At 37.8% G+C, this 71,909-nt stretch overlaps 4 protein-coding genes and 1 pseudogene across 5 annotated transcripts; 3 read left to right on the forward strand and 2 right to left on the reverse strand.

Annotated features, from left to right (window-relative positions):
- The first annotated feature begins 9,408 nt into the window (after window positions 1–9,408).
- On the forward strand, window positions 9,409–10,264 carry LOC114475995 (plasminogen activator inhibitor 1 RNA-binding protein pseudogene; annotated as a pseudogene).
- A 10,036-nt stretch (window positions 10,265–20,300) lies between these two features.
- On the forward strand, window positions 20,301–31,743 carry cdc23 (CDC23 (cell division cycle 23, yeast, homolog)). Its single transcript, XM_028467381.1, has 16 exons — window positions 20,301–20,438; window positions 20,689–20,761; window positions 21,965–22,102; window positions 22,195–22,237; window positions 23,295–23,400; window positions 23,493–23,625; window positions 25,107–25,284; window positions 25,373–25,470; window positions 26,337–26,418; window positions 27,170–27,323; window positions 27,991–28,110; window positions 28,760–28,835; window positions 28,910–28,971; window positions 30,172–30,250; window positions 31,124–31,243; window positions 31,327–31,743. The coding sequence occupies exons 1-16, from the start codon at window positions 20,332–20,334 to the stop codon at window positions 31,477–31,479; spliced, it is 1,722 nt and encodes a 573-aa protein (XP_028323182.1). The 5' UTR covers window positions 20,301–20,331; the 3' UTR covers window positions 31,480–31,743.
- Window positions 31,744–31,812: 69 nt separating this feature from the next.
- On the reverse strand, window positions 31,813–45,421 carry kif20a (kinesin family member 20A). 2 transcript variants are annotated; one of them, XM_028467380.1, is made up of 19 exons: window positions 45,264–45,421; window positions 43,578–43,745; window positions 43,369–43,479; window positions 42,351–42,470; window positions 40,858–40,996; window positions 40,572–40,747; window positions 40,387–40,486; window positions 39,114–39,326; window positions 38,032–38,143; window positions 37,870–37,944; window positions 37,646–37,789; window positions 36,658–36,826; window positions 36,409–36,570; window positions 35,325–35,464; window positions 35,139–35,241; window positions 34,656–34,854; window positions 34,479–34,570; window positions 34,261–34,398; window positions 31,813–32,416 (listed from the first exon to the last, which is right to left on the reverse strand). In XM_028467380.1, exons 2-19 carry the CDS (start codon window positions 43,737–43,739, stop codon window positions 32,048–32,050), a joined length of 2,724 nt encoding a protein of 907 aa, XP_028323181.1. In that variant the 5' UTR covers window positions 43,740–43,745; window positions 45,264–45,421; the 3' UTR covers window positions 31,813–32,047. The 2 variants fall into 2 exon arrangements, with proteins under 2 accessions (XP_028323181.1, XP_028323178.1); XM_028467377.1 differs by having other exon boundaries at window positions 31,814–32,416; window positions 43,578–43,748.
- A 1,700-nt stretch (window positions 45,422–47,121) lies between these two features.
- Window positions 47,122–56,315, reverse strand: LOC114475996 (cationic amino acid transporter 2). The gene is made up of 11 exons (XM_028467230.1): window positions 55,946–56,315; window positions 55,641–55,796; window positions 53,181–53,337; window positions 52,972–53,105; window positions 51,962–52,184; window positions 50,370–50,506; window positions 50,129–50,231; window positions 49,145–49,278; window positions 48,893–49,059; window positions 47,368–47,476; window positions 47,122–47,267 (listed from the first exon to the last, which is right to left on the reverse strand). The coding sequence occupies exons 1-11, from the start codon at window positions 56,313–56,315 to the stop codon at window positions 47,122–47,124; spliced, it is 1,836 nt and encodes a 611-aa protein (XP_028323031.1).
- Window positions 56,316–61,275: 4,960 nt separating this feature from the next.
- Window positions 61,276–69,513, forward strand: casr (calcium-sensing receptor). Its single transcript, XM_028466230.1, has 7 exons — window positions 61,276–61,364; window positions 65,717–66,042; window positions 66,134–66,440; window positions 66,819–67,658; window positions 67,743–67,973; window positions 68,170–68,293; window positions 68,378–69,513. The coding sequence occupies exons 2-7, from the start codon at window positions 65,858–65,860 to the stop codon at window positions 69,511–69,513; spliced, it is 2,823 nt and encodes a 940-aa protein (XP_028322031.1). The 5' UTR covers window positions 61,276–61,364; window positions 65,717–65,857.
- The last annotated feature ends 2,396 nt before the right edge of the window (window positions 69,514–71,909 follow it).

Raw genomic sequence — 71,909 nt, forward strand, 5'->3', positions numbered from 1 at the left:
AAATAAAATGCGAGCAAGGTTCAGGGAGAGGAATAGCATCACTTGCCCACATGAGATGTGACAATCTGTTGGGGGTTTTAAAGTTTTTGAGGTGTTAGTGTGTATTCTTTACAAGGTTATCCATTCATAGCAGTCATTACCTTAAACCCTGAGGTGGGAAGGAAAAAAACGGATTATCACCAACCACCAAATCACAGGAGTCTGTTTCCAGTTTCTGGGAAAAATTACTTTTAAACATCCCCAATTTGTAAATGATCCCAACTTCCAACTGAAACCGTTCCTCTGTGAGATTATTGCACACTGCACAGAGATGCCAAAGAGGGGGAGATAAACTCCAACCTGGGATGCAAAGTCATCAACTCTGTGCTACGTGTGTCTGACAGGAAGAAAGAATGAAACACCTTCTTCTGTAGAAGTGCTGTAGCAGAACCTGAAGGGCCTGTCAGTTCATTCTTGCTGTGCTTTAAACTCGGGGCTAATAGAGTATACGCCTCGAAATCTGTGCATGACAGCTAAGCAAAAAAGAGAGGCCGTGTTTAGCTACGGGGTCTGTGCGAAAGGAGGTGTTGCACATTGATTACTTCTAAACATGAAATGGAAAAGAATAAAGCCTGGAATGCTGCAGAGGGTCAAACGGTTTATGGAAGTATGAACACACACACACACACACACACACACACACACACACACACACACACACACACACACACACACACACACACACACACACACACACACACACACACACACACACACACACACACACACACACACACACACACACACACACACACACACACACACACACAGGCCTGGCTCACTTGTGAAGGTCAAAAGCTTGTTAAAAGCTAATAAACGTAAAGGATTCAGGTAAGAATGACTAATGCACATCAGCAGTGGTCATCTCCTGATGTGAGGCAGATGTGGTGACACTAAAGCCAATCAAAACATTCAAAAATTGATTACGAGCTAGCGATAAACCAGCAATTGGCATTGGACGAGCGCGTGCCGCGACCTATAAATTATTTCTGACAGTTGAAACGCTCTAACATGTAATCTCACAGGCAGTAATTACCAGGAATCCCATCACCGTGAGCGAGTCAATGCTTTCTGTGTATCTCACACTGAGAGAAACTCTCTGAGAAAAAATACACATTGTACTTTTGAGTGAGTCAACAATGCAAAAACCATTTGCAGCGATAACAGCAGTTAGGAAAATATGTTACTTTACTTACATTAACTTCTTCCCACAATCGATTTGAAGCAGATTGATACACAGCCAAAGGTCATTGTCTAAAAAATATGTTGGTTTGAGCTTTTTTGTTTTTTTTTCAAACATTCACATGTGGGATCATCCAATAATTATATACTAACAGCAATGCTCCAAGAACATTGATTTTAAACACTTGTAGCTCCTTAAACAACTCAGTAGATCACTGAAATGTATTAAATTGCCCTGCAGTGTGTTTTTACAAAACAAGGATGCAAACACAATTAAAATGTCTCACAAAGTTTGTGCCTACTGAAGGGTAAGCCTTTTCTTTTTTTTTGAAAATGACAACCAGCTGAACTCCTTCAGTGAGAGCGACCCCCCCCCCCCCCCCATCCACCCCCCCTACCCTCCAGGGGATCCTGCAGACTCCAGAGAACCTTCAGGATGGCCTTCGTCATGTCACACCCAAGGAGCTGGGAGCTTTGAGTTTTGGGTTTCATGTTTTCGTCGGACGATGTGTTGACACGGTTACCCCAGCTGGTTGAAATCTCATGTGTTTTATTTGACCTGCACATCTCAGTATTTGAACACAGTAAACTATTAGAAATCAGCCCCAACCTCTCTGTGCAGGGTTGCATGTTCTCCCTGAGTTTGTGTGTATTTACTCTTGAACTCACCAGTATGGTTTACTCTCATATGGAAAGCCATTTTACTCTAAATTTGATACCAGTGATATCAGCTACAACTGAGCTCTACTAGTACTCAATTCTGGTTTACTAGTGCGCGAGTAGACTTTACTAGTGAAGTAAAAAGTGTAACTAGTACTACAAGTAAGCATTGTATGCTAATAAGGGGGTGGGGAAGGGTAAATTATTGCAACCAATCATACAAAACGTTAACAAAATACACAAAACAGCAAGAACAACAAATGATAAAGAAAATACACAAAATGACTCCAAAACGCACAAAAAACACAGAATGTAAAAGAAAAATACAAAATGACAACAAAAAGGCACAGAAAAAAAACAAAAAAAAAAACAAGAAATGACAGAAAATAAAACACACGACAAAAGAAATACACAAAACAAGAAGAAGACATAAAATGACAAAAAAAAAAAAAAAGACGCTATGACAGAAAAACATACCGGACGACAACAGAAATACAGAAAACTGCAACACAAACACACAAAATGGTTTAAAAAAGGACACAAAAGGACTCCAAAACACAAAGAAAGACACAAAAACACAAAATGTAAAAGAAAAATTCAAAATGACAACATAAAGACACAATATGTCACATAAAAGACACAAAATGACTCCAAAAACACAGAAAAAAACGACCAAAATACAAGGCATGACAAAAAATAGAAAACATGACAAGAGAAATACAAAAAACAACAAGAAAAATGATAAGAAACATGCTATGACATACAGAACGAGAACAGCAATGCAAACATAAAATTGTTTTAAAAAGTGCATAAAAGGACTCCAAAACACACAGAAAGACACAACAAACACAAAATGTTAAATAAAAATACAATATGCCGACATAAAAACACAAAATAACAACAAAAAGACACAAAATGGTCAAGAATAGTATACAAAAGAACTCAAAAACACATAGAAAGACACAGTAAAAAGACAACAATGATGGAAAAACATACAGAACAACAATCCAACATAAAAACACGCAAAATGACAAGAAAAATACATAAAAGCACATTTAACACACAAAACAACAAAAATGTATGTTGATCATGTGACCCTCAGATCAGATACAATCACATGTTTGTTGCCCTGCTGTGATAAAAGTTGCCAATGCCTGCTCTGCAATCATTGTTGACTCGAAATTGGTCAAAGGTTTAAATCCTTATTTATGAACATTTACCGTAAATGTTCAACTTCAAACTGAGGACGATGTCATGCTTTCCAGAGTTTTTTTTTTTTATTCATGACATTCAGATGAAGGACCAGCTGTGTTAGAATTCTCCACCAAATACTTGATTTGGTTTTAATTAATGTTGATTGTTCAGTCACCAAAGGCATAATTTGATGAATGACTTTATTATGCGCTATCAACCATTTGCCCCGTTTCTTAAAGTCATTAACTTTCCAGGTCACGCTCGATTAGTTTCCCTTCTTTAATTTCTCATATATTCTTCAACTAAATATTACACCTATTTTATTCCAATGTTTTACATCAGATATCACAATTATGTTCATCATGGGTGAACAGAGATCCTTCTGGAGAGCTTCATGCTACTTGTTATCTGTCTAATGCATAATGAACCTGATGTTGTTTACTGCCTAATCCTAAATTGGCAACGGCTCATGTAGATGTGTGACAATTTACAAAAAGGTTTGTGAATGCAAATAAAGGGAAAAAAAATGTGACACATTTCAAAAGATACTGGGCACAAATATTGCTCATAAATATGGGGCGCCGATTGCAAAGTTGCACATGCTAAAAAAAACAGCAACTTTTCTTTCGTAAAAATATAATGTCAATGTTAAACTTTATTCTAAATGTTAAATGTAAATCTAAATGTAAATCTTATTTTAGTATTTCCAGTGAATTTGCATATTAGCTAATTATTGAGTTTCACGTTCACCCATGACATTTAGATTTAACATTTAGATTTGACACTTAGATTTAACATTTTGATTTCGATTTAATGTTTAACATTTAAATTTAACATTTAGATTTAACACCTATATTTAGATTTAACACTTATATTTAGATTTAACACTTATATTTAGATTTAACTTTAACATTTAGATTTAACACTTACATTTAGATTGAGATTTAACATTTAACATTTAGATTTAACATTGACATGACATTTCTACAAGAAAAAAAAAAAAAAAAAATCACAAATTGCAGTAAATCAGGTCAAAAGTTAAAAAAAATCACAGATTTTTTAAACGTGGTTTGTTGCTAAATGTTGCAAAAAGTTGCTATTTATTATAGCATTCACCACATTTTTTAATGTTACTTTTGATCCGATTTACAACAATCTTTGTGAAATTTGTGATATTTATTTTCTCGAAAAAATATAATGTCAATGTTAAATCTAAGTGTTAAATGTTACAGGTAATTGTTTCACAGGTGAAACTCCAATTTTTTATCTCATATGCAAATTCACCAAAATAAAAGCTCATTCTGGTGAAATTGCATAGTAGCCAAATATTTAGTTTCACCTGTAACATTTGGATTTAACATTTAAGATTTACACTTAATATTTAACATTCACATAGGTTTTTAAATGTGGTTTGTTGTTAAATGTTGTGCAACTTTACAACAGGCGCCCCATACACAAAGAGGCGACGCATATGTAGCTTCTTTCTATGACGTGTTTTTAGAAATCAGTTAATTATCAAAAATCACTCATATTTTATCTACCAAGATACTGTACATCCCGATGGCCTCTGCAAAAATCAGCTGAAAAATCTCAAAAAATGAGACAAAAATAAGTAAGAAAATTACAGAGAGGGGCTGCAATTCACTTCCATGAAATTGTTAAAAAATTAATTAATTAATTAAAAAAAAGAGAGAAGACATACAAATAATACAAGCGCAGCCAGGCCAGCTCCACCCGACTGATGGCAGCATCTCAAAAAGCAGAGGAAGAAATATGAGTGCAAGCAGACCAAAGAAAGATGATGCAATAAAGCCTTGACACTACAGAGAAAGATTGGAGCAGGAGAAGATGGATGCACGCTGGTGAAATAAACTGGAAATCAGCGGAAAAAATGCTGTTTTTCTTTTTGACAAAAAAGAAAATATCAGATTGCAGGCAGACTTTTTTTTTTATATTATTTATTTTTTAAAAATAGTGGGTTTACGAAGGATAGAGTCGTGGAAAAGGAGAGAGGCCATGAAGGAAGGATGGTGGGAGGGCGGGCGGGTGGCCGGCCATCAGTGCACAAGCCCGGAGCGATGAAACATTACGGCTGGATAATGAAGATGGTTCTGCTCGGTCACACTCCACATTAGCCCCAGCGCCGGAGCGACCCCAAAGTGTCAACAAGTTAATAGACTGGATATCAGTGGCTCTTTCCCACTGTTGAGCTCCACCACAAACACCACTTATTTACAGGAATGTTGTGGATAAATAAACATAGATACCTGCACATGAAAATTAATAACGTGGTCACTCTGAGGGTTTGAGTGTGTGTTTATAATGGTCACCACTGGGTTTTAATGCCATTAAAGCTTTTATATAGTTTTTCACCCAAATATCCAAAATTATATATTACAATAATATAACCTTGGGGTCAGGACCCCAATTGGGGTCGAGAGACACGGGGAACCCACTGAGCAAACAGGCGTTGAAACTGTGATGGCCCGACGGTGAGAAGACGACTTTTTTACAACGTCTGGATGTCCAAAAACGACGTGTTCTAGACGTCCCAAGAAGACGGCATAAGAAAGATGGTGAATGGACTTAAACAGCGCTTTATCCCTTCACTGAAGTAGTCCCAAATCGCTTTATGCTGCGTTCACACCAAATGCGTCTTCTGCGGTACCGGACTCGTCTGCCGCACGAAACGTACCGCAGGGTCCGCAGGGTCAAAAAACGTCCCCAGTGACAAATCCAACTCGGTGAGTTTCACTGCCTTTCAAAAACATAAACTAGGGCTGCTCAATTAATCGAAATTCGATTATGATTTCGATTACTACACCCAACAATTACAAAAATAATATAATCGAGAAAAAAAACGATTATTAAATATATATATATATATATATATATATATATATATATATATATATATATATATAATATATATATCCTTTTTTTATATATTTTTTTTTATTTCTGACATCTACAAATAATAAAGCTTGGCACACACAAGTTATTAATACTAACTTTGATGCAAGCTCCTCCCCTCCGCCCCGCCCCTCTCAAAGCTAAAGCTAGCCTGCAGGCCAACACAAGGCAAGTTGTTGCTTATGGTCTTGAAACATGGCAGGAGAAACGCAGCAAAAACACTTGGTAAACAAGTGACAAGTCAAATTCTCTTCTATGGGAACACTTTGGGTTTGATGATGAAGACCTCGAGCAAAGACACATCACGTGCAAGAAGTGTTTTGTTTTGTGCAAAAGTGAACACACTTGATTTTAGTGTTTGAATGATTTTATCTATGTTTAAAGAATATATTTAATTTTTTTTTTGTACAAAAAATTGGCAAATAATCGTTTGAATAATCGTGATTTCAATTATGACTAAAGTAATCGTGATTATTATTTTTTCTATAATCGAGCAACCCTAACATAAACCACCAGTGAAAAAAGCCGGTGTGATTAGCGGCTAATGCTATCCTAGCTCAGTGCTACAGAGAGAACTTTTACCTGCTACTACCACCCCTCACTGATTCTCCTCCACGCCTAATCCTTCCGAGTCCGGTCCCGGTTATAAAGGCCATGTCATATACAGTAGCTATAGGTGGTCACACACAGCTTCTACTCCATGGTTGAATGGATGAACAGACCGGTGTCCGTGTTGTCGGCCTGACGTCATCGTCAAACAAAGACTCTGATTGGCTTTCGTCATGCGAAACAGTCGCAGGAGTTCAATATTTTCAACTCTTGTGAATATGCGTAAAATCAGGAGCGCGCTCGCACGACCAATGCACTTGACGTGCGGATCGGACCACACCGCCGCACAGGAAAGATTTCGCATCTGGGACGCATTTATCCATTGACTTTGTATGTAATCTGGACATATGGACAATTTGTGACGCATCCGATGTGAACGCAGCAATAGGGTTCAGTGTTTGGCCCAAGGACACTTCAACACACAGACAGGTATAGACTGGGATCAGACCCCCCAACCTCTCGATCTCGTTCTTGTTAAGGAAAAGTGGATAGGAAAGGAGATAGGAGGGATCATTCAGACGCAGCCAAGTACTTTTGCCACCTCTGCATTTCAAAGGTAGATTTATCAGATTTATCTTCCTTTTGCTTGAACAACAGAGCTTAAAACTGCCACTTATTTTGAGTCTGCTGCAGAGAGGATTCAAAGGAGGCAGCTGTAAACAAACCAAGGCACCTTAAACTTTTTTTCTATTTGAAGTAAATCAAACAGTGAGGGAGCTCTTTAAGGCAATTTGCAGCCTTCTATCTGGAGCAATTAGGTGAAGGAGAGATTGACAGCAGCAGAGAGCGTAGACAGACACATGATAGACAGGCAGACGCTCTCTGGTGTAAAGCCAACACTCCTAAAGGTTTGGCTCCCAGATAACGCTACAGATCATCTCTGATTATGTCGCTTATTAATTCAATCTGTCAGCTCTGGCTGGCTGCTCTTTTATTAGTGCAGTCTTTTGCTAAATCACTGCACTACAGCACGTGGATGATGTAAGAAAAGGTAAAGAAAAGGATCAGGAGACAAAGAAAAAGAAGCTTAAAAAAACATTCATCCATTCGAGATCAGAGGTAAATAAAACATTTGTGTAATGCACAGAACATTTTAGGAGGAAAGTCTTGCAGATTTTTTTTTTTTTTACTTTGAAAGGGATTTGCAAACTGCAATCTGTTCTGCATAACTTGGTGATTAAGGACAGTCCTTTTCAGAATTTAATCAACTGATTGGTAAACTTGTAAACTTTTTGTTTGAATCCAATTCTTTCAAGTTATTCTTGTTTAATGGTTAAACTTCTTTTATTGTTGCCCTGTTGTAATGTGAGCTGTTTTGGTTTTTTGGGTTCAAATTAAACCATGTTTTTGGAAAAATACATGTTTTTCTCAACTCTAACTGATCAAATCAAGGGCCTTTCTTGTAGTTGTTTTCTCTGGTATCTGTACTTTACTTGATTTTTTTTTTTTACTTTTACTCCTTACTTTTTGAAACAAATATCTGTACTTTCAACTCCTTACATTTGAAAAATTAACTCGTTACTTTTAAGACCTTCGAAGATGTCAGCATGTAAAAAGACGTAACATTTTGGTAGTTTGAGCTTTTCTCTGTCAGGCAGGTCCCTTAGTTTTATGGTTAACATTTTCAAGTTTAAAAGAAATGTTAAACTCTGGGTTTAATTGAGCATTTGCACTATTTTTCTTAACATATTTAGTTTACAGTGCATGGCATCCTAACAGTGATGCATCTTTCAAGGCTTTAATCAGATTACGGCCGCCTGTTCCAGTATAAAAACCCGGAACAAGCGGCTGTAATGGGACTAGCATGGATTCTGCTGGGACACATCAAGTGTTTAAAATACACATGATATAAACCGACTTTGGCCCTTGTTTTGTATGTTACAGGTACAAGAACATAGACGATCAAAGCAAAGATAGTTTTGTGGCGTTGGTGGTGGTTTAGACTAAAGACAACTAACCGTGTCAAAGCAATATAAGCTTGTAGATACTGTGGAGTCAGGCTGTTCTAATCAGACTGGCAATCATGTATACTTTGCCAGACAAAAATTTCAGAGACCCTTCAATGTACTACCAATTCAACAAGACAGGATGTTGGTGCAGGGTACAATTATGTTGCTGAAAATCATCTCAAATTTCAAGAACTTAACGCCATGCCCCCTTATATGAATATACAGCACTTAATATAAGCTCAGGGCTGGAAGATACATTACATGAAAAAGGTGTATCCTAGCACAAGTCTTGTAGAAATAAAATGAGTAATGCCAAGCTTCTGAAAGCATGCAATAGAAAAAGTGAAGAGTTACAGGAGCCAAGTCCGGTGAAAACAAGTAAGAAGGTGTGCTACAGAACTTTGTGACACACAACTGCTGGCAAAGTTAGCTGATAGAAACATGGTGGCTATTGATGCCCAGTATCATGCCAAATGCTTAGCAACATGGTACAAAAAGGCGCAATTCTCAGGGAAGTGTGTTACATGGCATAGCTTTTGCTGAACTAGTCTCATGCAAGATGATCCCAAGCTTTGGAGAATATCCCTCCAACACAAGCAGCTCTCAAGCAGCATGTATTAAGGACAACATACCAAGGAGGGCATGTTTGGGGCAAGTACTGAAAAAAGAGCCAATGCTACCAAGTCCGACAGACTTGTGCAGCACAAATCCTTTGTTCCAGTCGGCTCCCTCATTGGCTTTGCGGATGTTGAACTCCACCTTTACTCAGCCCTTTCCCAGCCATCTTGTGGCTTCACCCAGCGAAGTGTTTGCTCCAAGCCTCATAGAATCGGAGAAAAAATCCTGCTGGAGGGGTGCCATCATGCCAGGACAAATGCAAGATGGTTTTGGCTGTGCCATAACCAATCAAATCGACCAGTTATTTGATGATGAGTCGGGTCCGTTTGAACTGTTGAAACAGGCTGAAGTGAAGAAGAAGGAGGCTCCTGTGCCTGATGCCACCAAGACTTCAGCCCAGGCTGCCAAGTAGCCTAAGAAAGAGTCTCAAAAGGAATGAAAGGTTCCTCTGGCTGACAACAAGGAGGAGATCCAAGCCCCTGTACCACTGAAGAAAGACGGTATGAGGAGAATGGGCCGGGCGCCAGAGAGTGACGGTCCCAGAACCCCAGGGTGGCCAGGGAGATGGATGACCCCTCACAGACAGACAACCTGCAGACAGGCGGCCACCTCATTGCTTCCAGAGACCTGCTGGTGAAAGAAACCAGAGGGCACAGAGTTCTCAGATGAGAAGCCAATTGGACACAGCATGGGTCACGGTGATGGCTTTGATTCCAGAGGAAAACGTGAATATGACAGACACAGCGGCAGCGACCGATCTCTGAAAGGTGAAGAGAAACGTAGAGGAAGTGGCTCTCATAACCATCAAGGATGAAGGGAATGAGCTTGACCAGTCGGCCAATACTGAAGAGACCCCAGAAGGAGAGGAGCATCCACCTGCTGATTCTGAAAACAAAAAAGAGAATGAGGCCGAGGAGGTTAAGGAAGAAGGCCCCAAAGAGATGACGCTGGACGAATGGAAGGTCATGCAGGGAAAGGAACGAGTAAAGGTGGAGTTCAACATCCACAAAGCCAAAGAGGGAGCCGACTGGAACAAAGGATTTGTGCTGCACAAGTCCAACACAGAGAGAAGAATGTCAATGTCAACTTTATTTATATAGCACATTTCAAAACAGCTACAACTGCCCAAAGTGCTGTACAGCAAACATGATAAAATACAATGTAAAAACAGTCACAAAACATAGAGCATAAAACAATAATAATAAAATACATGGGATCTGCTCAACTTGTGTTGAAAGCCAAAGCAAAAAGATGGGTTTTCGACAATGACTTAAAAACATGAACGGACTGGGCCATTTTGACATTCAGCAGAAGGCTGTTCCAGAGACTCGGAGCCACTACGGCAAAAGCCCGGTCTCCTCTGGTTTTGCGCTTAGCTATAGGCACCACCAGAGTCATTTGATTGGAGGATCTCAGTGTTCGACCTGGATCACGAAACAACAAAAGCTCCGAAAGGTAGGATGGAGCCAACCCATTCAGACATTTAAAAACCATCAACAGTATCTTGAACTGAATCCTAAAACTGACTGGAAGCCAGTGCAGAGAGGCCAACACAGGAGTTATGTGCTCACGTTCCCTCGTTCCCGTGAGCAAACGCTCCACTGCGTTTTGAACCAACTGCAGACGCCGGATGGAAGTTTGATCGAGCCCGCAGTACAGAGAGTTACAATAATCTAAGCGACACGTAATAAAAGCATGAATGACACGCTCCAGGTCGGCGTGAGGCAAATAGGATCTGATTTTGCTGAGCAAACGCAGCTGAAAAAAGCTATTTTTGACGACTGAACTTATTTGTCTGTCAAACTTAAATGAACTGTCCAAAACAACCCCAAGATTCCTAGCAGAGTCGTGGAAATAGATACTCAAAGGGCCCAGAGCAGTGACATCACGAGTTACCAAATACAACAATTTCAGTTTTAGAGTCATTAAGCTTTAGGCAATTTTGAGCCATCCAGTCCTTTACTTCCTGTAAACAATCAAACAAAACTTGAGCATTGTCTGTGCCTGGCTTCAAAGGCAGATAAATTTGCAGGTCGTCTGCAAAACAATGAAAGTCCATTAGAAGGCCATAACAAGACTATATATTATTTTAAATGGTGTATTTTAAAGCTTTGAGTGCAATATTTGTATTTAAATGTATTTATTTATAACCCTAATTTATGCAGGTATAGTTCTATTGAGACATCAAGGTCTCAATTTAAAGAGTTTAATGTTCTTGAACAATTTAAGAGTTACACACGGGCATGTGAAAAGACAAAATGTCATACAAATGCAAGTTCTTAGGAGAACAGGTTCAAATATGAAAAACAAGAACAGGTTGACAGTAAATTTTATATAACTGTAGTTACCAAATGTTTTCTGCAGTGCAAATGTTTGGTAAATTAGCAATCACAAATTATAGAACAGTAATAACGCTCTTTATCAATAAAGAGCAAAGGAAGAACAAACCTCTAGGAGGCCCGCCCCCCAGTTTGGGAACCACCAGAAAAAAATAAACATAATGAAATAAACACAATGAAACCCTTCTTTCAAACTGATTTTTTTTTTTGTTTTGTTTAATTTAATCAGACATTTTAGAGTGTACACCATTTATAATAATAATAAATGTCTCACATGTGCTAAATAATTAATGTTCACCTCGTTCTCTCTTCAAACAATGCAGTGAATCAATTTTATTGTCCAATAAATTAATGAAATTCAAAACAATAGCCCAACCATCTGGTTTGTGAACAATAGCCCATCCTACAGCCAACAGAGTTTGAAACATAATAAAAAGACATGGTGTCCAAACAATGGAGGAGATATTCCATTAATTTTAGCTTCGTCGCTAACGTAGCAACAATGTCAATCAAAATAATGATTGGAATTGTTAGTGCAAATCAAACGCTTTCTAATAATCTATAACGTGAAGTTGTGCGTCCTCTTTAAAACCAACGATCTATTCCTTTGTTCTCGTCCCTCTTGGTTTTTAATTATTCAGCTCAGACTTAATGAAGTTGTTTGAGGTTCACTGTGTGTGTCTGAGAACATGAATCGATGGGAGCGACGCACGCAGACGCTTTAAAATAAAAAGCTCAAAGTGTTTGACTGTAGTGTGCACTCACATCAGAAAGGCCAACGAGCACAGGAAAGAATAGACAGGAAAAAAAAAGTTTGTGTCGTCTTCAATCACCTTTTCGACATAAATATATAAACCTATTTCTTTTCTCTTCATCTTCCTCTTCTTGGCCTGAAGCTCAGCAAAGAGTTGAACGTGTTCTCTTTCTTTACTTTAAAAATGTATTTAAATATTTGTACCAGACACTGCTCCTCTTGTTCTGTATTTACCAGTAAATATGATTTATCGTCTATAAAACACAGCAGAGCAAATATTTCCCAAAAAGCTTCAGCGTTATTCCCAGTATCAACCATTTAATCCCATTTCTTTGAGATTAAAGCAGTTCATTTTAGCAGCTACGGTAAAGGTTTTGGGGTTTGTTTGTTTTTTTCATTTTTTGAGACTAATTTTGGCAAAAAATAAAATAAACTTTACATATATATTTTATGGCAGTGTTACACCTAAGTGGAGGGGGAGGGGAAAGGGAGCAGGGAGGAGAGACTCAAGGCAGGAAATAGAAAAGGTGGGGAAGAATAGACTGTTCTTCGTATACCAGCATATGTGGCAAAAAAAAAAAAAAAAAAAAAAAAAAACGCTACTGCAAGCCCAGGAACTGCCCTGGGCCCGCAGATGCAGCCAGGCAAGCAGAAAGAGCGGAAGCCAGGGAGCCCCAGGCAACCCCCCCAGATGCCCCCAAGATCCCAGGCCGAGAGGCAGCCACCGCCCCCCACACACACATTCGAGGAAGCCACAAGCAGCCGAGCACCCAGCGCATCCCCCCACCGACCCCAACCCCCAACCCCAAGGCCCCCCGCCAGCATCCACTTAGGTGTAACACTGCTCTCCCTTTTTATATCCTCCCTATAATAAAAGATTTCTTACCCTTCCTGAGGGAGGGCTGGTGATGGTCACAATTAAGCAATAAAATAAATCAATGTATTTTATTGCAATAACAAAATATGCATTGCTGTCTCATAATGATTGCACTTCCTGTGGTGTTGACCTTTGACAGCATGTGCAGACAAGAGAAGAAAAAAATAAAAAATAAATAAATATTTTATGGCAAGCCGTTTATGAAATTAAATATATATTTATTGTCTCTGGGAATGTATGGAATGAAAGAAAGTTTGAATATATATCATAAAAATCTGAATATATATATATATCTAATTTTGAATATACAGTAGATAATACAAGTCTGAATATATGGAAGTTTGAAAATATACTAAAAATCTGTAATATATATATATAATATATGAAAGTTTGAAAATATATAAGAAAAGTTTGTTTAATATATATCTGATAGTTTGAAATTATATATATTAGAAAAGTTTGAATATATAATAGAAAATGTGAATATGTATATATAAAAAAAGTTAGAATACACCTAATGAAAATCTGAATATACATTTGAAAGTTTGAATATACTGTATATAAGAAAAGTTTGAAAGTATATACAGTGTATATTAAATTTTGAATATATATTAAAGAAATCGGAATATATGAAAGTATAATAGTATAATATATGAAAGTTTGAATTAATAAGAAAAGTTTAAATATATACATGATAGACATCTTAATGTATATTTGAAAGTTGGAATATATGTATAAGAAAAGTTAGAATACATATATATATATATACTATATAAGATGCAATAGACAATAATTGGCTCACAATAGCGATGATTTGATTCGATTTTCAACTCATTAGAATATATAATGAAAAAATATTAATGACATCCTTCAAACAAACATTCCTATCAGTGCATGAACTTTGCATAACAAGTTTTAAAAACCAACTAGAACAGCTTAGATTTATGTCCTTTTTCAACAATAATAGCATGTCTTTATTTTCTGGCACCATTTCAGACCTTTGGACAGATGAGATGAGTTTCATCCTCAGACAGTTTATGGAAAAATCCTGTTTTCCTCTGACTCAACATGCAGCTGCATTTCCTCCTGGGGATCCTAATTCACTCTGTTTTCTTTTTGAGTGTTCTGTAGCAGAGCACATCATGGAAGAGAACACCAGCAACCCCTGACTGATAAAACATCTGCAGCCCAACGCACAGTGGATCAAACTAAATGAACTAAGAATGCATCGTGCTCACATTTCCGGATGTAAAAGTACATCGCTGACAGATCATTTCCATGTGAATAAGTCAGGTTTGCATGTTTCCAGTGTCCTTGAGGTTGTGGGGGCAGGGCTTAGGGTGTAACATTAGAGTTATTGTGCCTGTGGCCCCTCCCCTCAGCAGCACCTGTCCCAAAGGGCAAAGTATTCGTGTAACTAAAACTAATCCGTTTCCCTTTCTGTGCACGGACATGATGCATCTGTCCCAGCTTTATCCACCGTAGCTCCCTCCATTTAGACAAACACTGACATAGATGCTACATTGACTCTAACTTCTCAACCATAGTATATAATCATCTTAAAGATGTAAATCCTTGTTTTAATCACAATTTACACTGACCAAAAATGGTGGAAAAGGTGGTGAAATGGGTTTTTAAAAAACACAGAAATTGGTTTAAAGTTGCAAATTAGAGTGGCCAGAAACAGACAGAAAAAGTGTCATAATTGGCTTAAAAGTGAGAGAAAAAAGAAGGAACAATTAGTTTAAACTGGCAAATAATGGGAATGACAAATGATGAATGTGGTTAAAATGGCAAAAATAAGCATGAAATTGGTGAAAAGAGGTTAAACGTGACAATAATGAGTCAACATATGTGACTGTAGGTGGAAAAGTGGTGGAAAGGGTTCATAGGTGCTGAAAATGTCCTAAAAGTGGGAAAAAATGTGCAGAAAAGGCATTGAAATTGGTTGGAGAAGTAGCAGAAATGGGAGAAATGTAGCAAACATGCATTAAAAGGAGCAAAAATATTGCAAGAAAAAGAGATAAAAAGGTTAAAATAAGGCAAGTTTGGTGTAACTGCAGAAAAGGGGTAAAAAAAAAGGCAAAAATGGGCTCAAATTGTTCAAAAAATATATTCCTAGTTTCTCAAAGGCATCTGACGACCCCCTCCCAGTTGATCCCCTGAATTAGAAACCAAGGAAATGCCTCGACTTGTGCTATACTTTGGTTTCTTATTAATTGGTGAGACACTGGTTTGATTGCAGTGTCTCCAGTCCTCTCAGCAGGACATCCCCTGTCACACACGTCTGCCTTTTTTCTCCTTCCTCTCCTCAGAGCAAAAGCCATTTAAGGAGACTGACAAAGTAATCAAGCTGCTCTGAGTTTACAAGGCCAGGCACATGGCTCAGTGAGCACTTTGAAAAAGGTATTGAGACAGACCGTAGAGTCCATCTCACACACACACGCACACACACACAACTCTATCTCACTTTCCTCTATAATGCTTTTCAAACAGATTCCATGTAAAGAGCAGAGCTAGAGTGAAAAATGTCGACCTTTCTGTATATGATGAGATGGAAAATTCACAACATTTTTCTGCATCCTTACACATTCTCACTATATAAAGCTCTTAGAAATAGAGCTGCAACTAACGATTATTTGCATAATCGATTAATCTGATTTTTTTTTAAACAGTTTATCTATATAGCTTATTGAAACCCTGCTTAAGCTGATTAAACTGAAATAACAGTGTCTCACGCACAAACACTAGAACACACAATCACTCGTGCGCTCGCACACAAACAGTGCGCGCACACACAAACACTTGTGGCGCACACACACTCAAACCCCCGTGGTGCGTGCACACACACAGACACTGCGCGCCCACACAAACACTCGTGGTGCGCACCCACACGAACACAAACACTCATGTGCGCACACGCACAAACACCGCGCGCTCACACAAACACTGCGCGCACACAAAAACACTCGTGGTGCGCGCACACAAACACTCGTTGTGCCTGGACACAAACACAAAAACACTCGTGGTGCGCGCACACACAAACCCTCATGGTGCACGCAAACACAAACACTCACACTGCGCGCACACACACACAAACACTCGTTGTGCGCGCACACACAAACACTCGTTGTGCGCGCACACACAAACACTCGTGGTGCACGCACACACAAAGTTCTGTAAAAAAAACAAGTGGTATGTTTATCATACTGTCAAATAAAAATTTTCAAAAAAAGTTTACTTTTGGCTTCTACAACAGAAAAAAAAAAAAAGTAACCATACATCTATACAAGTATGGAAGCCCGTTTCTGCCAAAAAAAAAAAATATAATATACTGTATATATATCACTACAGTAAGCCAATACTTATTATAAATTAGAAAGTCATAATTATGAGATAAAAGTCATGTTTATGAGATAATTACAGGTTGTAAAGTAAAAAAATGATGCGATAAAAAGTCTTGATTATGACATAGAAAGTCATAATTATGAAAAAGAAAGTCATAATTACAAGTTAGTAAAGTCAAAATTAAGAGATAAAAAGTCATAATTATGAGATAGAACATAACAATTATGAGAAAGAAAGTCATTATTACAAGTTAGTAAAGTCATAATTATGAGATAAAAAGTCATCATTTGTAACTCTCATAACTATGACTTTTTTCCTCCTAATTCTGACTTTCTATCTCATAAATATGATTTTTGATCTCATAATTATGACTTGGCATAGTATTTTTCGTGGCTTCCATAATAAAAGTGCAGAGTATGTTTTATGAAAATAAAGTGCAATCAACTTCCAGGCAGTTTACGTGCTATGCATATGTTAGCACAATTAAATAGTTTTTTTTTGTTAATAAACAAGATTAAAAAAAAAAATTGATATAGAATTTTTTTTTGATTGATTCGATAATTGTGCAGTGAAATATCGTGATCTAATGCAGAATCTATTTTTTTCTTACACCCTTACTTATTACACTAAGGTACAAACTAGTTTGTCACTGCATTTTAGGCTGAATATTTGTCTCTCTCATTGCAGGTACAGTATGTATATCTGAAAGAACATTAGTAAAATAAAAAAGAAAGGCTGAAAACATACGTGAGAAACCCTTTCCTTAGCCTTTTCAGTGCATCTGTTACATTTGTGTATGCGACAGACAAGCTCGGTCCCCCTGGGCTTGATCTGAGCAGGACGTCGTGATTGGCTACAGATAATGTTTTTTAGTTTGGACTGAAAACAACCTTTAGCCATGTGTCATCAGGACAGCCACCACCTGAGCTCCAAGCACTGCACTGCATTAATGGCTTTACAGGGACACGCACACGTTTGCACAGAGATCTTTCACTACTGCACAGCATCTATGTGTTAGAGATTCAATATTCATCTCATTATTTAAGAATAATCACCAGTCTGAGCATTAATACAGTAAAGAACACAGACTGGGTGTTTTTATTGTCATTTTGCATATTTTTCTCTAATTTTTTTGTGCATTTTTTGTTTTCTAAATCATTTTTTGCTTGTTTCTATTGTTGTTTTGTATATTTTTCTGTCTATGTATATTTTTTTTGTATGTTTATGGAGCCATTTTGTGTGTTTTTGTATATTTTTATTATCATTTTGTTAAATTTTCTTTCATTTTGTGTGTTTTTGTAGTTGTCCCGTGTGTTTTGCGAGTCATTTTTTGCATTTTTGTTGACATACTATGTTTTTGGAATCATTTTTTTGTGTTTTTGGACTCATTTTTTGTGTTTTAGGAGTTATTTTTGTGTGTTTTTTGAATCGTTTTGTGTTTTAGGAGTCATTTAGTAAACTTTTCTTTCATTTTGTGTGTTTTGGTAGTCATATTCTGCTTTTGGAATTATTTTTGCGTGTTTCTGGACTCATTTTTAATGTCGCCCTTGTCTGGTCTTGAGTTGACGTCTCAGTCTTATTTTAACCAATAAATACTAAACTCATCATGCTCATGTCATTCTCAGTGAATCAATTTAACCAAATCCTGTTTAAATATGTTAATACAACTTCAGAGAGACATTATTAATCCTGTAATAAGTCCAAGGTACTGATTAGAGATAATGAGGTTCAGTTTTTCATTACATTATAAACAATTTTGACAAGTGTAATCCATACCACAAACTTTATTTGATAAAGACTTATCTCCACTGTGAGTAAAGATAGTCATCATTCGTTTTTCACTAGAATAAAGAAATGTTCCTGAGGTGTTAAATTAAGCCCAACACTGCCACCTTATGGCAGAGATTAGCAAGTTATTTCTTCTTTGAACATATAAAACAGAATTTCAGCATTAGAATATCAAGTATTACTGATACATTTAGTGTATATTTGTTTACTTTAGTAATCTTTTAACAATGGGATTACTCATTTTTTATTCTCAGGTTTTACACACAACTGACACACTGTCAGGCTGTTAATCATTTATTTGTCACTGCGTAAAATAGAAATACTCTAGCATAGTTGTGCATGGGCCCCGCCTATAAATATAAATATAATATATATATAAATATATATATATATATGACAATAGTACATTTGACAGTTGGCATGCAAGTGCCAACACCTGTTCTTCTTCTACTGTTTCAAGGGCGACGACTGTTGCACTAAACGCTGCTGTTTGCCTTCCTCAGAAGCGACTGCAGCAGGACTTCTTGGGCATTTTTTAATCTGACAAACTGACTTTAGATCAACACATCCCAGAAAAGAATGAAATACACTAAACAAATGTGTAGTTTCAGTGTTAATGGCCTACTTTGCACGTCTTTGACTTGTAGCTAATACCATCGGGAACATGTAAGAGGTTATTTTTACCACACCATGTGCACACACTGCACATTGTGTGTCGACATTGTAACCAAATGGAAACAGGAATGAAGGGAACTTGAACTTGTCATATTTTTAGTCCATGCACAAGAAGTACACTCCCACCATAAGCATTAACTGCTGCCCAGAGAGGGGGGGGGGTCCACTGTCTTAGCATTTGACTTTTAAATGTTTGGCTTTTGCTTTGTTACACACAAACATGATACTCCCAGAAGGTTTGGGATAATCCGTGTACCCTTCGTTGTTTGGTGATTCCATTTTAAAACCAAATTAAAATAACAAATAAACGATGTTGATATTTTGTTTTACTAACTTAAAAACAAAACAAAAATACTGAAAAACCAAAAAAAACAAGCAGTGTTTTTTTTTTTTTTTTTTTAATAAAATAAAATATTGCTTTGTTTGTGTGATATTTATATACACAATATATAAAATCATATATTTATACACACAAGTCAGAGCACATTGTTTCAGACACACTGAAACCCAACCCTGAACTCAACTAACTGCACAAATAAGTTCCATGAGTATAGGGAGAGATTTGTCTCAAATATATCCACAATTTTCACATGTATTGTTCAGATTTTTCACATGCGTAATAATTTGTGTGTCAATGATGTTTCTGAAAAAACACGTGCAAATTGGAAAAAAAAAAACATGTACTGTACAAATCGAAAAAAAAAAAAAAAACAATCCGTGAAAATCTAGAAGAAAAAAACCCCACGTGTCAATCTGAAAATCACGTGAAAATCGAAAAAACACGTGGAAATCGAAAAAGCAAGTGGATATTTTAAAAAAACAATTGAAAATCTAAAAAAACAAGTGGAAATCTAAAAAACACACGTGAAAATCTAAAAACACGTAAAAATCTAAAAAAATAAAAAAAAGAGTTGAAAATCTAAAAAACAAGTGGAAATCTTAAAAAAAAACACGTGAAAATGTTTAAAAAAAACCACGAGAAATTCTACAAATTACATGTTAAAATAAAAAAAACACGTGAAAATCTAAAAAATAACTTGAAAATCTAAAAACACGTAAAAATCTGAAAAACACGTCAAAATTGTGCACACAAGCCGCAGTGCACAAAACACCTGCGTCTACGCACAGACAAACTAAGCAACACATGCGCACAAACACTCACCGACGTCTGAAGGCGCCCCACTCTCTATTAAATGCGTTTTTACAAGATATTAAAGATTCACTAATACACAACAATACTTTTAGGAGTTTTTCTTCTCCTTTCTCTGTTTTAAAGCAGCAATTATCATGTTTGTAAATCACTAGAGTTTTATTTTGAAAGTTACCGGAAAAGGAAGAACCTATTTCCCTTCCACCAATGAGAAGCGTCTCTGGTGAAATACGAAAATGGCGGCCCTCTGTAGTGAGTTCTCGGACCTGAAGCGGATCAAACGGGATCTTATATCTGTGATATTACTCAGTAAAGAGAGAGGACTTTTACACAGCGCCAAATGGTGAGCGCGACAGTCCTTTATCACTCATTTCCCGTCTATTTTTTTTACCTTTGTTAGCGCCGTAATGCTGTATACAATAGATAAAAACATGTCATCCGGTTCAACATTACGTTAGCATAACAAACTGGACATTTCTAGTAATCCAACACGTCATAGACATATTTAGGACTGTTTAATGTGATCAAGGCTTCTTTGTTTAAACGCTTCTGCTGCAGGTATAATTATATTCTTTATTTTATTATTCTTTCAGGGCTTCTGAACTGGCCTTTGCTTTGGAGCCTCTTCCCAAGGATGATTTACCTCCATCACCTCCTTTTACTGAGGTCTGTATACTAATAATTTAATAATTATGACACATTATTATAATCAGATGATGTTTATATATATATATTATGAATTAATACATGCCTAATAACATTGATATGGTGTTAGTAGTGTGTCAGATACAAAGTAACCAAACATCTGTCATTTCTTTTTCTTCTTTGTTTCTTCTTTTAAAGAAAAATTACAATGTTAAAGTCACAGGGCTCTTATTTATTAATGTAATCTCTTATTATTTAATGTTTATAATGCTTCTCTTTTTGTTCTTTTTTAAATCTGTTGCTAATCACAAACTTGTGGCGTAATGCTGAGTCACTGATTTGGACAAAATTATACACATTCATGGTTTATTTAAGATATTTTGGTGTATATATAAAAATAATATTTTAATTTCGAGTTTTTGTCTGATTGAGGTAGAGAACCTTGACTCCTGATCGTTCTTCTTTTATCACTAAAGTCTAACATTTAAAGTGTAAAATTTAACACTTCCATTAAATAAAGGTTGTAATTTCTCTAGACAATTAAATTTAATGTTAATTTGTTTATAATTCTTTTCATATTTTTTTCTTTTTATTTCTATGGGATACATTTCTATACAGTAAAAAAATACAGTTAACGTATTTTTTATCAGGGAACACAGTGATGGTGATGTAATAGCGCACGTCTCAAACTCAAGGCCCGGGGGCCAAATGCTGCCCTTTAGAGCATCAAATTCGGCCCGCTTGAGAAAGTAAAAATGATAGAAAAAAACATGAAACATTTTGTAAAGTACTGACTAATTAATTCAGTTGTAGATGAGTCCCTCCAAAGACAAACATTCCATTAAAATCCACAATATTTGCAGAGCTCAGTTTTCCAGATCTTATATCACATGACGTCAGTTTTTTGTTTTTTTTTTCATCTCAAATTGCATAAAATCTTGCAAATTTTCCTCTAGTTATTCTACGAAATTTCCCCAAATTCCAAAAATCAAGGACATTAAAGTGAAGATCTTACAGGGACTGATATATTTACAAACTTTACCATTTATATATCATTTATACATGTGAAAGTGTAAACCAGGGCCCACTTATGGACAAACTGCTCCGTATTTGGCCCCTGAACTAAAATGAGTCCGACACCCCTGAGAAGTGGATTATTATTACTGTATGCTGCCCTCTGCTGGCAGTAGTTTGAGTGTTTTTTTTTTCTTCTTCTGAATGTAGGAAGATGCACAAGACCTGGATGCGCTCACACTGGCCAAATCCTACTTTGACCTGAAGGAGTACGACCGTGCTGCTTACTTCCTCAAAGGCTGCTGCAGTCAGAAAGCGTATTTCCTCTACATGTACTCACGCTATCTGGTAAAACACTCACACGTCCTTTTATGTTTTAATGACGCGACTGGTTTTAATGAAGCAGACCGTAAATGCTCAGCGTGTTTTTTCTCCTTCAGTCAGGAGAGAAGAAGAAGGACGATGAGACTGTGGACAGCTTAGGTGAGGAGGACCAATCTGAACCATTTCTATAGGAATGATCCAAGTTGTGTTACAGGATTGTAAGAATCTGTTCCTGTCATAATTGTAGTTCCCGGTAAATTGTATTTGACTTTGTAATTGTGATTGCCATGGAAATTGTATAGAAATTGTCAATTATAATTCAACGCAAAACTGGGAAATATGTCGTTAATACTTATTAAAATATATTTCATAACAAGCTTTTCTGCATTTTACCATTTAAAAACATTTAAATCTAGGAGTACACTGACACAAAAAAGGCTCAGACACCCACACCAAAAATATTAAAACCTATATTGATTAGAAAGCCTAACAAGTAGGGCTGCACAATTTATCAAATTTTAATCGTGATCACAATTTTGGTTGCCACAATTAAATAAATCGGATCGTCTGCAATATTTACATTTAAAATACGAGCTCAGCACTGTGTAATAATGTATTTATTTCATTAGCCTTTGGTACATTTATTTATTTTTTGAATGCAAAGATTATTATTTAAATAAGATTAAGATTTAAATAAGAATTGTACTGTGTACACATATTTTTACATACTTTTTAAAAACTTTTTTACCCACTTGTTTTACATACATACTTTGTACACATATTGTTTGTGTAAAAGTGTACTAAACATGATAAATAATTGTGATTATAATCGTGATGAATATATTTATCAAAAATAATCGTGATTATCATTTTGGCCATAATCGTGCAGCCCTAGTAACAAGGTAACCAATATATAAATAAATAAATGAGATGATAGATATGTGTTTTTAGTGTATTTTACAGCTGATTTAGGATCTGTTAACATTAGAGATGCTAACGAAAAGCTAACACAAGAGGAAGGTTAAGTTTTATAAGGGTATTTATATCAGGCTCAGTAATTGTGATTAATTGTAATTTAGTGATTGAGAACATAATTGTAATTGGCTTTCTGAGGATAAAAAATGATTGTAATTTAATTGTAATTTGAAAAAAAAAATGCTGGTCACTGTAATCGTAATTTAATTGTAATTGAACATGGGTAATTGGTGTGTTTTAGGTCCTCTGGAGAAGGGTCAGGTGCGGAACGAGGCTCTGCGTGAGCTCAGGGTGGAGCTCAGTAAGAAGCACATAGCGGGAGAGTTGGACGGCTTCACACTTTACCTGTAACGGCTTTTTTCTTCTCACGTTTCTAACGTTCTGTTCACTAGTTTGGTAATTGTTTGGAAATAGTCACTCCTCGCTGATGTGAACACAGGTACGGCGTGGTTCTGAGGAAGCTGGATCTACTGAAGGAGGCGGTGGAAGTGTTTGTCGAGGCGATTCGTGCACTTCCTCTTCACTGGGGCGCCTGGCTAGAGCTCAGTAACCTCGTCACCAACATTGAAATGGTATTAAAGCTTCTTTAAAGGGACACTCCACTGTTTTTATAAGTCTAAAATCTTTGAAATGTACTTATTAGTAGATCTATGTCTAACAAAGGCATTATTTAACACCATATTTTTATTAACTTTAAAAAATAGGATTACTTTACAGTTTTAGAGCCTGTGTTCCACCATCTTTAAATCATGTGATTGATGATGTCACACGGCCCCACTACCTGTAAACATCCCATTGTTTTATATTGGAGTGAAACATTCAGCCTGATTTTTAAGATCATTTAGTAGCTTTTTCAGTCAAAATAACTTGTTTTTTATGTTTTTGGAGTTGTTTTGTATATTATTTTTTATCTTTTCGTTTGCGTTCATTAAGTTTAGTGTATTCTCATAGTCATTTTGTGTATTCATGTTGTCAAAGTGGTGCACAACAGCAATTGTGCCTCACGCGGGTCTGACCTCTGTATAGTTTGCATGTTCTCGCCATGGTTTTGTGCGTGTTTGTCTTTAACTTTAAGCCCTGTATCATTTTCAGGGATTGGCCACGCCCACTTTGAATCACTTTTGGATTTTTAAAGTGTTTTTTTCCTTCATATTGCCACTTGTGCAGCAGTTATCACGTTTGTAAATCACTACAATTTCCAGCGTATTGTAGCGTGTACAAGTTTTATTTTGAAAGGTAACAGACTTCTATACTCAGGGTTTGTGTCTTCAACAGTCTGTGACTAACTTATTTAAGGGGGAGTTAAGGCCCCTCAGAAGAGCTCTTCTTCTCTGCTTCATTGTCTGCTATAGAATCTCAGAGTTGGAACTGTTTTTATCCTCTTTGGGTAAACAATGTTTTTTCATTTAAAGTGTAATGTCTTTTTGTTAATGTTTACAGCTCTTCACTGTTCATTTATTTATCTTTCCTTTTTTCTCTTTCACAAATTAATGACAAACTTGATTATGTATTTATTGTAGATATTCGTAAAGGTCGTTTCGGGTGTCTTGTTGGGATGTTGCACTGTTGTCTTTGTCTTGTAAGTAAGTTGCAAAGTAAAGTAAAAAAAAATGTTTATAGCTGTTGAACTTCTTTTTTTGTTGGTTTTTTGCTTCCCTTCCTTTTCTTTGGTTAAACAAGAGGTTTATATCGATATCTTTTACTTTCCCTGATTATTTAAAGTACAGAAAAACAACACAAGATGGTATTTTGACTGAAAAAGCTGCTAAATGATCTAAAAATCTGGCTGTAGGTTTCATTCCAATAGAAAACAATGGCATGTTTACAGGCAGTGGGGCCGTGTGACATCATCAATCACCTGAGTCCCATTTAAAAAAGTTAATAAAATAAATATGGTGTAAAATAATGTGTTTTGTCAGGCATAGATCTTCTAATAATTACATTTCAATGGTTTTTGGCCACATTTGTAAAAAAAAAAACCAGTGGAGGATCCCTTTAAATAAACACAAATGGAAGCCTTGAATTGTGCTGACTGTGTTTTTTTCTTTTTTAGCTTAAGTCGCTGCCTCTGCCCGACTGCTGGATCAAAGACTTCTTCATGGCCCACATGTACACGGAGCTGCAGATGATCAAGGAGGCTCTGCAGAAATACCAGAACCTGATGGAAGGCGGATTCTCCAAGAGCACGTACATCACCTCGCAGATTGCTGTAGCCTACCATAACATCAGAGGTTCATATTCTAACCTTTTCCATAAACTCCATCTGCTTAGAAGAGCGTGAGATCAGTCAAACGTCATGTTTTTTTATTATTATTTCAGATATTGACCAAGCTTTAGCTCTGTTTAATGAGCTGAGGGACCAGGATCCGTATCGCATCGACAACATGGACACGTTCTCCAACCTGTTGTATGTGAAAGTAAGTGACGCTGCTTGGTTTAACCCCTCGTGCACTCTTTTAAATTCACATACACGTGTACGCCTTGTGAACACAAACGGTCCGTCTTGTAAAAGTGCAGTAAAAACGTACTCCATTATTTTTTTAATTTTACTCCCACCGCAGCAGATCTTTTTCAATTACTTCAGACCGATCCATAGATTTAACATTAATTATACATTTCAAACCTTTTTTATGTTTGTAGGGACTTTTTAATCATGAGAACCTCAATTCTTTTCAGCAGGAAAAACACTAAATATGCAGTATTTACAAAAATAAATAAAATATTTGTAATGAAAATATTACAGCCTTGACCGTGTCATTAATTGATAGCAGAATTGAATTTAATGTATTATTATTTTTGGCACAAGGACAGTTTTAAAGAAGAAGAAATTACATTTGTACACCAAGATTAGAAAGCCAGGTCTTCACTGAAATTTCCCTAAAACTTTATGCAATCATCTCTGGTTGGTAGGTGGTCATTACACCTAAAACATATTTTCCCTTTATTTTGAAGCTAGAGGCTTAGATGTATTAGGTAGTCATTGAAAAAGCATTATAATATGTCATGATTACAGTATATAAAAAATGTGGTTACAATGGGAGTCAATGGGGCCATTTTGGTCACGAGGTTACTAAGTGTCAGTATGATGCATAATATATCTCTTTTCCTATACACTTTAATACACAGGACTTTGGAATTAAGCAAATAAAAATTTAAAAACAATAAGTGGCCAAATTTCATATAACTAGCCTTAAAATGACCAAAATAAAAATAAAAACACCCAAAATGTCACTTTTGGTCACAAAGAGGCTCCGATGTTTAATTCTGTCCTGTGTTTGTGCAGAGTATGAAACCAGAGCTGAGCTTCCTGGCCCACAACCTGGTGGAGATCGACAAGTACAGGGTGGAAACGTGCTGCGTCATTGGTGAGATTTGTTCACATCAGAACTCTCTCTCTCTTTTTTTTAGGTTTTAAAGTTTGGTTTTGATGAAGAAAGGCTTTTTAAAAGAGTGGAATATACTGTATGTATCATACACTATATTTACAGCAGTTTAATGTACTGCTACATATTCTCTTATCTCAGCGAGGGCCACAAAAATTAGCATTTATAACAATGTGTAATCTGAGCATTAATACAGAAAGCAACAAAGAGTCATTTTTGTTTTCTTTGTGTTTTTTTTGGCTGGTCTTTTTGTGTATTTTTAGAGTTATTGTTTTTTAATTTTCTCTGTTGTGATTTTTGTATTAGTCTTGTGTAGTTTTATTTTTTTTATGTGTATATTTGGAGTCTTTGTTTGTTGTAAATATTTTTTTGATATTTTTTGTATTTAATTTTGTATTCATGCATATTTTTGTTTTCATTTTGTCTATTTTCTTGTTTTGTGTATTATTTGAGTCTTTTTTTTGTCTTGGTTGTTTATATATATTAGTAATTCCTTTTTAATCATCTTTTGTATTTTTGTTTTAATTTTGTTGGGTTACTTTGGGGGCCTCACAAAATTAGACTGTGGCCCCTGGGCCTCCAGTTTCCCATGTCTTGTCTACACAATCTCTTTCTCAAACAAACTAAATATATAAGATCATGATGACAGCACTGATATATTTTGCTTTATTACATGTTTTCATACCAATATAAGGTAAAGATTCCTGAACATTAAATATTTTCTGCTCACCAGGAAACTATTACAGCCTTCGCTCTCAGCACGAGAAAGCCGCTCTCTACTTCCAACGCGCCCTGAAGCTGAACCCTCGCTGCCTGGGGGCCTGGACCCTCATGGGTCACGAGTACATGGAAATGAAGAACACGTCAGCTGCAATCCAGGCTTACAGGTCACACTAACAATCATCCTGTTTACCCAACAATCACAGCCTGTTTAACCAACAATCACAGCCTGTTTAACCAACAATCACAGCCTGTTTAACCAACAATCACAGCCTGTTTAACCAACAATCACAGCCTGTTTAACCAACAATCACAGCCTGTTTATCCAACAATCACAGCCTGTTTATCCAACAATCACAGCCTGTTTAACCAACAATCACAGCCTGTTTAACCAACAATCACAGCCTATTTACCCAACAATCACAGCCTGTTTATCCAACAATCACAGCCTGTTTAACCAACAATCACAGCCTGTTTACCCAACAATCACAGCCTGTTTAACCAACAATCACAGCCTGTTTAACCAACAATCACAGCCTGTTTAACCAACAATCACAGCCTGTTTACCCAACAATCACAGCCTATTTACCCAACAATCACAGCCTGTTTACCCAACAATCACAGCCTGTTTATCCAACAATCACAGCCTGTTTATCCAACAATCACAGCCTGTTTACCCAACAATCACAGCCTGTTTAACCAACAATCACAGCCTGTTTATCCAACAATCACAGCCTGTTTACCCAACAATCACAGCCTGTTTACCCAACAATCAGACTTGTTTGGAATCAAAAATCATTCTTACACGCTCACAACTGTTCTGTCTCCTATCAGACATGCTATCGAAGTGAACAAGCGGGACTACCGTGCCTGGTACGGTCTGGGTCAGACCTACGAGATTCTCAAGATGCCTTTTTACTGTTTGTACTATTATCGAAAGGCTCATCAGCTCAGGTACTGTACATCTTAGAGTCCTTTAGAGCAGTGGTTCTCAACCTTTTTCAGCCCACGACCCGCCAAAATAAAGGTCCCAGAGAGCGGGGACCCCCACTGTAGCTGAAGGTGGTTGAACACAGACATGAACAATTGAAGAACAGTCATGTGGAGACAGGGTCATCTATAAGGGGGAATAAAGGGGGTTTTTGGGGTCCATCCATAAAGTCAGTAAAATGATGGTCCAAATGGGATTTTAAAAAACACAGAGATAATTTAAAAGGTAGGAACAATTAGTTTAAACTGGAAAATAATGGGCATGACACATCATGAATCTGCATCAAATATGGTGAAAAGAGGTTAAAAGTGGCAGAAAAGGTTTATAATTGCAGAAAGTATAATAAATGTACAGAAAAGGCATTGGAATTGAATGGAAAAGTGGTAGAAATGTAATATAGCAGAAATACATTAAAAGGAGCAAAAATATGGGACGAAACAGTGATGAAAATAGGTTAAAATATGGGAGGTTTGGGTTTATAAATATTCTCAGTTTCTTGAAGGAATCTGGCGGCCCCCTCCTAGTGTCTTGTGACCCCAAGGTTGAGAACCCCTGCATCAGAGAACATTTGTTGGAAGCGTTTGATTTTTTTCTCTCTATTATCGTTTCCAGACCCAACGATTCACGCATGTTGGTCGCTCTGGGTGAAAGCTACGAAAAACTGTCTCAGCAAGTGGAAGCGAAGAAGGTACGTTATGCTTCCATACGTCTGTGATGATGATGATGATGATGATGATGATGATGTCTTATTGTTTGGTGCAGTGTTACTGGAGGGCGTACTCGGTTGGCGACGTGGAAAAAATGGCTCTACTCAAACTGGCAAAGTGAGTGTCCCGGTCTCACTCTGTACTACACACTACAAACTCAATGAGTACATACTGTCTACTATATACCGTACTATAGTATGATTAGGATGATGAGCGTTCCCACTGAAGAATACTTCCAAATTTCTCAAGATGCATTTGGAACCTACAAAGACAAAAATCTGAATCACACTGAGGCTAAATATCTCTGTTGATTCTCCATCTTTAAAAGTTCATGACATGACAAAGTAGAATACTGTATCAACATGTGCTCATTTCATCCATAAAACTCACGTAGACACATTTCAGAGATTTTTGGAGACCCTCCATTGTGCTACTGACAAAACTTCCTGTTAACTTCAAAACAAGAGCCCTATTTACAAAATAATAAAAAAAAAAAACTATTGCAAGAGAAGAGATGCTTTTATTTTGAAAAGGGGATGTTTGATTTTTAGCTTGAAGCTGGTCCCAGGACCATTTTACATTCCGCCCACAATGCATCATGGGACGGTTGAGTATGACGAGTGTGCCCACCGTGCACACTTAAAAAACTGTCCCCATCTCTTTGTGCGGCCCTCAAAGCAAATCCCCAAAAATTGTATTTCAGGAATTTGGAAGGAAATGCACAAAGTACACGAAACAAATTGTAAAAATACACAAAATGACAACAGACACAAGCACTTAAACAAACACAATGACTACAAAAACACTAAAAACTACAACACATTACAGAAAAGCTCCAAAGACACACAAACTGTCAAGAAAATGACAAGATGACAGGAAAATACAGAAAACAGCAACGAAAATACAGAAAGTTTCCCTAAAAACCCACAAATCGACAACATAAATGCAGGAAATGACAGAAAAGTACACAAAATTACAAGAACACAAAAAATAAAAACACACAATAAATGACTACAAACTGACAGAACAAGAAAACTACAGACAAGGACAAAATAAGAGTCACATTTTTGTTGCCCATCCCTGCCATATAGTAAACATCCAGGTATTTCTCACATACTCAGTCTTTTCATAGTCTCTAATGAACACACTACATACTCAATATGAGGTTACATCTAGTAGTACGTTAGCATGATGTTTACAACACAGCCTGTGTTCATCTTCAGCATCTTTAACTAAGAATGTAAATCCATTAAAGTTATTTTACTGTAGTTATTATATTTACAGCTCGTATGTAAATGTATTTTTCCCGTTCCACAGACTTCATGAGCAGCTGAATGAGTCTGACGACGCTGCTCAGTGTTACATGCTTTACATTCAGGACATTTTCTCCTGTGGGGTAAGAAACATCCTTTTATTCTCAGGTTGTTGTCAATTACAATTCTATGTTCAATTACAACTCAATTATGATGTAACATTCCGCTTGTGTTAGCATCTTTTACGATAACGTGTCGGTTTTGACTCATGTCTTAAATCAGCTTTAAAATACATTAAAACATTTTATCTATCATCTAATTAGTTTTTCATCTCACTTTCTTATTCGTTAAATAATTGGTATCATTCAGGGTTGGGGTAAATTACATTTACGATTACAGTGATAAGCATTTTTTCCAGTTACAATTAATTTTTTATCCTCAAAGTCAATTACAATGCATTCTCAATTACTGAAATTACAATTAATCCCATTTACTAAGGCTGAAATAAAATAACATAATAAAAGTTAACCTTCTTGTGTTAGCTTTCTGTTAGCATCTCTAAAGCTAACGGGTCCAAAAACAGCTGTAAAATACAGTAAAAACAAATAACTATCGTCTCATTTATTGATTACCCTGTTAGGCTTCATAATCAATGAAAATATAGGTTTTAATATTTATGTCGTGGGATTCTGAGCTTTTTTTGTCATTATACCCCTAGATTTAATATTTGTTTTAAATAGTAAAATGTGAGAAAGCTTAATATGAAACATATTTTAATAATTATTAATTACATATATTTATATTACATAGAACTGTAACATGGTTCCCCAGTTTTGTGTTAAATTGACAATTTTTATAGAATTTCCATGGCAATTACAATTACAAAGTCAATTATCTAAACTCAGTTACAATTTACAACAGCAACAGAGTTTTCGAATTACAATTGTCATAATTGTAATTATCAATGATTATAATTGAGTCACATGACACGTGTGATGTCATGATTCTCCCGTCAGGAACAACTGGAGCACATGGAGGTGAGCACGGCGCTACGCTACCTGGGTCAGTACTACTTCAAGAACAAGTTGTACGATGAGGCGTCGCTCTGCGCGCAGCGGTGCTGCGACTACAACGACGTGAGTGGTTTATTTTCCCCTGCACGTTGTCATGGAAACAGTATCTTGTACTAACAGGCGGTGACGTCGTCTCATTTTTACAGGCGCGTGAAGAAGGAAAGGCGTTGCTGAGGCAGATATCGCAGGTCAGGGATCAGACCGAGACGCCGTCGGCGGATTTGTTCGCGCCGCTTTCCAACAACAACACGCCCGTGAGGAGAGGATCGCCTCTGAACCTCATCTCGTTCACGCCGTGACCACTTCCTTTTGTTCGTACTGATAGTTTACATTCAAATTAACTGCTATCATTTATCAGGGATTCAACCAAGTCTTATAATAATTAACTTTTATGATTGATGCTAGCGACGTAGCATCTGCTCCCTGGAATCCTACTGAACACAGTAACCAGAGTATTTACAGTATAACAAACATGCTTTATTTGTAAAACCATGCCCCACACACTATTATATTTGTGTATATATGTAAATATTTTGGAATAAAGCACAACACCTCTGCATTGACCTCTTTACATTGTATTTGTTCTCTTTGGGTTGAATATGAACAGACACAGAAAAAGAAAACAGTTGTGAAATATCTTCACGACAGTCGTGGTTTACAAAACACAATAATAAAATTAAAATCAGCAACCAACAGTGTAGTATAAAGATATAACAGTTGATTATACGCCCCAGCAGTGACAGGAAAACGAGGATAAATAGAAATGATTAGAGCAGGTGAAAGTGAAAGTAGCTGAAAACGACAACATTTCTCTGAATCTCCCAAAACATGACAGTTTCAAACCAACTGATCAGTAAAAACACATGCTCACACTTTGCCCCTGTGACTGCGGGGAGTGAGGACCGGGCTGGGGGGCGGCGAGTGCTGCCGACACCTCAGGATCCGTGAGTAGGGGGTCAGGTTAGCCTCCTGCGCAGCACGCGTGTTGTGTTTAAATGTCGGGGTGCGCGCCGGGAACAAAGATGTGAAAAAGGCCCGTTTGTGCGGCGGTCTGTTCTCGCAGTCGCCCCCTGCTGCTGCAGCGCCACAACCCCTCTTCTTACACGGGGAGGCGACGGGACCTGGGGGGGGAAGCTGGTGTCGGAGCGACTGCATCAGGGCCACGGACTCTGCTTTGCGTCTCATTTCGGCTTTGACCAGCGTCAGGCTGTTCTGGAGGTCCATGAGGATCTGGTCCTGGGAGGGAGTGAGTGCACAGGGTTAGAACGAGCCAGCAGAGCGAGGGGTGGGTGATGAGGGGGTGGGACGGGCAGAATAAAGTGCCGAGCGTGCTTTGGAACATGCAATAACACGCACACGTTAGAAAGCAAGGGTTAGTCAAAAGAAATAAAAGGCTGCGGAGAGACAGAAGGACTGCTTTTTAACATCAGCTGCACAAATAAGTGTTTTTCCATCAAAATCACTTCATGTCATTGTTTACGATACATTTAAACTATTACACTTTGGGGCAGATTCACTAAGATCTGAAATAAAGGCTGTGTCCCTAAATCTTTTGGTGGCGCTGTTTCTCTACCAGCTGTGGGGAATTCATTAACGCTACATTCACACTGTTAGCCTTAACGAGGCCATGTTTCGTTAAATCAACTTTTCTGTACTTTAAATATCATAAAGGTCTATTAGAGCTTCATACACAAGACCAAAGTGTTGATTGAGTCCCTCAGTTGTTACAGGGTGATTTACTCCTTTCTTACTGCAGGGCGAGCTTAAACACCCCGCTCCAATTTGATGTGGCAATGAGCTGGAGAAAATGATGTTTAATAAACTTTAAAACCTAATGTTATTTTTTCTCCCTAATTTAATGTGTCGGCTTCATCAGTTCCTGTAACTTTGCTCTGATCTGTCCATGAAAAACAGGCAGATTTGGACAGAAATGGTCCTATTGATCTGAGTTAATGCAGCTACACAGTCTGTCAATCAGTCGATCAGCACCATTTAAAGATGATCTACTGAGCGTCATCCAGCAGGTCTGACCTCCTGTGCGGCGATGTGTCACGCACACACATTTGTGAACATTGAGCCATCGCTGCTTAAATTACGCAGCTGTTTCTGGCCTGTTTGAGTGAAAACAAGGAAATGAACACAGACACAGGAGCTCACTGCAGCAGTGCGTTCTTAGCGACATCCATGGTTCTCCGCGCACAGCGTCACCAGACTCCACACACACAGCCTCTGTTCGGCTGTTTCTCTCCCTCACACACACACTTTACTCATTTTCTTTCAGTGGCGTTAATATCGACTATTGATATATTTACATTACATCAGGCCTGATACTTTCTTACATAATGTTTTCAGGAAAAAGTTAAACCCACTTAAAGATCAAGCCTGTATTGCTTAAACCTGTACCTGTCGTGGAAATGTATTTAACAAAAAATGTGTGCACCTTTTTTTTCTTTTTTTAACACATTAAAATTACTTTTAAAGAGTGAGTTTATACCTTGGGGCATAAACTATGGACACATTTTTAAGTTAGAATTAATTTATCTTGAATAGTTTTCTACAACATTAATGAGCACTAGAGCATGAACACTTGTGGTGATAATATGACCTTTCCTGCAGCGCCACCTTCAGGTCAAACTTTCAGTTTTACAGTTAATCTTTCACCCAAATATTTTCTATAATAAACATTGAATGGAGTCAAATTGAGGGTTAATAAAGCAGAAAAATCAGAGCTTTCAAGTTCCGCTAGTTTTTTTTTCTTCTAATGCCGATTCGATTGACGATTTTCAGCACTTTTCCTTATAATATCCACTGTTTCCATCAACCGTATCCATGGAAACCCCAGAACAACTTTTAAGAAAGCCAATGATGGACATTCGGTAATAGAACAGGAACCATTAAGTTGTAGCTCAGTGTGTGATGGCTGTAACCATCTTTCATGGTGTCCACAAAGACCTTCATCATTAACACCATGTTAAACAAACATTAGGAAGAATTCAGCTACTGCTAACATGGTAAATTAAGCTAAAAACATCCCAAATGTGCCCCTAATGAATATTTGGCCCACTATTAACAGCTCGTACTTGTCTGGCTATCGTCTCGTCTGCGGCTTTAAGCGCATGACGCAGCCGTTCTCCTCCCGTGTTGCGACAGCACGCCCGTTCACCCGACTGCAGGTCGACTCCCAATCTCTGCAGGTCCATACGCAGCTGACGCAGATTCTGTTCGGGCACATTTGGATTTTTTAGACGAAAGAAATGTTGATATCGTGTTTGAACTCATTTATCAGAACGTTACCGACCCGCTTTCCTTCCTCCAGCTTGCGGTCAGCGGTACCCGTCAGCGTGCCGCTTGAACCGGGGAATTCCAGCTGCGTCTTTAACTTCGTCAACTCTGCTCAGACAGGATGGAATGTTAGAAACATCCTTAGATTAGAAACAAAGCCAGAAATCTACAGATCGCACAGAAAACACTGCACCTTGAGTCTTAGTGAACAACTCTTTACGACACTCGTCCAGGTCGGCGCGCAGTCGGCCATGTTGGCTCTGGGTGCTGAGGCGCTGGGAACGTCGTAGACCGGCAGAGTCTTCCGGTTGTGGGGCTGTGAAGGGAACGACTTCACTTTTTGTCTGTTTTTCAAGAATGGCAGACAGAGCCTCGATCTCTTCATCTCGCTCCTAAGAAAGAACATTCAGAGTCGCATTTTAATAATCCGTTGTTTGCCTGCCGTCGATACCGTACTTTCCGAGCTATTGACCACATTCCAATAATTTATTAATTTGATCAATTTTCCACACCGTCAAATAGGTCACACTGTATTGTAGTGCTGTGCCTTATGCAGAAAAAAATTCACACACAAAGCGCTCCGCCACATTCCTCGCACCCTCAACTTTAAATAAAAAGATAACGTGACGTCCTCTTTGCTGTAAAATGTGGTACTTTACTGATGTGTGACTCTGACCTTCAGCTCCTGGCTGTAGAAGTTCTTCAGATGTTTCTGCAGGTTTGAGATCTTGTCCTCGTATCTTTCTTCCATCAGCGCTCGCTCGGCCTCCAAGGTCTCACTAAACGGAACAAATAAAGTCATCGTTCAGTGCGTGACGTGCAGTTGATAATAAAAGAGAACCCGTGACACGTGCACACAAACCTGAAACCGTCCTGCATCCCATTGATGACCTCCATCATTTCAGACACCACCTGCTCTCTCACAGTTGCTTCCAGAGAGTCTTTCTCCTCCCGCTGACGCTGCACTTCTCTTTTCAGGACGTCAATCGCCTGCAGTAAAGCCTTCACACACACAAACATTTTTTTATTTTAAACAGCCATTGGTGAGAATAATGCATCAAAGATTATCAAGATACAAAGTTTTGACTTTGTTTCCGTTAAACCTGATAACATGTATCCTTTAAACCAGTGGTTCTCAAACTTGTTTGGCTCAAGTTCCCCTTTCTCTAACTTTTGAAACCAAGTTCCCCCTTATGTCCAACTAATATATTTTACTGTGAAAAACAACTACAGAGCACAATGGTGGCATTAATGAGTGATAACACACATTATCATTATTTTGTGTGTTTTTGGTGTCATTTTGTGTATTTTGTTGTTTGTTCATCCTATTATTAGGGCCCGAGCACAACGGTGCGTAGGACCTCGTTTTCATTATTATTATTTTATGAACGGCCAAATGATCACATTTTGGAGGAACTACATAAAACTTAAAAACTCTTACCGGATAAATAGGACTCGTGAAAACTCAATGGCGTCCTCTTGAAAATTGTATTAGCTCCCAACTGGCACTGATGACATCATCACTCTACAGTGATGATGTCAGAATTCTACAGTGTACTGAAGAACTATTACTTCAGTACACTGAGGGTTTCCCTGATCTGGGTAAATACTGTTATTCCTTTCTACCACAAACACACAAAGATTACACAATGTAACCTTATTGTCTAATGATTTACATCTGTTTTATATACAAACAGAAACCAATCAAGCACCTCCAGTTATGGTTTAACCACCGTCATTCATGGTCATAGCGCCACCTATGGTAAAAAGATATCATAGACATTATATATATATATATTTTTTTTTGTTGATCTAAAATCAACGCCCACGAAACACAGCAACGACGTCTCCTCTGGTTCTGCTGTTTCTTGTGTTGTGGTCTCTGCGTCAGTATGATGGGTATACTGGGAACACGCCGTTTGTAATGTAAAAATAAAGGACTTTACCTCCGTGTTTAACATGGTAATATCTCCGTCTTCCTCTTCTCCATCGCTGTCCTCCTCCTCGTCCACCTCCATCGCTGTGCTTTCGTTGCCATTGGCCGTCGGCTCACGCAGCAGAGACAGGATGTAGGCCACTCTGGTCTTTGTCGACGGACCATGCACAAGCTGAAATGGTTGTTTTAAAACCTTGATTCGTTCTCTAACCTTAAAAAACGAAGTATGTAAATGTAAATGTAAATGAGTGGTTCTTACTTGTGTGGCGATGGCAGAGAATTTCAGAGCCTGGAGGGTCTCGTCGTAGATGGATGCACATAGATTGATGTTGACCACCATGCTGGAGGTGCCGCGCCCACAGAAGAATCCCTGCAGCACGCGGGTCAGTTTACTGTCCCTGAAAGGCACCACCTGGGGAGGTCGGGACCTGTCGACACATTAGAAGTGTGCCAATCAGGGATGGGGTCTTTGATAATTAATTAAAATTATCTGGTAATTATAACTGACTTTGTAATTGCCATTGAAATTCTATAAAAATTGGGGAACCAATGGTACAGTTCTACACATTATGTAGTTAATGATTAAAACGTTTCATATCAAGCTTTACCACATTTTACCGAGGGGTAAACGTGTGTGTTTTTATATATATATATATATATATACAGTATATATCTCGAAATAGGTGATCATTTTCCATATCGCCAAAACTGAAAACTTGATATATCTTGAATCTCAATATATGGCCCAGCCCTAATCCAGATTGATTAGATTATAAAAGTCTTTATCTCATCATTGCATAACAACACAAAGTATGACATACAACAAAATTGGACCACAATCCCCCTCAATGCAAATCACTCGTTCACACACAATATATAAATACATAAATAAGAAGGATAAAAAAATGCAAAGAGACAATTTGTCTATCGATCATTTTTCAGAATAAAAACAGTATAAATAATAAAAACAGTTCAGTGTGGGTGTGTCATGATAAAGCAGTTTTCATTCAGAATATATACCATGCACCATTTTCAATCAAAGAAAAAAGCATTCAAATGCTATTATTTGCATTTGAAAACTTTTTTCTTTGACTGAAAATATGTTTTTTTTTTTTTTTTAAATGAAGGAAAACTTAATTTGATTGAAGTTTTTTTTTCTTTCGACTGAATAATAAAGACACAAATCTACCTCCACAGTGTGATAATGTTTAGGATATTAATAATAATAATATTTAGGAAGAACCTACTTGTTGTTCTGGTTGTGTCTCAGCGCAGCGATGCAGCGGCCCAGCGTTAGCAGCGAGGTGTTGATGTTGGTGGCTTCTTTCATCCTCTCGCCGCTGCGCTGCTCTTTACAGCGCTCGGACCCGGCCAAGTCGCACACCGTCAGTCTACAGCGAACACATCAGCAAACGACTGATTAACAAACTCACTCTGCGATCGATGGTGGGTCGACAACTGTCAGACTTACTCGCTGATGTGCATCGCCTGCCCGTCGTTCTGCTCCGGGTGGACGTGCAGCACGCGGACGGAGAAAATGCTGTGGCTGAGCAGGCGGTACGATAACACTCAGTAAAAATTAAAAAATAAAAGGCAGGTTTTTTTTTAATGGAACCTTGAAAAAGATTCTCACCTACGACTGGAGTTCTGGTTCAGGTGAGTGCTGGCAAAGCTCTGGTTCCGGCGTCCGGCTTTTAGAACTCGCCACGCTTCCTCGGCGCTACGAACCTGAATCCAGCTGAGGTCTGAAATCACAGGAGAAGTTATTAAAAGGGATCCTAAAATCTTTTAAATGTACTTTTAAAAATGGGACTACTTTACAGTTTTACAGCCTGTGTTCCGCCATCTTGAAATCATGTGATTGATGATGTCACACGGCCCCACTGCCTGTAAACATCCCATTGTTTTCTATTGGAGTGAAACATTCAGCCTGATTTTTCAGATTATTTAGTAGCTTTTTTGGTCAAAGTGCCAACTTATGCTGCTTTTGGTTGCTCTAAAAAAACCAGGAAAAGTTAAAAACGCCGATATAACCCTCTTTTGGTTACCGAAAGAGGATAAAAACAGTTGTGACCCTTTACTCTCCCTTAAACAGTGCACTGACATGCTCTGGTGGCTCAAGTTAGCAAGTAAATCACCCTGAGGACAGAAGTCCTTCAACAGTCCGTGATTTACTCGCCAACTTCAGCCACCAGAGCATGTCAGCGCACTGAGCTTTTCCTCTATGCTTTCTTGTCTACTACCAAACCGCAGGTTCGGAACTGTTGCCCCCTGGGGTCATAGATTTTTTTTTCGGGTGACAACTGTTTTTATTCCCTTTCCGTAAACAAAATTGGTTTACAGCAACATCTTTAACATTTTTCTAAAACAACCAAAAGCAGCAGAAGTTGTCATTTTGACTGAAAAAGCTGCTAAATGATCTAAAAAAACTGGCTGAATGTTTCACTCCTATAGAAACCAATGGGGTGTTTACAGGCAGTGGGACATTGTGATGTCATCAATTACGTGATTTCAAGAAGGAGGAACACAGGCTCTAGAAGGGTAAAGTAGTCCCATTTTTAAAAGTTAATGAAACAAACATGGTGCAATAATAATGTGTTTTAGACATAGATCTTCTAATAAGGACATTTCAACAGTTTTTGTAAAAACAGTGGAGGATCAAACAATAAAACTGCTGAAGCTACAGCATGACTCGGAGCTTTTAATCCCTTATACCTTTTACATAAGGGTTGCCCTGCTTGTCGTCGCTCAGCCTCAGGGTGACTCTCTTCCGCGGCTGCAGCGAGGGCGAAGCGTCCAGGAGGTCGTACAGGAACTCGTTGTAGATCTCGTAAAAGGAAACCCAGATGGAGAACTGCACCCCTTCCTCCAGGTCGCCCCCCCCACTGTGTGAAAGGCTGTCCGGCTCCAGGCACACGCTGTCAGTGTCTGCAGAGGGAAGAGGACCATGCTCGTGAGTCAAACGCTGGCAGGTTCATATGGTGTGTTCCAGGCGACTCGGAACTCAGGATTTTCCACTGACGGGAAAAAAGTAACCTGATTACTTCGAGAATCAGTTTTCTGACGTTACAAGAAATGGTGGCAGAACCACATGAGTGGGAAAAAAATGATTAAGAAGGTAACAATATATATTTAGTACGTTAACAGACCAGTACAACGGCCACATTGAAATAAAAACACTTCTGAGCATTATGAGATTAAAGTCCAAGTATTTTTTATTTTAATGCTTCTTTTTTTTTACTCTGTTTTTACGCCCTGCGTTATGTTTTAATGCCTTACGTGAATCACTGTGAATGCCTCGCTGCAGAAATGTGATACATAATGCTGCCTTGCTTGGTTGGGCCAATAACAAAATTGCCATTCCAAAAAAGTCATAGTTTTAATAACATGAACATTGTTGTCTTTATTGTAAATGCGATCCCACTTTATGCCGTTTATTATTAACTACTCTTAAAAACTGACTAAAAAATCTTACATTTTAAACCTTATTATACCATTTATTTACGCTCTTCCCACCGTAAACGCATACGAGCCAGCACCGCTCCCCAAACTTCAATTTATTACCGGTATTTCATTTCTATTTAAACAATCAGCAATCTTATTTTAGATAAAAATAAAAATATATGAATAAAAACAAATAATAAACAGATGTATGACTTCTGCTGTCACTCGCTACCATGCGATTTCCCTCCACGATCGGACCCCGTCCTGCATGAAGACTATGACGCCTGTAGGAGTGACTGTCAGTAATATTCTGCCTCCAGACACTTGCTTTCACTGAACACGTGTGACTGACTGAAAAACCCACACATTAAATGCACCGCCACATTGTCCACACCCTCAACTTTAAAGGGAAAAATAGCATCTTATATGCAGCAAAATACAGTTCTTTCTTCATTATTCACTCACCACACTGTGTTTCTGATACACAGTGAGTTCAGACTGAAGTTAACACAGCTTGTCTTTACTAAAGGAGAGTCTTCCTCACCTTCCAGACGAGTGGTGGTGTAACTTGTGGAGGAAAGTCCTCCGACACCACTGTCCCAGATTGTTGTGGTGCCACCGCGACGAGAAGTCGTACATTCATCCTGTGAAACACAAAATACAAAGTGTCTTTCAAGAGTTTTCAAGATGTCTGGACTTGTTCAGAGATGTTCACTGATGGAAAACTACCTCTCTGAGCAGCGAGTTTCTGCGAATTTCCTCCGCTCGGATCTCATTCGGCTCCAGATGCCTCACATCCTGATACATGCACGGCTTCAGATTCATGGCGACATAAAGGCGACCCTGAAGTTTCCTAAACATGGACGACAACGCCCGGGGAAGAAGCCCCGCCTCCCGACCGCTACCTGCAGGTCAAACACTGAGGAATCAGTTTCCAAACCAGATGGAAGTCATCGATGCACCAACTATAAAACTAGGTTTAATTTAATTAATGATGGAGGAAAGGTGGCTTTACCCTGAATGGTGTACGTCTTTCCAGAGTTGGTGACGCCGTAAGTGTAGAGAAGTCGGTTTTCTCCTTGAAGGACATCTTTTACCATCTCCTTCATTGTGCTCTCATAAAACTGCTGCTGGGTTGTTTCTGAGCCAAAAATCTAAGAAACGTGAAGTACTTTAAATCAGCTAACATGGAAATACAATTGTTTGCCTTTAATTGTGACCGTATTTGATTATTTTAGACAACACATAGGCAGACTGCCAAAATAATAAAGATTTACCAACAAACTGCTTGTTAATCTGGTGGTTTTCTTTGAAGTAACTGTATTAGAAGCTATAAAGTTATCATGAACCTACAATGTTTAAGACTCTACAATCCCTGGCATCGGTGGGCTGTTGCGATGAGTTACGTAGTTTTTTTTAGCCCCTTCAGGATTTCGTGGCTAATTTCTGTAAATGTTGCAGTCTAAAATGCCTGATTTTGCAGAAGTTTTTTTTAAAAAACTGTCATTTTGAGGCTTTATTATTTTCTATAAATTTGACTAAACTGGTCAATTTGCCGAAAAAACCTGATTGTCTTTGAATTCTTTCATAACAACACAGAAAAGAGCTCAGAATGATTGACAATAATTTAACAAAATATGGATGTTTCCATCACATTTTAAAGGTTTCCAGTGCAGAGAATATTACAGAGAATCAGTTTTTTTTAAGTTTTAATCTCATCAATGCAATTATGACTTTTGCTACAAACACAGCAGAAGAGTCTCATGCATTCAGCAAGTTGTAAATGTTGCGCCCCCTGGAAGAGATACCACTAGGGGGCACAATCACCAATGATATTGGCCACTACTGCAGTTTTAGACGGTACCTGTAATGAAGTTCTATCAAAGAATATCTATAATAGTAGGTTTAATCAGGTTATTTTCTCAGCAGGAGATCATTAAACACTTGCCTTCGTGAGACACGTTTGCTGCTATTTTGCTCGAAAGAGTCAGTTTGGCTGTTGCGACACAGACTGTAACCAGATTAAATGGTGATTCCGGGCACAGTGGGACTCAAAGCGGCTGATGGTAGCTGCCGGCTTCGGAAGTTGATGTGGCAAACACAAGTCGGATGGACGTCATCAGCCACGTTGTGCCGCCGAATCGACCAGAATCTTCAGTCAGATTGGTTAAAACTGCAGAAATTTGTGGTGATTGGACAGAATTGCAGAATTTGTGGGGATTGGCTGAATTTGCATTAATAGTTGCGAATGCAACAACACAAATTCCTGGAGTGACTGCTTGTTTTTGGCAGTTTAGACGGTGTTTTGGTTGACCGCTTCGACGTGTTTAGCTCAAATGAGCGGTCCCCCATAAACATTTCCCCAAAAAAACATGCTTCACCTCACGATGTAGCCATTTCATTCACATTATGTCACTTACCGCGTCTAACAATGGATTCCGTTCGCGATTCTATTAACGTGGAAATCATGGGTCCCTATGATTGTGTGTTTACATATGCGACTCTCACCCTTGAGAAACGGAACTTGTGAATGCTCTGCGTGATGCCTCTTTCCGCCGTCTTCATGTTCTGCGACTCCTTCGGAGCTTTGAGCAGCAATGTTTCCTCATCTTGAACAGCCACACAGCCCTGAATGAGAGACACTCTTTATCATTAATAAACTGGAAACAATGACACGCTTCATCTTCAAACAGTGGTTCTCAAACTTTTCAGCCCATGACCCCCAAAATAAAGGTTCCAGAGAGCGGGGACCCCCACTGTAGCTGAACATGGTTGAACACAGACATGAACATTGAAGAACAGTCATGTGGAGACAGGACCATCTATAAGGGGGAATAAAGGGGAGAGCTTTTTGGGGTCCATCCATAAAGTCAGTAAAATGATGGTCCATTGTTCTATGAATCTGTGATAACCACATTTATATATTTATCTGAATAATATCCACTGTTATCTAGGAAAAATGTTATTTGCGCCATAGTATATTGTCATTTTAAAGATGCAAATCCTTGTTTTAATCAAGAATAAAATGGGGTTCAACTTGTCAATATTGACTTAAAAGTGGCAGAAATGGGGAGAGGGGAGTTGGGATAAAGTAATTCAAAAAGTAGGAAGAATTAGTTTAAACTGGCAAATAAAGCATTAAATCTTGATGTTAAAAATGACAATAACGGGTCAACATAGGTGGGAAAGTGTTAGAAAGGCTTTATAAGTGCTGAAAATGTCTTGAAAGTGGAACAAATGTGTTGAAAAGCCATTGAAATTTGATGAAGAAGTGGCAGAAATGGAAGTAATGTAGCAAAAATGCAACAAAAGGAGCAAAAATATGGCAATAAAAAGTGATAAGAATAGGTTAAAATATGACAAGTTTGGTGTAGTTGCAGAAAAAGGGTAAAAAAAGCAAAAATGGGCTCAAATTAAAAAAAAATTGTCTTTGTTTCTTGAAGCCATCTGACGACCCCCTCCCTGTATCTCGTGACCCCAAATGGGGCCCTGACCAAAATATTGTTGTAACGTATAAAAACCGTACCTGCTCCTCTCCTCGGTCACGCTCCGTGTCTGTAAGAGGTCGAATGCGCAGGAAAACCTTCACCTTCTCTGGTACCGCGCGATCAAAGCTTCTTGTTTTCTTTCCACGTTTCTAAACAGATATAAAAACCACAAATTGTCATTTCATTTTAAGATCTGCTCTGCCGCTGATATTCCGCCGAACCAAGTGTTCCTGTTGATGGCGCTCACCGGTTCAGCCATGGGCGTGTTAAGGCCGGGAGAAATAACGGATATCTCAGGCAGACCGGGTCGGCCCAGGCCACCGTGTTCTGCTGCTGTGGACTCGAACACAGCCATTTCCTCTTCCTCGTCTGAGGGGCCTCCACACGGAGAGGACAACACCAGCGCCATGCTCGTCTGCTGCCAATCAGATAGAAATCAATACATAAAAGAGAAATATTTTAACATATCAGTCATTTAAAATCCTATTTTATTATGCACAAAATATCAGCAAAAAATACACAAAATGACTATAAAAACCCAAAACAAACAACACAAATACTTCATAGGACAATAAAACACACCAAGGGAGGAAAAAAATGCACAACGGGAAAACAAAAATATGTTTAAAAAACATACAAAAACGTACAAATAAATGGAGGAGAACACAAAAGAACAAAACAATATAAAAAAATAGGAAAAAATGCACAATGGGACATCAAAAATCCAAGAACAACATGCAGTACATACCAAAAAATACACAAAACGACTCAGAAGGACGTCCAAAATTACCAAAAAAAATACACAAACGCACAACAAAAGTACATAGGACAACAAAATAAACAAAAGAAGGAAAAAAACTACAGAATGGGACATTTATTAACAAACAGCTGCACACTGTTTGATACTTTTGCCTTTTTTCTGCTATAAGGGACAGCATGTGTGAGTGAGTTCTGTAGAGTGGCTTGTTTAGAGGAAGGTCTGGGTTACAAATCCATCTAACTGAGCTTTTCACGCTCGGCTCCAAATATCGGCTCAAGAAAATCGTCAGTCCGTATCAGTCATCGCCAAGGCTGATGGGAAAAAAAATCGGTATCGGCCCTAAAAAATCCATATCGGCGTATCCTTAGTGCACACACAAATCTCTGCAGATGAATCAAAGGCTCTGCATCACGGTTAGTGACCATAAATCGCAAAACGCAACAAATCGATAATGAAATTCGTTGCCAACGCTTTTAATAGTCGATTTTTATCGATTCGTCGTTGCAGCACAAAAAATGTTTTCACTGCAAGTCACACTGTGCAGGTGAGGGTGGGGTTTATGTCTGTCAATCAACTGCACCAACGTCTATTATCCAATGTAAACATATTAAACAATTCAATTCAAATCCGATTATTGAGTTTCCATTTGAAGATCGGTGAGATGTCAAATTATTTGACTTCTCTTTTGTGCAAAACTTCACAGCACCTTCAATATTGTACAGTGTTTAATATAGATATACAAATAAGGAGGACCTGCCTGGTTTGAAGTACAATTTGAAAAATAATCGATTCATATCTGTTGATAATAAAATCACGATATATATATATTGCAATATCTACAGCTTTTGAGAAAATGGCCTAATGCAGAGCTGTGAGACTTATTTTTTTCACATCAATTTATCAATAAATAATAATTTAAACAAAAATAAATACAAAAAGAAAAACCACACAATTTCTTTCTTTCTTGTTGTTTTGGACAGTGTTTTTATACTGACGTAGTTTTAATTATTCACCACCACTTCAATACAACACTATGTTATATTGATAAAGCTCTGTGGTTAAAGGGTTGTATTAAAGTGATAAATATGTGTGATTATTAGATAGTTTTACCGTCTATCGTACAGTGTTGAACACAGAAAGAACCACGTTGCAGGAAAACTCGTTGAAACTTACCTCTGAGTGGTGGCGAGCGTCTCAAAGTTCTTAAAAAAGACGTTAATATCCAAAGTTAACTCTTTGTTTGTGGAGATGAATTTAATATAACAAGCAGTGAAATGAATGTGTGTGTCTGCGGTGCTGCTAAGCTAACTGAACTGTTTCCTCGCTACATTCAGTTTTTCAAACAACGCACTTTTCCTGCTCTGCGCGCTGCTGATTGGTTGGAAAGTCACAAAATCCTTTCTTCTGATTGGTTGGCCGCGCCCGCCCCACCCCAGTACGCTGTAAAATCAGTCTACTCAAACAACGGCACATTTTCACAAGTTCCTACCACGCCTTAAAAACGCTTTTCATACGACAAATATTTTGAATCCTTTTCATAAAAAACAAATTGAATAAAAAAAAAAAAATGAAAATAAATAACCTTAAAACAGGGCTCTATTTAAAAATATAAAGAGCTCAGTTGTAAAATGATCTCAGACGTGGAAGGAGAAAAAAGTGGCTCTGACCTTCCAACTTATTCTTTATTTATTTTTATTTTTTTAATGAAATAAATTCGTTTCGAACTGATTTATCATATTTGAATTTGAATGTATTAATTATTTAAAAGGTACAATGTACATTAATCAACAGACATGCTGTAAAGGAGCCAAAGTTAGACAAAAGAGGCTAGTTTTCATCTGGTTTTCCTGGCCAGATTTTAAAAGGCAGCTTAAAATGTAAAAGGTATTAATACAACATGACAAAAGAGAACAGTTATGAAAAATAATAAAAATATTATTGATAAGACCAAGCACCAGGCCAGGACTAAAATTCTCAGTGATTGACAACGGGAACACAGTTCAAATGAAATAGGTAATCCATACTTAACACAAGAGAAATAATGTACAAATTATTATCCTCATTTTTAAATATATATTTATTTATTCATTTATTGGACGTGTCTTATCTTTTTGAAAAATATTTCAATGGTTCCCTGTCATATGTCTATGTGCTTTTTAAATTTTTCCTCTCGTTCATTTATTAAACAATATCATTATTAATGTAATCATAATTAATGCCAAATTCCATATTCATAAATCAATCATATTTATGAATAAAACAATGAATGAACCAGAACATCAAATTTATAAATCACCGTTAAAAAACTGTAGCATTAATGTGTTATTCCAGATTTAGCCATTTCAGATTGTCAACCTTGCCTTTTTCTATTTTCATTAAAAATAATTATAACAAATAATTAACTGTACAATAATATGACAGGAACATGTGCATTAACATGTTTTAAATGACTGGTAATTGGTAAAGGTTGCTACATACTGTACCAGTAATGTGTAACAAGTACCCTGGTTGGGAATAACTGGTGTACAAGATAAAGCAGATAGTGAAAGAAAAAAAACTAAACGATTGAATGCCTGAACTAAAATCTTGAGGTATATGGGAATTATAAATATTAAAAAGATCATACATTATTTTATAAATACAGATTTATTCATAGAGACGTGAATACCACTGCCCCTTCATTAAAAAATGTTGGTTTTCGAGGTTCTCAACTAATTATATGTCAGCAATCATCGCTTTAAAACAAGCTGTGACACCAAATCAAGCACGTTTTTAATTTTATTTCAAGTGTGGATTTCAAAGACATAAATTACATTGTAAAACATATGGTGTCTGTATGTGTGTGTGTTATGAAAAAAAACAACCTTTGTACAACTGATCATATGTATAAAACAAATGAGATTATACTGTATATACCGACATTAAATATTTTTTAAGAAACGTAAAATGGAATTGGGTCCTTTCTCTGATCAAAGGTTGACTGCTTAAATAATCTAATCAATGAACAGGATTTGTAAAAGTCATGTTGCGTTTATCCACTGAAATCATCCTCTCCAGCTTCATCTTTGGGATCCACTGTGGTGGTGATGGTGTGAATGCTGACTCGAGTTTTTGCATTCTGGAGCCTTTGTTTTTGCACACTGTGCTGAACTCCATAGCCAAAGTAGATGATCAAACCTGACAGAATAACATAAAAGAGGCTGTAGTGGAGTGCACATTTAAAAAGCATGGTTGGTTTCAATTAAAAATGTATTTCTATGGGATGTTTTTAACGTACCTACTGCCATCCACACTGCATATCGAACCCAAGTGTCTGATCCCAGTTGAACCATGAGGTAGATATTAACAAATGTGCTTAAAATAGGAAGTAATGGTACAAATGGAACCTGGAATGGATAAGAAGAAGAAGCATCATAAAGGACAAAAATACATTTACTGTTGCAATGTTTTATCATACAAGGTTTTAGGCTCATTAGTGAGGATGCAGGAGGCATGTTAACCCACATTAACACAGCTATTGCTAGGTTAATATTTAGCTAATGCTAGGCTAGGTTAACCAGCTATTACTTGGCTAATGCTAACACTAGTATAATGTAATTGCTAGGTTAATTCTAATGATAAACTACTGCTAATGTTAGGTTAATGCTATTGCTAGGCTAATGCTAGGTTAATTCTATAGCTTCTTAACTGCTAATGTTAGGCAAATGTGAATGCTACATAGTGCTAATGCTAGGTTAATGCTAATGCTAGATTAATGCTATTACAAGGTTAATGTTAATGCTTGGTTAATGTTATTGCTGGGTGAATGTTAATGCTAGACAAATGCTAATGCTAGACAGTGCTAATGCTAGGTTAACGTTAATGCAACAATAATGCTGTTACTAGGCTAATAGTAATGCTAGGTTAATTCTATAGCTAGGTGAATGCTAATGCTAGATAGTGCTAATGCTAGGTTAATGCTAATGCTAGATTAATGCTCATGCTAGGATAATGTTATTACTCGGCGAATGCTAGGTTAATGATATTGCTAATTCTAATGCTGGTTAGTGTTAATGCTAGGCTAATGCTAGGGTAGTGTTAATGCAAGGTTAATGCTATTGTTAGGCTAATACTTGGTTAGTATTAATGGTAGGCTAATGCTAATGCTAGGTTAATGCTATTGCTAGGCTAATGCTAATGCTAGGTTAGTGTTAATGCTAGGCTAATGCTATTGCTAGGCTAATGATAATGTTAATACGAGGCTAATGCTAACACTAGGCTAATGTATACGCTAGGCTAATGTATACGCTAGGCTAAGCTAATGCTAAGCTAATGCTAAGCTAATGCTAAGCTAATGCTAAGCTAATGGCAACTTTGGCAAGGCAAATTTATTTGTATAGCACATTTTTTATTATTAGTATTATTATAGTCTAGTATTTTAGTATTCTTAGTATTTAGTATTATTAGTTATCTTTAATTGGGAATAGTTGGGTTCTTTTAATCTACCTCTTCATTTTGTTTGCTTTTTTTTTTACTGTGAAAGGGAGGACTCGCAAAATAAGATTTTCATTGTGTGGTGCAACTGTCTGGTTTTACTGTGCATATGACAATAAATATCTTGAATCTTGAATCTTGAATCTTGAATCAATTCATACACAAGGCAACTCAATGTGCTTTACATGATAAAACATTCAATCGTTTAAAATCAATAAGAACATTTAAAATCATCAGTAAAAGTCTGGTGTGACGTGGGCCAGCACCTGCATCCTCACTTGCATTTTCTTCAGGAAAAGCAGAAATCCTAATATTAGTTTGTTGCGCACCATGAAAGCTGCTTTGGTCGTACTCTGTGGCTGTCTCAGGATGAGCGTGATGATAACAACAAGCAGCAGCGTTATCACAGAGAGACAAAGCAAACTCCACCAGTGAAGTGCCAGTAGAGACCCCACCGCTCCACTGATGAAGAGGCTGAGGACGACGGCCACGAAGACTGTGAGGAACCCAAGCACAAGATCATGTTGTCCACTGGATTCCACCAATATATGATATATTACAATTAGAAAAGAATGACTCACTAATAGAAACTGTCAAAAGAGACACGTTTTTAGATGTTCTCGTGGTCGCTTGGGAGGGAGGAAAGATTACACCTCCAACTGTAAATGGTTCTACGTCACCTAAACTCGACTCCTCACTGAGGTCTGTTTGATACCTGTGAATATAAGGAATGAAACTCGTTTAGTTCAGGGGGAAAATATGGAGCAGTCTGAAAATCTTCTGTCTAAAGGATTGCAGGGTTTTAGAAACATGTTATTTTAACAATGTGAGGTTGACAATGACTGCCATCATGTGACATAAGGATGGAAAATCTGCATGTGAGCCCTGAAAATATTTCAGTTTCATTGAATTTGTGTATTTGGAAGGACTGAGTTATCTACAACTGAATTAGTTGGTGATTAATGTTGCATAAACTGGATGTTCCAAAGGGCCAGATTTGAGCCTCGAGCCTTGAGTTGGACACATATGATGTATAGTGTATTAATTGATTATCTAAAGTATCTTATGTTACTGCCACTTCAAAGTCATACAGTTATGTTATTTTTTTATAGATAGCTTTAAATACTGCGGTTCAAATGAAAAATACCTCAATCAATGACGGGTTCTCAACCTTGGGGTCAGGACCCCATTTGGAGTTGCGAGACACTGGGAGGGGGTCGCCAGATGCCTTCAAGGAACTGAGAATATTTAGCTAATTTTTGCTTATTTTTACCCTTTTTCTGCAATTACACCAAACTTGCCATATTTGAACCTATTTTCATCACTTTTTCTTGCCCTATTTTTGCTCCTTATACAATACTTCCATTTGTGTCACTTCCCCATCAAATGTCAATGCCTTTTGTGCACATTTTTTCCACTTTCAAGACATTTTCAGCCCTTTTCCACCACTTTTACCACCAAATGTCACAAATGTTGACCCATTAGTGTCACTTTTCACCATATTTCATACTTCTTTTTGCCAATTGAAAAGTTTGAGAACCCCTGCTCTAGAACAGCATGCATACCTTAGTACAAGAATGCATATGGCAACAAGTGTGTAGGCAAAGAGCGTTCCAATGGACATCATGTCAACCAGTGCCTTGAGGTCAAACAATAGTGCCATGATTGCTGCGAAGACAAGAAAAAAAGAAACATTCCTGTCATTATTTTCTAAATCTGAAAAGAATAAAACTAACATTTATGATCACACTGGGACATTTGATCCAAAATCATCCTAATCATATTACAATTGGATGAAATATTTACCGGCTACAACCCCAGACACGAGTGTGGCAATGACAGGACTTTGTCTGTGGCTCAGTTTACTGAGAGCTTGGAAGAGCAGTCCGTCTCTGGCCATCGCAAAGAGAACACGAGGCATCGGGAACATTGACCCAAGAAGGCTACGGGGAAGAAAACCATTATTGTCCTCTTTAAGCATGTATCAGCAAGTGTGACATCAAAGTTAGTATGTAGTGCAGTCACAACTTCACATTAGATAGTATGAAAAGACTGAGTACGAAAGAAATACCCAGATGTTTACTATATGGTAGGGATGGGCAACTCTATCATTAACACTGGGGGGAAAAGGGTTTTTATCTGTTTTTGTCTTTGTCTGTGGTTTTGAAGTTTTATTAATTTTAAGCCATTTTGTGTGTTTTTGGAGTCATTATATGTGTGTGTTGTTTTTGTTATGTTTTGTGTTCTTCTTGTTGTAATTTTGTGTATTTTTGTGTTATTCTCTGCTTTTTTGTGGCTTTTTGGGGTCAAATTTTGTATTTTTGTTGTTTTCAGTTTTATTCTTGTAATTTTGTTTGTGTGTCTTTGTAGCTATTCTGTAACGTGTTGTTGTTTTATGTGTTTTTGTACTCATTTTGTTTAAGTGGTTGTTTTTTGTGTACTTTTTTGCGTTTTGCTGGCGATTTGTGTGTTTTGGGAGTTATTTTGTGTATTATTGTGGGCTTCATATTCCTTCCGACTTCTTTAATTATAATTTTGGGGGATTTGCTTTGGGGGCCACAAAAATTAGACTGAGGACCACATGTGGCCTCCGGGCCGCCAGATGCCCATATCTGCTATATGGGGACATTTTTGAAGTATGCACGGTGGACATACTTGTCATACTCAAACATCCCATGATGAATTGGGAGCGGAATGTAAAATGGTCCTGGGACTGACTTCAAGCAAGAAATCAAACATCCCCATTTCAAAATAAAAGCATTTCTTCTTGTCTTAATATTGTCTCTTTTTGAATTTGTGTCTTTTTTAAAAATATTTCATACCATGCACTTTTATACTGATTAACTTTTATACTGATTAACCTTTTGTTCTGACAGAATTTTACCGTACTTTAAGTTGTTTTTATGATAACTGTGTCTGTCTTGGCTTGAATCTTTAAAGTGTACTTGAATGTTGTTGGGAGGGGCATGTGCAATTTTGTTGTACTCTACAATGACAATAAAAGGATTATATTCTATTTTATTGTTCCATTAGTTTTATAACTCTTGTAAATAGTTTTATCAGTAGCACAATGGAAAGTTTCTGAAAATCTCTGAAACGTGTTTCCGCAAGTTTTCTGGATGAAATGAGCACATGTTGATATTCTACTTGGTCATTTTCTCACTTCAAATGTTTTCAGAACTTTCAAAGTAAAGGTGGAGAATCAGAGATATTTAGCCTCAGTGTGATTTTTGACGTTGTAGGTTCCAAATGCACTTCAGTGGGAACGCTCACAATCCTAATCATACTTATAGTATATAGTAGACAGTATATACTTATTGAGCTTGTAGTGTATAGTACATTATAGGACATTTTGAACACAGCCACAGTCATTCTGGTTTTGTGAAATGCTGTTTTACCTCGTAGATAGAGCGCACAGGGAACCAACAGCTACAGCGTACTTTGCGGGGCCCCAACCGATGTACGTAAAGGCCACTGGCAGCGGGCTGTGAACACTGAGCAAACAGTAGGGCATCATGAGGGTCAGGGCCGCAGACACACCAAAATAAGCCAGAAAGCAGATTAGGAGCGAGGCAACGATGCCCAAAGGGATGGACTTCTGTGGGTTTTGAACCTCCTCCCCTGTGGAAAAGATAACGTACAAATTTTATGTTTTTATCCAACAAATTCACGCATGAATGCACAAAGAAAAGTATATTTTGTTTAGCAGGGGGTGGAGCAGTGATTTTAAAAGTGAGGGTGTTCCAAGGGTAGGGAAACGTCCACTCCCAATTTAGTTTATTAAATTAATTAACTAAAACCATGATAAAGCTGTTATTAAGTCAGTGATATTCAACATGTGGCTCTTTATGTCTTAATTTTAATCATTATTCCCCCAAAAAAACCTTAAAATGGAAAACTTTTTAATCCCTTTTAGTTTTTACCTTTTTCTTTGGCCATTTTGCAACTTCCTTTGTCCCATTTTTGCCCCTTTTAATTTCTTTTTTAATTTTAGATTCCTTTTTTCCTTATTTGAGTTCATTTTTGCAAGTTCTTTTTGACACTTATCCAATTTTTGTCCATTCTTTAACCTTTTTTTGTGCCGCTTTTCATCCAAATAAGCTAACTTTTGCCAAATAAATAACACTTGTTTCCTCTTTCCCTACATTTTACCTCATTTTGTTCTATAAATTTGCCCTTTTTCACTATTGTTTACCACATTTTGCTCATTTAAGCTACATTTTGCCACTACATATCACCTGTTTCCTCTTTTTTGTCAATTTTTTGGCCACTCTTGACTGCTTTTGGCCCATTTTGGTCACTTTTCACTCTTTTCTTGCCATGTTTTTGCCACTTGCTACTCTTTTTTTGTCACTTTACTAACACTTTACTCATTGCTGTTAACTCTTTTGTTTAGAAACCTCGTTACCTGTCGTGGCGATGCAGTCAAAGCCAACAAAGGCATAGAAACAAGTAGCTGCTCCAGCTAACGTTCCCTCCAATCCAAAAGGGAAAAATCCTCCACTGCCAATTTGGCTGGTGTTATTGAAAGATGTAAAGTTTCTACAGAATAAGCAGAAGAAGTGCGTTTAGCTAATTAAATGTAACACAGTATGACTAAAAAGTAAGGCTTCATACTCGTGTCTGTTTAGTGGAGCTTCCTTGTCAATGTACCAGTTGTTGATGTCTCCTTTAATGAAGCCTGAGAGGATAACAAAGAGCAGCACCAGGACGTTGACTGCTGTGAAGATCTTATTTACAATGGCCGACTCTTTGACACCAAATGCAAGAATTCCTGAGGAAGAAAAACACACAAAAAACTGCATTAATTAATTGTTTTTTATTAGCAGAATTACTTCAAATGTTTTAACCAAAAATAGACCTTAAACCATGGAACATTCCATTTTATTTTGGAGGGGATCGTTATCAAAATACTGATTCTGGATCAGTTTCAAAAAATTTAAAAAAAGGGTGTCTCAGTGGTACTCAACCTTTTCAGCTCCGCGACCCGCCAAAATAAAGTTTCCAGAGACCGGGGACCCCCACTGTGGTCTGAGGTGTTGACCATTATGTGTAATGGTCAGTGATTGTGACCATTACAAACGTGAACATGTCCGTTTCAGGTAATTGCTATTATACTGTATACGCTTTAGCAAATAAGTACGTTTTGAGTTTAGCCTTAAAGGTGTAGAGAGTAGCAGCCTCCCGTACTAAGACAGGGAGCTGGTTCCATAGACGATGAGCCTGGTAGCTGAATGCTCTGCCTCCTCTTTTACTTCTAGACACGTTAGGAACTTCCAGTAGACCAGCAGACTGAGAGCGAGTGTTGTGCCTGGACGATAGGGCACTAGCAGGTTTTTAAAATATGCAGGAGCTTGATCATGTAGAGCTTTGTATGCTAACAGGAGGATTTTAAACTCTATTCTAGATTTTACAGGAAGTCAATGAAGGGATGCCAATACTGGAGAAATATGCTCTCTAGTGCTAGTACATGTTAGAATTCTATCTGCAGCATTCTGAATTAACTGGAGACTTTTTATTGAGTTATTGGGACATCCTGACAGTAGGGAGTTACAATAATATAATCTAGATGTAACAAATGCATGGATTAGTTTTTCAGCATCACTCTGGGCCAAGATGTTGCTGATTTTAGAGATATTACGGAGGTGGAAAAAGGCTGTCCTTGTGATTTGTTTAATATGAGAATTAAAAGATAATTGAGTATCAGAGATAACGTTTTTTACTGCGGTGCTGGGTGACAGAGAAATGTCATTAATAATTTATCTCTGAGGTGTTTTGGACCAAATAACATCACTTCGGTTTTATCCTTGTTAAGAAGGAGAAAGTTGTGACTCATCCAGGATGTGATGTCTTTAAGACAAGCCTGAAGTTTTAATAACTGATTAGTTTAATCTGATTTCATTGACAAATAGAGCAGTGTGTCATCTGCATAGCAGTAGAAATTTATATCATGTTCTCTGATAATGTTACCTAGTGGAAGCATATATAATGTAAAGAGTATTTGTCCCAGAACTGAACCTTGTGGAACTCCATGATTAACTCTGGTGTGCGCTGATGACAGATTATTAACATGAACAAAGTGGGTTCTGTCTGATAGGTAGGATTTAAACCAGGGGTCCCCAATCCTGGTCCTCAAGGGCCACTATCCAGCATGTTTTAGATGTTTCCCTCTTCCAACACACCTGATTGAAATGATGAACTCATCATCAAGCTCTGCAGAAGCCTGATAACGATCCTGGTCATTTCAATCAGGTGTGTTGGAAGAGGGAAACATCTAAAACATGCTGGATAGTGGCCCTTGAGGACCAGGATTGGGGACCCCTGATTTAAACTAACCTAGCGCTGTTTCTTTAATCCCAAAAACGCTTTTCAATCTCTGCAGCAGTAGATGATGATCCACTGTATCAAAGGCTGCACTGAGATCTAAGAGCACCAGAACTGAGACCAACCCTCTGTCTGAGGCCAAGAGGAGATCATTGGTTTCTTTTACTAAGACAGTCTCTGTGCTGTGATGGGCTCTAAAGCCAGACTGAAAGCTCTCGTATAAATTATTCCTATGTAGGTGATCACATAGTTGACCTTTCAAGGGTTTAAAAGTCTCAAAAATGTCTTGAAAGTGGAAAAAAAGCTTTGAAATTTGATGGAGAAGTGTCAGAAATGGGAGTAATGTAGCAAAAATGCATTAAAAGGAGCAAAAATATAGCCATAAAAAGTGATGAAAAAAGGTTTAAAAATGGCAAGTTTGGTGTAGTTGCAGAAAGATGGTAAAAATTTGCAAAAATCAGCTTCAAAAGGAATTCTCAGTTTCCTGAAGGCATCTGGCGACCTCCTCCCTAGGGGCCCTGACTCCTGACCCTAAGGTTGAGAACCCCTCACCAACAGTATGGCTATTAATGAGGATATGACTTGCTTCCAATCCTTTAAAATGTAAATGATCAGGGTTATTGATCCAGATTTGGAGCTGGGTGGATGTGTGCGCTTTTAAAGCTCTTGTTGTCATAAGTTCTCACTTTTGATTTTGTTGCATCTTTTTAAAACCTTAGACATAAAAAAAGAGAGCGATAGACAACACATTACCTGCTAAAAGCATTATGAGGCCTGCTGCAAAGAAATCAGGGTATGGAGCCAAACCAGGGAAATCCATGGCAGCCTGTTTGCCAAGAGAGTTGCTGATGACGTTCCCAATAAGATCATCAAATGTGCCGCTCCACGCTCTGGCTACACTGGATGTACCTAAACATAAAGCCACAGCTCAACATTTTTGTATGATGAAAAAATTCAATTTTTTTTAAATTACAATTAGGGTATAGGGTAGAGTGGGGAAACATAATTGTAATTGAAAAATGTAATTGACCCCAGCCCTGTTGTGATGCCACTGTTACCTATAACATACGACAGCAACAGGTTCCAGCCGGTGATGAAAGCCCATATTTCCCCCACCGTCACGTAACTGTACAAATAGGCGGAGCCCGTTTTGGGAACGCGAGCTCCAAATTCAGCGTAACACAATCCAGCAAAGATGGAGGCCACGGCTGCTATGAGGAAGGAGATGATGATGCTGGGCCCGGCCACGGCTCTGGCCACTTCACCTGAGAGAACGTAGACGCCGGCCCCCAGCGTGCTGCCCACGCCCAGGGCCACCAGGTCCAGGGTGGTCAGGCATCGCTTAAAGTTGGACACTTCCCCTTCAGGCTCCAGAGGTTTCCTACGAGACAGGCTGCGCAGGAACAGCAGCACCTTCACACCCGACATCTAGGAATTCACATATTTAGTGTTGCTTTGGATAAAAGTGGAAAAGAATTATTTTTAAAAGTAGTACATGTAGCATCGTCGCATTTACGCGCCCGAAAATGAGTGAAATACTAAAAATGTCCAAACGTCCAATTTGGGGCCCGCGGGCCAAAGTTGCTGCCCATATTTGAAATCGTTTTTATTTTTTTATATTTTTTAAAATATGAAAATTAATGTAATACAGTACATTGATTAATAAGAAAAAATCTAAAGCTTATCTCCAATTATATTGTTTTTTTTGAGATTTAAAAGACTTTTCAAAGCAGGGAAAATGTAGTGTTTTGATCGTGTAGGCGGGGTATGTTGTGTCCCATTTTGTTGAATTTATATTGCACTATATATCTTTGAAGACATTTAGATGTTTAATAATTTTATGCCATGAAACACAATAAAGAAAAGTGTTGTTCAATTTCAACTTTAAGTGTTTATTTTGCACAGTTATGTTATAGGTATATTTAATTTCCTGCACTGCGACATATATTTTTTGCCCTTCAATGCGTAGAATTTGGGCACCCCTGGCTTCGATCATAATCAAATGGTGGGCTGGGGACCACATGCGACCATTGGTCTAGTAAATGCCCAAAATGACTCCAAAAAGACACAAAAAGATAAAAAAAAATATGCAAAATAGCAAAAATACCAAACGACTTTAAAAACATATTCAAAATGCACAAAAGGACCACAATTTTTCATATTTTTCAGGCCCCTACTTTGTTAATAGTTGCCCACCTCTGACCTAACGTGAGTATAATTTAGTTTTCTGATGTTGTTGTTACATTTATTCATTCTTACTTGTAAATGCACAGAAATTGTAACATTTTTCAAAATCTCTGTGGGAAAAAAATATTTTTGGAAAAATGTGTCTAAAAATGTTATGTTAGGTCAGAAGCAAATAGTGGGCTGGGGGCCACATGCGGCCCTTCGACTAGTGTTGTGCGGCCCTCGAAGTAAATGCACAAAGAACTCCAAAAACACAGAAAATGACAAAAAAATAAATAAAATGCACAAATGGAAAAATACACAAAAAGACAGCAAAAATACACACACTTAGCCTAAAAACGCTCAAGACAACTACGTACAAATATGATTTTGACAAAAATGATTTAAATATGTTCAAAATGACACAAAAAAATACACAAAATGACAACATAAATGCACATAAATGACTTCAAAAACACCAAATTACAACAAAAAAAGCACAAAATGACTTACAATAGTCAAAATGTAAAGAAAAACCATAAACAATCCCTTTGTTCTTTCCTGTATTAATGTTCAGATTGGTCATTATTATATTAATATATTATTCAGATTAGACAATCACATTTGTGTGAACTCTGCTGTGATAGACGTGGTCAACCTCTGAGTTAGATTAAATTTAGCTGGATTCAAGAAGAACTGTAAGTTTTTTTTTTTTTTAATTTCTGTTCCTTTCATTATTCAAAGTATTCATTATTTAATATATTGTAACATAAATTATTATTATAATAATTGTGATTATGGAATTTATTATAGTTGTATATTGTTATAAAAGTCATCTACTTTTGGTATTCTAGCCAATTAGAGCAAATCTAATTAATGCACAAAATCAAAATGTATTTACACCATCACATTAAGTCTGTATCATACATTTTTTTTAACATTATTATTATAATCTTCATTATTATTTTGTGTCACTCACATATTAACCAACTGAAACATTGAAAAAGGTCATGAAAAACACTGAAACTGTTACTAAATGATTGTTTTTTTAAATTTAGAAAAGAAACCCTCACCTTTGCAGCTGAATAGAGCACAGTGTCAGTACTAACAGTGTGATCCGCCTCAGTCTGCACCGTGGGAGCATAAATCCATTGACTGTGAACTCGTCGCTCAACAACATTTTTTGACACATTATGTTACATTTCAGACTCATGTGTCAGTTTTGGAAAAACAGCAGATCAGAATGATTTGTTTGAAGACCTTTTACGCATTCCCAAAGTGCAATAAACTGTATAAGGTTCATGTTGGTTTCCATCATTAATTATATATTTTTCATGTTTGTGTAGAAAACACGATACATCACTGGTTGTGATTTGGTGCCAACTTCCTTCCTTTCTCGTATGGCGCGCCTATTGTAAAGTTAGGCATGCTAAAATACATAGCAACATTTTACAACACTTCTCCGTTACATTTGACCAGATTTACAGCAATATTTGTGAAATTTGGGATTTTTACTTTTCTCGTAAAAATATTATGTTAATTTTAAATCTAAATGTTGAATCTAAATCAAAAGGTTGAATCTAAATGTTAAATTTGAAATCTAAATCTAAATGTTGAATCTAAATCTAAATGTTAGATTGAAATGTAAATGTTAAAACTAAATGCTAAATGTTAAATCTAAATGAGCTTTTATCTTGGTACTTTGGGTGAATTTGCATATTAGCTATTTCGACATTTCGATTTTACATTTAACATTTTGATTTAACATTTGACATTTAGATTTCACATTTAACATTTAACTTTAAACATTTTTATTTAGCATTTAGATTTAACATTTAAATTTAACATTTAGATTTAACATTTAAATTTAACATTTAAATTTAACATTTATATTGAAATGTAACATTTGCCATTTATATTTAAACATAACATTTACCATTTATATATAATTGTAACATTTAACATTTAGATTTAACGTTGACATTATGTTTTACGAGGGGGAAAAAAAATCACAAATATTGCGGTATATCTGGTCAAAACTAACATTTAAAATTAATTAATTTACCAGATTTACAGTAATATTTGTGAATTTTAAATCTAAATGTTAAATATTAAATTTAAATGTTAAATATTAGATTTAAATGTTAAATATTAAATTTACATGTTAAATATTATATCTAAATGTTAAATATAAATGTTAGATTTAAATATAAATGTTAAAGCCAATTGCTAAATGTTAAATCCAAATGCTAAATGTTAAATTTAAATGAGCTTCTATTTTGGTACTTTAGGTGAATTTGCACATTAGCTGAATGTTTAGTTTCACCTGTAACATTTAGATTGAACATTTAACATTTAGATTTAACATTTGACATTTAGATCTAACATTTGACAGAAAAAGTTGTTTATTTTAGCATGAGCTACTTTACAATGGGCGCCCCATATCCTCGATGTCTTTGTGCCTCGTGTGAGGTCAGATGCATCAACATGTTGTAAACTAAAACTGAAACATCTGCTCGGCAACAGATTGAAGACACATTCATCAGAGCATGAAGAGCCTCTGTTTGAGGAACATAATGTGATACAATCCATTGCATCCAGGGCTGCTCCATGGAGGCCATGCAGGAACCACACAGTTACGTAACCTTGTGTTTTGTTGGCTCAAGTTAATCTGGAAAACTTTTAAACAGATTGATATACTTGATTAACATGAAATATGAATAGAAATAAACTAAAAAGTTGAAGATGTACTGCAGAAATTGCAATAATGTCAAAAATGACATACAAAATTACAGAAAAAACACCAGTCAACCGAAAAACACAAAAAGACTTAACAAAAGCACCAACAACTAAAAACAAAATAAGAGAAAACATTTTTAAAAATTTACAAATTGACCTAAAAATTCCACAGAATTACAACAAGTGTATGCAAAAATCATAAAATTACAACATATGTACACAAAATTATTGTACAATGCATACAAAACAACAAAAATGTTTAAAAAAGACAAGAAAATACAGACAATTTATTCATAAACATACCAATAAATAAGCACACAGAAGAACATCAAAAAGGCACAAAATGAGAAAAGGACACACAAAACTACCACAAAAAAGAAATAATGACACCAAAATCACATAAAACAATAACAACTAAAAACAAAATAAGAGAAACACAAGGAATCGTAAAGAAAATTACAGAATGACTTCAAAATTCCACAAAATTACAACAAATGTACACAAAAATCCCAAAATTTCAACAAATATACACAAAAATGACTAATGACATTCCCACAAAACAACAAAAAGCCCTAAAATTACAAGGAATTACACAAAATTATTTCAAAAACACAACACGACAACCAAAAATACACAGGAGAGCAACAATAAGGCACAAAATGAGAAAAAGACATAAAAAACTACCACAGAATTACAAATAATGACACAAAAGTCAAATAAAACACCAACAGCAAAAAACAAAAAAGGACAAACATAAGTAATCATAGAAAATTTACAAAATTACCAAAAAATTCCACAAAATCACAACAAATGTACACAAAAAATCCCCAAATTACAACAAATATACATAACAATGACTAATAACATGCATACAAAACAACAAAAAAATCCCAAAATGACAAGAAAATACACAAAGTGATTTTAAAAACACACAAAACGACAACCAAAAATACACAGGAGAAAAACTAAAAGGCACAAAATGAGAAAAAAGACACAAAAAACAACCACAAAATAACAGATAATGACACCAAAATCACATAAATGACCCTTTGCTCTTTCTTACTAGTGCAACACATCAGTAGAGTAAAACTAAGGTCTAAACAAAGCTCAGTTTAGTCTTTATTCTAAATGCTGAAGTGAATGTTAATAATGTTTCCCTCAGATCAGGGAATCACATTTTTTAGGCCTCCATGCTCTACAAAGTCACCAACCTCTGACCTTATCATGAGAACCACTAATACCTGCGTTATGGATCATTTAGTGACGTTGTTGGTAAATTCATTCTTATTTCACGTGTAAATCCACAGAAATTGCACAGAATTCTTAACACGGTGTCCCTGCCACCGGCAGGATGTGGTCGCTTTAGTTTGGGAGGAGTGAAGTGCGTGTGAGAAGACTTCATTAGCTTAAGGAAATGGTCATTCCCTCTCAGAGTTAATGATTGAACAACAGAAAAGGTTTCAAGGAACCAGCAGCATTGTCCAGTGAAACCATTCAGTACTCGGGGGCATTATTGGAAAACCAGTCTGTAGTTCTACTTTCAGCTGTGTTTAACATGCTAACGCTCACACGGTAAGATCGCATTCATAACTCCTAATACTAGACTTTTATAATTCATGTTGCTGGTTTATATTGATACATTGTATTTAGGACACAGTGTAAAACAAAATTAGGGACTTCCTGTTTTCATGTTATTTATTTTACATGTGTTTAATACTTTATTGATTTTAATCACACTCAAGCTGTTGATTTCAGGATTGGGGTCAATTATAATCGTAATTGCATAATTGATAATTAACTCAAATGATGGCATATTTATAATTGTAATTGTAATTTCCAAAATCTGTTTCTGTCGTAGTTGGAATCAAACTGTAATTGAGTTGAGATAATTGACTTTCAAATTGTAATTGCAATGGAAATTCTATAAAAATTGTCAATTATAATTTAACGCAAAACTGGTGAACCATGTTACAGTTCTATATGTACAGTTCTACACATATGTAGTTAACATTTAGTAAAATATGTTTCATATCAAGCTTTCTCACATTCTATCATTTAAAAAAAAAATTAATTGAGGGGTATATTGACACAAAAAAAGGTTCAGACGCCCACACTAAAAATATTAAAACCTATATTTTCATTACTTTGCAGGCCTAACAAGGTAACCAATAGGAAATAAATTCGATGATCGATATTTGTTTTAGGTGTATTTTACAGCGGATTTAGGACCTGTTATCATAAAAGAAAGCTAACACAAGAAGAAGGTTAACTTTTGTGATTTATTTCAGTCTCAGTAATTGTGATTAATTGTAATTGAACTTTAGTAAGTGAGAACATAATTGTAATTTACTGTCTGAGGATAAAAAACACTAGCAATCTAATTATAGTTGGAAAAAATGCTGGTCACTGTAATCGTAATTGAACACGGCTATTTGAAAACGTAATTGTAACTGAAAAATGTAAGTGACCCCAACCCTGGTTGATTTGTTCATGACGACAAGTGTGAAGCGTTTTTTAAAGTGGATGAATCAAGGCACCCGTTTGTCTCTGCGCTGCATGGCAAACAGTAACACTAAGTTCATTAGCACAGCTCTCCTCGAGCATTTTTCCAGCCATATTAGATGCAGTCAGGCTGCTGAGGCCTCTCTCCATGGTGACTGGGTTCACTGAGCGTTTGCAGGATGGATGATCATCAGACTGTGACTACACCTCCAGCTCATGCGATTCCTGCATTCGTTACAGCTTTAAAGGAGAAATACAAACCGTACAAAACTACATTTTTATTAATTAAATGAGCATAGGGCAGGATTTGTGAAAAAATAAACATTAGTTTTAAGTCTTTTAAAGCTGCGGTATGTAGAATAGTGAGGCGCTCCACGCTCCACCCTCCCCTCCTGAACGAAACTCTTGCGTGTACGCGAGACTAGTAACAAATGTAGGGACTTTATCTTGTGCTATTGGATAGTTTTATGATGTTTTAAAGACATGAAAGCACGAATCACTCACTGCTGCAAGGACAGTAAAAGCCGGTCACAGCTGAAAGCGGATCGCTTGCAGTCCGCAGCAGACACCAACTCCGCTGACTCTGTTCCTCCTGAGCACGTTTATGCCTTTATTTTGTTGCTTCTCCACCTCGGTCTTCCTTTTTCCTCTTGTTTTACCGTGTAACCGCTGTGCCAAAAGCCGCATTAGAGACTTCTGCTGGAAGACATGGCATGGGACTGTCCCTACTCTCAGATAGAGAACACGCATTGACTTTTGACGAGCAGCTTATTAGTAATACTTAAAACAAGTCATGGATCGCCCCGTTGGTAGCAAGGTCTCTGATTGGCTAAAGTCCAGCATCATGCTCCTGTATTTCTACAACTCATTTGCAGAGCCAGGAGAAGGAGATTCACTGTCCACTCAGAACAGTTTTGATTACAATATGCAATACAATATAATAAGATGATAATGGATTTTTGACCAAATAAAACCAAAAAAAAACTTACCTACTGCAGCTTTAATGCTACTGGTTGATGAGGCAGTCACAACCAAAGAGAATGAGACCAGAAACATTTCTCCCTATTGCATTGAAGAGATTTTGTGATACTGCTGTTCTGGGTACAATTTCCCACGAAGTTCTGCAGAAGTGACGTGAAATGACGCTGGTGCGCATTCTTAATGACTTGGAAAGGTGTCCCACTGCTGTAAATATAGAAGAAGAAGCAGAAGAAGAAGAAGAAGAAGAAGAAGAAGAAGGAGGCTTGGAGACTGAAAGAAGACAAGCACAGTTGACTAAACTACTGTTTGGTTCCACAGAGGCATGTGCACAGGTCTTGCAGTAAACAGTCACATGAACGTTGGGTAAATAAATAACGTGTCACAATTGGAGAGCGGCTCAGGCCATATTTTCTCGTCCTAGTCCGACCCAACAGTGAAAACCTGATTTTTTTCATAAAGATATTACGTATTAAAGTGTGTTTTAATAGTAAGCACCGATTTTTATTAAGAAACAACTGTTAAAGTCATCATCAGATCAGCGCACGGGTAACAAGCAAAAGTGAAACACAAACAGGTCACACAAGAGACCCATCAGATTACATAATCCATGTATCAAAGATAAGAATAATCCATGATATTGTGCAGAAAAATCAATGTTTCAATGGTGTATTCCTTCATAATTGTCCTCCTCTGCTCTATTCTCTTCTGCTCCTCAACGAAGGCGGACACTTCCCTCTCTGCTCCCTCCCTGCCCTTATCTGTCCTGCTGCTGCCTCTTCGTCTTGTTCTGTCTTCTTGTCTGAATCTAATAGGAGACTCTCTCTGAATCTTAATCCAAAATCAAAATTATGGAATTGATCAACTGGTGTCTTGATGCAATCGACCAAATTTTTTCCACGAAGATAACGGGCAGAGGTGAGCCCGCCTGTCCTGGAGGAACGTTTGCAGCGGGATACGCGTTGCGCTCCTGGGATAAGTGGAGGGTCATGTGTCTGTCCATTCTTTCCATGGAGAACGTGGAAAACATCTATATGTTGGAATTATGGTAGCAGCTATGCAGTTGATTGGAGCTGGCAGCTATCTGACCTATCGCAAAGTCCGTATTACGTTGTAAAACTTATGTTTTGAGAAGGCTGCTTGTCATTTTTGATGGATTGGGCAGGGCTCTCCACACTCAGACTAATGCGATAAACAAACTCAGAAGTGAGCAGGATGCTACTTTGGATTGTCACCGTGGCTTGGAATCTAACTTGGAGAAGTTGTTTGCTCAGCACTGGGGATAGGCCACCATACTGGATTTAATGCTGAGACACTAACTGTAGGCTGCATCGAAAAATCTTCATTTGGCTCCTCTACAGCCAGCCGTTCAAGGCTGGGTTATCTATTCACCAAGATGTGGTGTCGACTGATGCTCTGTCCCCCCTCCTCTTCCTCCTCCTCTCCCCACCACCACCTGGAATTTTGTTTCTGAATTCTGATCTACCCACGGTCGTTTCACGTCATCTGTGCCTGGGCTGAACAGTACAGAATAAAGCAAACGGATTATGTTTCAATGCCTTCTTTGGCCACCATCCCCTCTCCTTCCCACGCTGTGGCTGCAGGAAAGGCGCGGCACATGCCCGCGCCCCCCAGCAGCCACCTGCAAATCCTCCCTTCCACAAGTTCCCTTCCTCCTGACCACACATACTATGTCCCCAAATTTTTGTTGTAATTGTCTTTTTTGGTGCTTCAGCATGTGCTGAGGTTTTTATTCCTGTGCTTCATAAGGAGCACAGTTTGAGATCTGCCTTTTCCCCTCTTCTTACCTCAAGTTTATCCATTTTCTCAACTAAGAAATACAGGACGCCGCCCTTGTGGCGACCCACAGTTCTCCCACCCCTGTCCTCCCATGTTATATGTGATTGTCTTTTCATGTTTCTTGGACGGGATGTAACTGAAATGTAATTTTGTTGCTCTGTTGCTCTGTAACATATAAAAATAAAGATTGATTGATTGATTGATTATTCTCCCTGCACTGTGAATCCTGCTCTCACTGTTACAGTTAAAGCTGCATTCTCCAGGGCTACAGCTGCTGCAGCAATAGAGGAAGAACACTGCACGCAAACAACACTATGTGACCAAACCCGAACACCAATTCTAGATATCTGTCCAAACCTGACCCGTCTGGTGTCGTCGGGTCCCGTCAGGGTTCAGTCGGGTATCACTCTTCTAGTCACAGTATCAGCTGTGCTCCGGTCCTAAAGAGTTGATGCGTGCTTGGTTGGCTTGGCTGATGACTGCATTTACACTAACCACCATGGTGTCACTATGGAGTCTGATTTATACATCCTGCCCTATGCTCCTTTAATATGAGATGTGTGTGGCTCCTTTGTTAGATACTAATATTGTGTGCTTATGTGTTGTGAATTAGTGATTGATGTGAGGTGTTTTTTTTCCCACAGGGAGACATCGTCATTGGTGGAAACATGAAAAGCAGAAAGCACCTAAGACAGATCAAAGACGGGAAAAACTGTTAAAGTATTTATGAAAAAACAAAACAAACCGGCAAATCATTAGAAAGCAGTTCTGCCCATTTTAGAAAAATGAAACTGCTTATGTGTTATTTGATACTACTGGGGTCAAGTTACGTGATTTCCAGCTATGGCCCGTATCAGAGAGCACAGATGACTGGAGACATATTACTCGGAGGTCTTTTCCCGATCCACTTTGGGGTGGCATCCAAAGATCAAGACCTTGCAGCCCGCCCAGAATCCACGCAGTGTGTCAGGTACGTTTTATAGCTGCTTATTATTACAAAGTAAAAGTTAAAGTGTATCGAAATCCACTAAAGTCGTTTCATGTGTTACTTGATTTTCTAGGTTTAATTTTCGTGGTTTTCGTTGGCTCCAAGCTATGATTTTTGCCATTGATGAGATCAACAACAGCAGCACGTTCTTGCCCAACATCACGCTGGGCTACAGGATCTTTGACACGTGCAACACGGTGTCCAAAGCTCTGGAAGCTACTCTCAGTTTTGTTGCTCAGAACAAGATTGACTCCCTGAATTTGGATGAGTTTTGTAACTGCACGGATCATATCCCGTCAACCATCGCTGTTGTAGGAGCCACTGGATCCGCTGTCTCCACGGCTGTCGCAAACCTACTGGGTCTTTTTTACATTCCTCAGGTAAGGAAAGTACAGTGGCTGAGAAATGCAAAACACATTGACAAATGCAAAACAAAATAAAATACTCCGTGTTCAAGTCGGATTGTAGTTCCATCCATTGACAGAGGTTACCCTTGGCAGAGGAAAACACCGACCGTTTGGGGCCTCCAGCGGGTCCATTTCAGACTCTACCCAAAAACCAAGCACGTATTCAGACTCGGGGGGGAACCAGACCTTTCTGTTGAAATAATATTTGGCCTGATATGTGCACCTTTAAAATCATATTTCACACAAATATTGCATTGATCCATGGTTTTGCACTTCTCAGCCACCGTAGGAAAGGCAGCTATAAGCAACGCTTCTTCAACTGACAACTGATTGATTGTTCGGTTATTCCAGATCAGCTATGCCTCCTCTAGTCGCCTTCTGAGCAACAAAAATCAGTACAAGTCCTTCATGAGGACTATCCCTACGGACGAGTACCAGGCCACGGCCATGGCAGACATCATTGAATACTTTGAGTGGAACTGGGTGATTGCTATTGCTTCAGATGATGATTACGGCCGCCCCGGCATAGAAAAGTTTGAGAAGGAGATGGAAGAGAGAGACATCTGCATTCATCTGAACGAGCTCATTTCTCAGTACCTGGAGGATCACGAAGTAAAAGCTCTTGCTGACAGGATCGAGAACTCCACGGCCAAAGTGATAGTTGTGTTTGCCAGTGGTCCGGATATTGAGCCACTAATCAAAGAGATGGTGAGGAGAAACGTCACGGATCGCATCTGGCTAGCCAGTGAAGCATGGGCCAGTTCATCCCTTATCGCTAAGCCAGAGTATCTTGATGTTGTGGCAGGAACTATTGGCTTTGCTCTAAAAGAAGGACGAATTGCAGGCTTTAGGGAGTTCTTACAGCGAGTCCAGCCGAAGAAAGACAGCCACAATGAGTTTGTCAGAGAGTTTTGGGAAGAAACCTTCAACTGTTACCTAGAAGACAGCCCGAGACTTCAAGAGTCTGAAAATGGGAGCTCTAGTTTCAGGCCTTTGTGTACTGGTGAGGAGGACATCACAAATGTGGAGACCCCCTATCTGGACTACACACACCTTCGTATCTCCTACAATGTCTACGTAGCCGTTTATTCCATTGCACAGGCCCTGCAGGACATTCTTAGCTGTACACCGGGACAAGGTCTTTTTGCAAACAACTCCTGTGCTGACATAAGAAAAATGGAGGCTTGGCAGGTAAATATTGATTTATCTCACACATACAGTATAGTAATGATAAGTCTGCTGACCCTGCACTCAATCATCTTTTCTTATCCGTAGGTCCTGAAGCAGCTGAGACATTTGAACTATACCAACAGTATGGGTGAAAAGATTTACTTTGATGAAAATGCCGATATGGCGGCAAAGTACACCATTATAAACTGGCAGAGGTCTCCTGGAGATGGCTCTGTACTCTTTAAGGAGGTCGGCTATTATAATATACATGCCAAGAGAGGGGCAAAGCAGTTCATTGACAAGACAAAAATTCTCTGGAATGGATTCAGTTCAGAGGTTCGTTATTGGAGGGAAACTACCACGATTATATTCGCTTACATCCATCCTGAAACAATAAAGAGATTTATTGAGTTAGACAGAGATGGCTTATATCTGTTTATCTATAAACAGTCAAATGCACAGACCAACAACTTTTGCTTCTATTTTCTGTCCTCACAGTTTTCTTATGATTTTGTGGTTTCTTGTCTTACAGGTACCATTTTCAAATTGCAGTGAAGACTGTGAACCAGGAACCAGAAAGGGCATCATAGACAGTATGCCCACCTGCTGCTTTGAATGCACGGAGTGTTCAGATGGAGAGTACAGTAATAATAAAGGTAAATGGATATGATTCACGTTCTAAGTCTTATTTATGGGGTGAAATTAACTTGTATGATAAAAGGTTTGATTTTCTTTCACAGATGCCAGTGTGTGCAATAAGTGTCCAAACAACTCCTGGTCCAATGGGAACCACACGTTCTGTTTCCTGAAGGAAATTGAGTTTCTGTCCTGGACAGAACCCTTTGGCATTGCCTTGGCTATCTGCGCGCTGCTGGGTGTCGTCCTCACAGCCTTTGTGATGGGAGTGTTCGTCAAGTTCCGCAACACGCCAATAGTAAAAGCCACGAACCGTGAACTGTCCTACGTCCTCCTGTTCTCTCTCATCTGTTGTTTTTCCAGCTCTCTCATCTTCATTGGAGAGCCACAGGATTGGACGTGTCGTTTACGTCAGCCTGCCTTTGGAATCAGTTTTGTTCTGTGCATCTCCTGTATCCTCGTCAAAACCAACAGGGTGCTTTTGGTATTTGAGGCTAAGATTCCAACGAGTCTCCATCGTAAATGGTGGGGACTGAACCTCCAGTTTCTCTTGGTGTTTCTGTGCACGTTTGTCCAAGTCATGATATGTGTAGTCTGGCTTTACAATGCCCCTCCCTCTTGTTACCAAAATCATGACATCGATGAGATCATTTTCATCACATGCAATGAGGGCTCTGTGATGGCTCTAGGGTTTCTGATTGGTTATACCTGCCTCTTGGCAGCTGTATGTTTTTTCTTTGCATTCAAATCCCGCAAACTTCCAGAAAACTTCACAGAGGCCAAGTACATCACCTTCAGCATGCTTATATTCTTTATCGTTTGGATCTCTTTTATTCCAGCTTATTTCAGCACATATGGCAAGTTTGTTTCAGCTGTGGAAGTCATTGCTATATTAGCATCCAGCTTTGGGATGCTGGCTTGCATCTTCTCCAATAAGCTTTACATCATCCTCTTCAAGCCCTCAAGGAACACCATAGAGGAGGTTCGATGCAGCACCGCGGCCCACGCCTTTAAAGTGGCAGCCAAAGCCACCCTGAAACACAGCGCAGCCTCACGAAGACGTTCCAGTAGTATCGGTGGATCTTCCGCCTCCTCTCCATCCTCATCGATCAGCCTCAAAACCAATGGCAACGACTGCGACATGACGTCGGGAAAGCACACGCCGAGGGTGAGCTTCGGCAGCGGAAGGGTCACCTTGTCCTTGAGCTTTGAGGAACCTAGAAGGAGTTCTTTAATGTGACAGGGAAACGTGTGATAGAAGCTCTATCGATCTCAATGTATTACTGTATCCATCAGCGGGATGTGTTTTAGTTTTTCACTTTCAAACCATCGTCAAAGTAGAGCTTTTCAAGTTTCCTTTTGTGTTCATTCTTTTTGACATGAAACAAACTGTTACGGCATTGAAACAAATGATACACTGCACCGAAATTCAACGACTTTCAAGCATGAAATCTCTTTACCTGACCTCTGCTAAACATTTTGTACTAATAAACAAGTTACAAAGGATATCTTTCTGGTGACTTAAGGCAGTGGTTCTCAAACTTGTTTAAATCAAGTACCCCCAGTTTCTGATTTCTGAATCCAAGTACCTCCTTTTTTCCAAATACAACATTTTGCTCAGAATACTATAAAAACAATAACTCTAGAGCAGTGGTTTTCAAACTTTTTTGGCTTCTGACTTTGTCCGACTACAACATTTAGCTAATCTATAAAAAAACTGATTATTTTTTTAAATTATTGAATAAAATCTACATGTGTTACTAGTATTGACAGCAAATACCACTTATTAGTAACACATTTTAATTTTGACCACCTTCAGAGCAACATAACCAATGAAAGCTTCTCATAGTATTTCAGAAGAGTTTTTTTAGAGAACTTTCTAGACTTTCCGCTTGGATATCACAAGTCTTTGACAAATGCAAACAGGAGAGAGTTGGCTCACGTGTAAATGCTATTCTTGCAATAGGGCTCCATATATATAGCCATGAGTTGACAGCATGTAACATGTTAAGATGTGAAGGAGAAATACGTTTCTGAGAGCTGAATTGGAATTTCACAAGTTAAAAATCCCAAATATTAAATGATATCTTAGATGATTATGATAGGACGGTAAAATTCTGTAATATGTTAAATATACTTGAGTAATTGGATGCATGGTGTCATCATAACAGCAGGATACCACAAAAGAAGAAGTCATTTAAAAACATTAAGGGTTTCTTTGTAGAAGATGTGCATATATGGAATATATAGGCTAACACAAAGTCAGAGCTCTATTGAGCCCATGATTCCTCTAGCCCTCAGTTGTGAGGACTTTATGACATTTTTTAACGATAAAATTCATAAGATCAGAGATAAAATTAGCCACTCCCTGCCTTCACCTGGGCCTGCTGTACCATTAAATGTAAATAGGCCTAACCTAAACTGTTTCACACATATAGGACTTCAGGAACTTAACTCTATTATTTCATCCTCCAAACCATCGACCTGCCTTTCAGATCCGATCCCAACTAAGCTGTTTAAAGAAGTTGTTCCCCTGGTCTGCCCATCTTTGTTAGAGACAATAAATATATCCCTATCAATAGGCTACGTGCCACAGTCCTTCAAAGTAGCTGTAATCAAACCCCTTCTCAAAAAACCTCTTGATTCCAGCACTTTAGCAAACTACAGGCCTATATCTAATCTTCCTTTTATTTCAAAGACTCTTGAGAAAGTTGTGGCGGCTCAGCTCTGTGACTTCCTTCAAAACAACAACCTGTTCGAGGACTTCCAGTCAGGTTATAGAGCTCAACACAGCACAGAGACTGCTTTAGTTAAAGTAACTAATGATCTACTCTGGGCTCTGGTTTTATTAGATCTTAGTGCAGCTTTTGACACTATAGATCACTATATTCTACTAGAGAGATTAGAGGAATTACTTGGAATCATATGTCATTGTCATCATAAGTCTCCTTGGCTACAGCTGGCTACAGCTGAACAGCCTGAAAAATTGGGCCCAAGACTGAAGGAAAATGGTGAAAAAACCGCAGGGAGGCCCTTCAGAACCCAATTCAGGTTTGGAAGAGGTCAAGGAGATGATACGCGAGGGTCTACGAAACCTATCTGCCGAGATAAAGTCGCTGGAAAAGACGCTGGAAAACTCACTGGAAAACCTACAAAGCGAAGCAAAGGTACTGAAAGAAAAGAATGAAAGAAATGCTGAAGAGATAAAATTGTTGAACGCCAGGGTTGAACAGCTGGAACAAAAGGAAAGAGAGAAAGATGTCATCATCACAGGCCTAAAGATAAAACCCAGGAGTTACGCGAGTGACGAAGAAACAAAATCGATTGAACAACAGGTCATTGACTACCTGGAGTCGAAGGACATTGTCCTGAACCCTGACAACATCAACTCCTGCCATCTCCTGCCAAAGAAAAATTATAACAGAGCTGTAAAAATAACCTTCACGAATATGAAATTCAAAGGGGAACTACTGAAGCAAGGAAATAAACTGAAGGGAACGAAGGTGTACATCAATGAAAACCTGACGAAACAAAATGCAAGCATTGCATGGAAGGCACGCCAAATGAAAAAAGCAGGAAAAATTGTGAGGACGTGGACAAGAAACTGCAGGATTTACATCACACCACTGGGAGAAG

The sequence above is a fragment of the Gouania willdenowi genome, chromosome 14 (assembly GCF_900634775.1).
Source record: "Gouania willdenowi chromosome 14, fGouWil2.1, whole genome shotgun sequence".
NCBI lineage: Eukaryota > Metazoa > Chordata > Actinopteri > Blenniiformes > Gobiesocidae > Gouania > Gouania willdenowi.

Excerpts from the sequence above, each read along its gene's own strand:
- cdc23 (XM_028467381.1), top strand. The coding sequence starts at position 20,332 with ATGGCGGCCCTCTGTAGTGAGTTCTCGGACCTGAAGCGGATCAAACGG. Across the intron at positions 22,238-23,294 it reads TGAGACTGTGGACAGCTTAG|GTCCTCTGGAGAAGGGTCAG; the intron begins GTGAGGAGGACC and ends GGTGTGTTTTAG. Across the intron at positions 28,972-30,171 it reads GCTCTACTCAAACTGGCAAA|ACTTCATGAGCAGCTGAATG; the intron begins GTGAGTGTCCCG and ends CCCGTTCCACAG.
- kif20a (XM_028467380.1), bottom strand. The coding sequence starts at position 43,739 with ATGGCGCTGGTGTTGTCCTCTCCGTGTGGAGGCCCCTCAGACGAGGAA. Across the intron at positions 38,144-39,113 it reads GGGCAACCCTTATGTAAAAG|ACCTCAGCTGGATTCAGGTT; the intron begins GTATAAGGGATT and ends CTGTGATTTCAG. Across the intron at positions 35,465-36,408 it reads TTACCATGTTAAACACGGAG|GCTTTACTGCAGGCGATTGA; the intron begins GTAAAGTCCTTT and ends GTGTGTGTGAAG.
- LOC114475996 (XM_028467230.1), bottom strand. The coding sequence starts at position 56,315 with ATGTCGGGTGTGAAGGTGCTGCTGTTCCTGCGCAGCCTGTCTCGTAGG. Across the intron at positions 55,797-55,945 it reads GTTGCTGTCGTATGTTATAG|GTACATCCAGTGTAGCCAGA; the intron begins GTAACAGTGGCA and ends CTTTATGTTTAG. Across the intron at positions 47,268-47,367 it reads TGCAGTGTGGATGGCAGTAG|GTTTGATCATCTACTTTGGC; the intron begins GTACGTTAAAAA and ends TTATTCTGTCAG.
- casr (XM_028466230.1), top strand. The coding sequence starts at position 65,858 with ATGAAACTGCTTATGTGTTATTTGATACTACTGGGGTCAAGTTACGTG. Across the intron at positions 66,441-66,818 it reads GTCTTTTTTACATTCCTCAG|ATCAGCTATGCCTCCTCTAG; the intron begins GTAAGGAAAGTA and ends CGGTTATTCCAG. Across the intron at positions 67,659-67,742 it reads GAAAAATGGAGGCTTGGCAG|GTCCTGAAGCAGCTGAGACA; the intron begins GTAAATATTGAT and ends TCTTATCCGTAG.